Here is a 72,089-nt window from a genome sequence, read left to right on the forward strand (position 1 = left end):
AGTGCAAATATGAAGGGGGCGGCGGCAAGTGGTTGGCACGGCAGACTTCTTGCCTTTTTCTTGCCATAGGACACTTTGTGTTCTCCTGGTTGATAAGAAAGCCCTCTCTGAATTAGAGACAGTGTGGTGTAGAAATTAGTACAGGTGTGTTTATTGGTTGTGGGTGTACCCCAAATAGTGAGGCGATGAAACCAAGATGATTGGGAAAATGCTCAAAGCTTGAGAGGGAGGGGGGAGGGGGGACTTTTGATTGGCAGGTCTAGTTTTTAATCATGTGAATTATGTCCCCAGTTCACTCCAGTCACAGTGATTTGGGGAGGATGTGAGGAAGTAAACACATGGGTCCATTGTGTCATGAGACAATGGTTCTTGAGAGTAGAAGGCCTAGGCAGTGGCCTACACAAATCTTTCAAGCCTAACTGTAAAATGCTGTGTCACTGTGACTCGTGACTCATCTTGGGTTCCCTATAAATGTAACCAGCCTTCAGAGTCTCTGCTCTGTTACGATATAGAAGCAATGCGGTCGCGAGCTGCGAGCTTGAAAGCAAAACATAATGGGAATGTTGGGACTGTTCCGTGGGAAACAGAGGGACAGTCTATTCACAGTGCGAAGCACCGGAATTAGCTCAGAGTGTAATATGAGCTGTACAGGAAGTACAGGAGGAGTTTGTCTCTCTGCTGTTGGAGTTTGAAGAGAGCAGACGTGTTTTCAGTAATGTTGCAAAGACAGAAATAAAGACATGTAAATACGTTTCTGTCTATCTCTTTCCCCTGCCTGGGGGGGGGGGCAGGAAAGAGTGGTGTGTTCTTCTCACGCTGAGGAGGATCGCCGATCGCGACCTAGCCTGTATCCTCCCGGGAAATGCAGACAGGGAGGTCAACCGGAGATCAAGCCGGGTGCCTGGAGAGTGGCCAGTTTCTCCTGATAATGGCTTGAATCCCAACAAGTTTGTCGTGTAGTGTGTGTATGTGTCTCAGCCAGTATGTTGTGTTGTTGCAGACAGAGTGACTTCAGGACTCCAGTTAATCAGTAACCAAGATCTGTGCCTCTGTGAAGAGTCAGCTAGCTATTATGAGCACTCTGTGTATGCTCTTTGACTATGCTGTTTATGACCAAGTTTATTTTCTTCAGTAAAGTTTTATTCTGCTCTGAAGAAGACTCAGGTTCTGCTTTGATTAATTTACAGCTGCGTGACACATTGTTCTCCTGCTGGGCCAGTCTCTCTCAGTCCTACCCTATATTGCAGGATTGTCATGGGAGGGCATGCATATAGCCCCAAACTCCTTGGTGGGAAGGGGAGAGTAACAAAAAATACACATCAGAGGATATAGTATCTGGAGCATGCGCTCACCTTTTTGAGAGCTTTCTGCACAGCAAATCTGGGGGGAGGGGAGTTATTCCCTTGCCTCCTGTCCCACAAACCAACTTTCTCATTATTATTTTTCATCTTTCCGATGTGGCTGTTCCAAGCAATTGCTCCCATGCAATCCTAGCTTAACCAGCAGCAGAGAAACTAACATTTGCACTTCAGAATATTCGGCAATTATTTCATATCAACACGGCTAATAGCAAATTCCGTGGGGGTTTCTTAGATTTGCAAATGAGTGTATGAGGCCGTCAGTCAAATTGCACCTCATCAAATAAACATTTCCAGTAATTGAAATGATATGAAATGGCTTCTTTTGATGGGGGAAAATGCAAATATAATTTAGCAAAGCGACGAATCCACAGCCTCCCACTTCTGTGGATTTTCCATGGACGGAGCTGTACATTTCTATGTACAGGCAAGCTAGTGGAATATTTCTCTCATCTGCAGCGTGCCTTTCCAAGGAGGAAATGACTGTCCAACCCTATGCATTTGCGCTCATACAGGAGGCAGTGAGGACCACCAAACTGGCTGGATTTAAAAAGGGATCGGACAAGTTCACGATGGGGGTTATGCTCTGCCTCAACAGACCAGGAAGGCAGTATGCTTCTCAATACTGGTTGCTGGGAACCATAGAATGGGGCAGTATGGCTATATGTCCGTTGCTTGTTGACAACTGGGGGTGGGGGTTAAATAAGAATATTGCCTTCATGTACAGTGGTGCCTCGCAAGACGAAAAGAATCCGTTCTGTGATTCTCTTCGTCTAGCGGTTTTTTTGTCTTGCGAAGCAAGTCCATTGACGGATTAGCGGATTAGCGCTATTAGCGGCTTTTAGCGGCTTTTAGCGGCTTATCGGCTGATCAGATCAGCTGATAAGCGGCTTAGCAGCTGAGAAAAAGGGGGGGAGGAAAAAAAACCCGCAGGAACTCGCAAGACATTTTCGTCTTGCAAAGCAAGCCCATAGGAGATTCGTTTTGCAAAGCACCTCCAAAACGGAAAAATCTTTCGTCTAGCGAGTTTTCCGTCTTGCGAGGCATTTGTCTTGCGGGGCACCACTGTACTGCTTATAAGTGGCCTAGAAACGTCTGCCTGGTCCCTGTTAGAAACCTTCTTATAGGAACCTTCTTATAAAGCTTTGGTTTTCAGCTGGTGGTTTGGGACACATTATCTGGGGGGGGGGGTAGCTTGATCTAAGAAGCTTCCCGGTTGGATCAGTGCAAGGCCCTCTATAACAGGCCGTCCCTGAAGATGACTTCTGTTGGTTCAAAAGTTAGCAGCAGATCCCTGACTGGGGTTTCCTTTAGCTCTCACATAACACCTGTTTTAGTACAGCTGCCCTGGTTGTCATTTGAGATGTATATTCTAGGACCCACGTATTTCTGCGGTTGTAATTTGTTTTAGGCTGCTTTTAGCACTGTGTTCAATGCTGCAACCCATCCTGAGACCTTAGGGTGAAGGGTTGGTAAATAATAATAATCATCATCATCATCATCATAATGGTTGCAAAAGCAGCACTACCACCATACAGATATACGGCAAAAAAGAGGGAGGGATGTTTGGTTAAAAGTGGTCCCTGAGTCTGAAAAGGCTGGAGACTCCTGCTACACAACCGACTCCATAAATTAACAGCCTCTTTCGTGGGCAGATTGCAATCAAGATCAGCACAACAACAAAGCTTTATTATTTATTAGCTTGGATTTGATTTGTGCTGCAGTGTGTATGTGCATGTTTGTGGTTGAATGGGGGTCAAAAAAAACAAAGTCAAATGTCCTGGAAGTTCCCTGGATTATGCTTCACCCCCCCCCCCAGGTTTTCTTATTTTGATTTTTACAAAAAAGACAGACTGCTACTGAACAGAGCAAACATTTTAAAGGAATCAAAGCAGATGCTCCTCTCATTCTCTCCCCCCCTTCATTATTTCTAGGACCGAGAGCATTAATTAATTAAGCAATGCAAATGAGAATTTCTCAGCAAATTTTAATCAGAGCTGTCACCTGCAAAAACAGTCCTAGGTGCTGATGGCACGGTAAACAATTTATTTCCCTCACTTGATTCAGGATGTGCTTAGCAGAATTTTGTCAAGGACTGTTAATATTCCCTCCTGCTGTTCCAACAGGGGAAACAATTTAATATTTTTCAGTGAGACAGTGGCCTAGTTTGCACAACTCAGTCCTCATACAAGCAAGAAAAGAAGCTTGGAAGTCGCAGTGAAGAGTTAACCTGTGAGCCAGGAATTAGAGTTCATGGCTTCCAAGCAAGATCTGCAAGTCAACTTTAAATTATGGTTTTGTATTCTGGCTTGTTTACGTCACAAGCTACCATTCTTGGTTTGCCCAGGATGGGACGGCACGTTTGGTGTTCCCCATAAGAGCACAATATCTTAAGAGAGTTCACTGCCCCCTCTTTGATGTCACTGGATGGAAAGAAAAGATCGTTTAAGTTCACATCTGAAGGTGAACTTACCTAATTCACACTGTGCACAAATTTCATTCAGCTAGTCCTTCCTGCTTCTGTCTTCTTTCCTCAACATTCTCCTCTGCCTATAAAGCAGAATTGGCCCCATCCACACGTTTCCACTGGGCTTAAACCCAGGCAGCAGGGGTTAGGTGAGGAGCCAAACTGCCTCACTGTCTGGCCAAGACTCACTGCACTGCTATTAACTGCAAGTTCCTGGCTTGTTTCCCTGCTTATGCAGTGGGAAAAGTAAAGGCGGCAGCAAAAGGGCTGTGTGAGGCTGGATGGAGTTTCAATCATGCAAACTTGGCCAATGAAAAAAATTATTTAAGCTTATTTGTTCTTCAGTTAATCAAAGAAAAGCAGGAGGATTGACTAGTGACCTGATTTACACATCCAAACAAATGACTACAAAGCAATCTCATGCATGTCTACTCGGAAACCGATCCTGATGAGTCCAGAGGGGCTTACTTATAGGTAAGCATGCATAGGATTGCAGCCTTAGGGAACACTGATTAAGAGGAGGGCCATAGCTCAGTAGCATTTGCTTTATATGCAGACGGTTCCAGGTTCAAGTCCTGGCATTTCCAAGTAGGGCAGCAAGAGACCCTTGTCTGATATCCTGGGGAGCTGCAGCCTGTCAGTGAAGGAAATACGGCCCCAGATGTGCCAATGGTCTGAGTCAGTGTAAAGCAGCTTCCTGTCTTCTTGAATGTCCAATGTCCACAATCTTGCCTGTGTTTCCCTACATGATGTGCCATTGTCAAAGGCCTACAACGCTCATCGTTGGCTTTGCTACTGGTTGCATGGTTATATGATGACTAAGTTGAAGAGAGGAAGCGCCACAAATGTTCAGAATCAGGGTGTATAAACCTTTTAATGGGCTGATACTTCCAAACAGGTTTTCAAGAAACCCAGTGGCAGAGCCCACCCAACCATTAGCCTCACTGAGGCGGCAGGCTGGGGCAGCTGGAAGGGATGGCAGATCTGGAAAGAGGAATTCCACTTCTCCTTTGGCTGCGAATAGGAATGGCTGCCATTGCCACCAACCTAGTAACAGTCCCTCCGCTGCTGCCTGCTCCTGCCCAACCTCTTCCCCGCTGCCTTCAGCATGCCAGGGCTTCCCTGGGCCACCTCCAGTTGCCCCAGGCAGTGGAAGAGGAGAATGCAGGGTATGTGTGTGTTGTGTGTGTCCCATTGTCTTGGGCTGGCCCTGCCCAGTGATTCCATCAATGTCTATGATTTGGGTTTCATTGCAATAAATGGAAGCTGTGCAAGAGCACCATAGCTAGAGCAGAAGAAATCCTAGGTGAGGTATGTTTCCCCCGTGCAATCCTATGCACATTTACTTGGAAGTAAGCCCATTTTAAAGGGATGTGGGTTAAACCACACAGCCTAGGACTTGCCGATCAGAAGGTCGGCGGTTCAAATCCCTGCGATGGGGTGAGCTCCCGTTGCTCGGTCCCTGCTCCTGCCAACCTAGCAGTTCTAAAGCACATCAAAGTGCAAGTAGATAAATAGGTACCGCTCCGGTGGGAAGGTAAACGGCGTTTCTGTGTGCTGCTCTGGTTCGCCAGAAGCGGCTTAGTCATGCTGGCCACATGACCCGGAAGCTGTACGCTGGCTCCCTCGGCCAATAAAGTGAGATGAGCGCCACAACCCCAGAGTCGGCCACAACTAGACCTAATGGTCAGGGGTCTCTTTACCTTTTTAAGTCCATTTTGAAGTTACTGTCTAGTAAGTGTGTTTAGGACTGAAGTCTTACTGATCTGGCTGAAGGCATGTGTATAATCTAGTGGAAGACATGGCTATAACAAGGCGTTGTTGTTTTTTTAATTTCCAAATAAAATTGCAAAAATATTCCAGTTCACATCTAGTTAGTGCAACATCCAATGAGTGCAACATCCACTGTATACACCATGACATGAAAGCAAACAGTCTTTGGCACTGAGGCACTTCATCAATACAGGGCATCGACGACATCATCTGGCTGACAATAAAACTTTACCTCAAAGTACAATAAAATTAAAAACAGAAGTATGACACAGCACTCCTCTCAATACATCACACAGAAAGAGAAGTTATCCATACATTAATACAGTCACAGATAGGTAGCCGTGTTGGTCTGCCATAGTCAAAATAAAAAAATTCCTTCCAGTAGCACCTTAAAGACCAACTAAGTTAGTTCTTGGTATGAGCTTTCGTGTGCATGCACACGTGTGGTATCTGAAGAAGTGTGCATGCACACGAAAGCTCATACCAAGAACTAACTTAGTTGGTCTTTAAGGTGCTACTGGAAGGAATTTTTTTTATTTTTATTAATACAGTCAGACACTTAGCAATAGTTTCAAACAGACCATAATATCACATTTAGATTTTAAAGCATCAAATGCCTCCTGGCAACACTGGACCTTTCGATGGGGGAGATTTCCTAGAGCAGAAAACTATCCATGGCTGCCAGCCATGATGGCTATGTTCTACCTCTGCTGGGAATCCTAGGCTTGAAGAGGGTCGTTGTGCTTGGATCCTGCTGCTGTGCTTGGGCTTCCCATTGGCAGCTGGCTGGCCACTGTGAGAACAGGACGCTGGACTAGATCGGCCATTGGCCTGACCCAGCAGGCTCTTCTTATGTTCATACAGTATCATGAAAAAGGGAGGTCCCAATACAGTGAGAGTTGTAGGAGACAAGAAGCCACAAGTAGTTACTACAATTTTCAAGTATAAATATCCCGAAATGCAACGTTCGTCAATCTTGGCCAGCCTACAGCAAACCGGTCCTCTCTGGCTGTTTTAGACTTCAATCCCCATTCACTTTGGCATGTGATTGAATCTTTAGTACAAAATAGCCAGAGGGCACCAGGTTGGTGAAGCCTGATAGTATCACATGCCGAAAGGAAAGGATATCCAAATATTTACTGAGATACGTAGAATAGTCTTTTAAAGACAACCTTTCAACTAACAGACAGATGCCTGTTGTTGTCGTCACAGCGCGAGAAGAGTCTGTATAAGGATTCCCTGTAAGGACCTTGTTCAGCAGTGGACCCTCTGTGGGATTCACAGCTCAATAGCTCAGTCGGTAGAGCATGAGACTCCTAATCTCGGGGTCGCAAGTTTGAGCCCCTTGTTGAGTAAAATATTCCTGCATGGCAGGGGGTTGGATAAGATGACCTTCATGATCCCTTCCAACTCTGCAATTCTATGATTCTGTGTCTGTGGGAGATAAGCACCCTGTGTCAGATGCGGACGACACATCTTGTCCCAACAACCCATTTCCTCACATTCTAAACCCACAGTACCATACTGACGATTGCAGAGAAACTTTAAAAACAAAGAAGTTTCCGGCAGTGCTTTTTTTTCAGGGGGTACTCAATGGTACACAATACCAGCACCTCTTTTTGTTGTTGCTAAAAAGTGTGGCACGTACTGTAACAACAACATGGTGAGTATTGGCACCTGTTTTTTTAGAAGAAGAAAAAGCACTAGTTTCCGGTAATACTAGACGTCCAGTAATGTAAACAGTGTGCAGTATGGAGTGTGTGTGTGTGTTAGCATGCAATGCAGGGGTGGTGGACATTTTCCAATCCAAGGGCCCCATTCTTTTCAGGCAACCTTCTGGAGGCCATATGCCAGTGTTGGTGGTGCCAGGGGACTCTGCCAGGTGGGCAGAGCAGTTCTTGTAAATTTTATCATTGGACAGTAAGCTAGTTTTTTTCTACACTCATTTGCCTGCACAATCTCATGGTTCAAGAGCATATCCCAGCCAGGCAAAGACACTCAAGGAAGATGCCAAGCAGGACTAGGGTGGGGCCTGCAGCGAATCCACAGGGCCAGAGAAAGAGGCTTGGGAGGCAGCATTCGGCCCCTGACATAGTGGATTGCGGCTATTAGGTGTACACTGCCTGTTCTATTTCAAAGCTTAGGAGCTTTTATGTTAGGAAAACTTGTGTCCCAGTAATCTGAGGACACCCTGTGACACCAGCCTTTGTCTTACGGCCTGCCAGATGTTTGACACCCAGCCAGTTCTTTACGGTCTAGGAGGAAAGAGTTGGGTTTATCAAGCCCCCAGTGGACTTCCATGCACAGCTAGGTTAGACTGCTTTCTGCTTGTTTTGCCCAAATTAAGCCCAACATAGAACTAGTCTCCATTTCTGAAATTGCTATGTCCATGTCCATGTGAAAAAGAACCCTCCCTCGTTTTCCTCACCTAGGGAATACTCAATCCACAGAATTATTTCAGAAGTCATGCTCCTTATTAGATGACAGAGCTCTACAAATGGCCTGGAAATGTTACTCTAGGGGCTTATGATGGTTTTTTATTAGGTAACATTATGTACCTTATTCCCTCTTGACTCAAATTGATAGAAGAAAATTTAATCAGGGCTTTTAAATAATTTAATTCTAATGGGTAGTCTGATGAAATGAGCATTAAGAATTTAAACGTAGAAGCCCAGTGTGAAGATCTTCTGTAAAACATGCATCAATTAGATACAGATGTAGCTTTAGAAAAATATACCTTGATTCACAGGTGCACAAGATGGAGTCTGGAACCACAGCAACCTTTCATGACAGAAAACTGGTAAGTCAGAAATTGTCATGAGCTGATGGGGTCTGTGGATAGCTGCCCCGTGTGGTGAGAACATGAAGTTCAGGTGGCAGTTTCTCTGTGAAGCACCCTCAGACTTGAACTAACTCTACTCACTTAAACTAGATAGAAAGGAACATGAGACAGTGTCCTATTCCAGTTAGCCCTTTTGAGCAACAAGGTTTTCCTGAGCTCCTGGCTCACCTCAGAGTCCTGCCTACAGCCCCATCCTAACACATAGGCCAACAATTAACAATCTAATTTTGTTTTACCTTCTAACTTGCCTCCCTCTATTATGTCATCTGTGTAGTCCATAATTTCCTCCCAGTAGGGCTAACTTCCAGAACTTAAGTCCAGTTGGAGGCAGCATCATCTTGGAGGTCAAACTGCAAGGAGGTAAACCATAGGCAGGGGGGAGAATTTTGTGCTCCTCACACAGGCAAGGGGAATATTTCATGCTCCTCACCCACAAGTCCCACTTGCTCTTAAAATTGGAACACTACACTGTATGCCTGGAGAATGCCTGGCTTTCAACAGACAGATCTGCTGTCCACACACCTCTTCATCTCAACTACAAAGTGGGTGTGGGTGTCTCTTTAAACGAAAAAGGAGGAAAGGGGAGGCGGAAATAAAATTGCTTGTATTTCCTTGTTGCACTTTGTTGTTTTGGACAGTCCCCCCCCCCAACTCCAGCTCTGATGCCACAAGTGAGAATAAAGGATAAATTAGCTGGCCTATCACATCTTGTTCAGATGCTCGAGCAGGTATTCAAGCCCTTTCTCCGTGTTTAAAGAAATCACTATGACAAAATGTAAGAGAGCTGGATCACAGTCTTTTGGATACAACAATGAGGAGGTAAAACTGTTTGTGGGCTGTGGCGCTTCAGACTGCCAGCTGAAGATGTAACCACGTGTAATTGTTTGCAGATCAGCAAAATGGTGCAGTCATATTATAGCTGCAAGATACTAAGACAGACCGCTTCTTAGATGGCATAAACAAAAACAATAAATAGTTTTACGAATGTAACTGCCAGCTATCATCCTGAGATTTGGCTTTGTTCTCTCTCGTGGATATTCTGGGTTTTGTAAAAATTTTGTTTCCATGTAAGAAAAAGGGCAGGTTACAATAATCTAAAGTCACACACGCCACTATGGTAGGAAAAAAAGGAAAAGGCTGCCATCCTGAAGTGCAAAATACTTCTGACTTATAGTAGCACAATTTAATGCTCACAAGTTGACATTTGATCAAATCCAACATCAAACCGCAGCGGTGCATACAAATTCTCTTCTTAGCAATCATCACTCTGGAATTGAAACAAGAAAATACGCCACTACCATTATTAATTTGTGAGCAAACTGTACCACATGTGCATCACAAGCTACAGTTGGCATTTATCTGCCTCTGGGTTAAAAAGGGTGAGGGGTTAAAGAGAAGTCCAAATGAATAAATCAGCTTGCATCACTTCACTGATGAAGGAGCAGTCAGACAAGTCACTTCAGTTTTGTCTCAATTTAAAATCCCATATTGCTTCTCTGGCATTTGGTGATTAATCAAATATAATGTAATTTTGGCCACTCTCACTTTTTATTTTAAAGCAAGAAATGGCCACCTTATAGGGCTGCCCGGCAATTTACACGGCAGGCTCAATCGTTGCAAGAACATCCGGGCCAGGCTGGAATTTTCTGCCTAAAACATTTGAAGCGGGGAAACTTTAGCCCTCCGGATGTTGCTGGATTGCAACTCCCATCGTACATGACCATTGGCCGTGCTGGCTGGGGCTGATGGGAATTGTAGTCCAAGAACATCTGGAAGGACACAGGTTCCCCATCCCCGATGCGAGGCATGGGACTCCCCTGGCTTAATGAAATGCAGGACATTCCCACAAAGAAACCTACCTTGGCCTAGTCAGTTAGACATTTGCCAAACTGCAGCTTGAGGATACCCCTTCCATGGAGCTGGAGAATCTGGCTGTACTCTTTGGGCATTGCATGGAAGCCAGGCTTGGGTAGCTGGTTGTCGTAGTAGTGGTGGCTGATAGGCGTGCCCTCGATGCTTTTTGAGAAAGGCCAGAAGCCATAGAGCTTCACGTTCTCGCACAGTTCCACAGCTGCACTGGTGATCATAAAGCCTGAAGACAACCGATAGGCTTTGACGCCCTTAGTCCTCCAGAACTGGGCAAGATTTCTGAGATATCTGGGATAGAAAAATATGGCCTCCTGCTTTGCGCTGAACTCTTTCAGAGTTTGGTGCACTTTGAAAGAAGCTGCTGTGTTGCTCCTGAAGGAAAAGGCAGGGAGCAAAAGGAAAGCTTCACCATAGCTTGCAATGTTCTCCAGGAAGGTGAGTTTCTTTTCATTCAGTTTGTTATATCTGCAGAGACGAAAAGACATGTGAAAATTTTCATCAGTACAGATATTCTGGGTGTGACTGAGTGGGGTCAATTATTATATTTTATAAATCGCTCACCACTGGAAACAGAATGAGAATTAAATCCCACCTGTAAAAACAACAGGAGCAGTACCCTGTTCAGTCCTGTGAGACTCCAGCTGCTTTCACATGATATTTTGTTCCATTTTCCTGACGTTTCCTTAATTTTCATATTATATTTAAGCTTTTACACGATGCAAAAGCCGCTTCCAGAAATATCATGGAATATAGCGCAATTCCATATTATTTGCAAACTGTTCCCGCACCCCACCCCTGGAAGCAAATAACATAGAAAGGAAGACTAAATGTTGTTCTGTAAGGAGCCAATCACCCCATTTCTGTTTATTTGCTATTTATTATCTAATCAACTTGATTTGTATGGCAAAACTAGCTGCTGTACTGAGTTATGGTGGTGTTGTTTGTGTGCAATGCTAAGCCAAACTATAGTTTAGCAGTATGTAAATTTAATAAATAATAACAAACACAACAACAAGCAAGTGTGGTGGTGCACAGTAAGAAAAACGAGGCCACTTCACTTCTCTCACAGTCCTGCTGCTGCTCCACTACTAGGAAGCAAGCTATGGTTTGTCTTTTGTTATGGATCATGAGTGCCTGAGCTCATGGTTTCTTTCCTACAAAGTAACCACAAGCACTAAACCACAAGCTTGGAGTGAAACCACATGACTGGATTCATTCGTAACACTAAAGCAAACCTTGGCTTAGCTCCCAATGCTGTGGCAAAGGAGAAGTAGGTGTGGTTTTTTAAAAAACTGTGCAATAGCATGATTGCTTGTTCATGTTAAACCATACATAGTTTGGCTTAGTGCCACATGTGAGCTAGGCCAGTACCTTGAGCTACTTGGAGACTTTTTCTCTCTCTCAAGTGGTTTATATAGTTTCTATGCACACACACACATAAAAAAACTTGGTGAATGTGAAAGATAGCAGATTCTGTAAGCAGAACCTGACTGCCATTTAGATCTGGGATGGCAGAAGTCCTCTGCAAGTGATTATTTCAGAACCTTTGCAAAAGCAATATGTCCCACCTGCTGCAGCCTGCTGGAAAAGGGGGAAAGAGACAAAGGAGAGGCTGAAACAGAGGAGAGAAAATGGGGGTGGCAGAAAAAGAGAGAGTGAAGGTTCAGACTTAAGGATGGGCAAAAACCTGAAGTTTAGTTTCTCGTTTTTCTAGTCTTAAGTCCGGTTCTTCATGTATTAACAACAGACCGTTGTTTCATGTCCTCATGAAAATTCAGTGTATCTTAGTGTGAATTTCTCCTAATATACATATTTTTGTACATAGTTTAAGCCAATGAACACATTTTTTCGCAATGTCATTTCCCCTAACAAAACGTTACTTTTACTAATATTTGCATTTCTATGCACACCCTCACCCTGGTAAAAATTACTTGGCTGGAGCACAGCGTTGCGACATTTGGAGAAGTGTGAATTTCAAAAGACGGTAGTGGTAGTGTGTTGGATAATGTGAATTAGGTAGATTAGCCTTGAAATGGGAACTGAATCAAATTTTCCCCCAACCCCTCATTCTGCGCCTGCCCCACCATTAGCATGCAACCCCCCCCCCATGGTCACCCCTGATTTAGATGGTGGCTATGAATTTTGTAAAACTGTCCTTGCTGCACAGCTGAGAATTTGTGGGAGCAAAATCACAAATGGCAGCTTTATTCCTTTCACCAAAGCTCCAGCTCTTTCCAAAAGCACGAAAAGCTTAAGGGCTTTCAATCTGCATTAGGCTGCCAGTTAAAAGGGAGCTTGGGACTGCTAACGAAGCAATTGCAATTCAGTGGCTGTAGTGGTGACATGCCGATGCGTTTCTCTAATGGAGAATCAAGCAATTAAACACAAGTCACACAAAAAACATTGCAGTCATACTCACTTCTGTGCTATGATGCTCGGGTTGACTGTCACAAGGTTTGTCTTGTTGCCAACATCTTGACTGATGCTTCCCATTGTTGGGGGAAGGTTACACCTGAAGTTTTACAAGAGCCATTTAGGAGCCACCTCAAACATCCCATTGTTATAGCATCCAGACATCTCTTCGACATGGCACTTGAGTCTGTTCCCTACAGCTGCAGTCCTAGGCACACGTAACTAGGAAGCAAGCGCTACTGTCTGCAGTGGGACTTTCAACATGCATCTGCTGTAAATATTGTACACACAGGGCCAGTCCAGCCATGAGGCAAGGTAAGGAGACTGCCTCAGGTGGCAGGATCCACAGGGACAGCAGATCCTGATGTAGATATTTACACACACACAACAGTGGCAGGGAGAGACAGGGCAACAGGGTTTGCTGAAAGACCAGCATTTTCTCTCTACTGCCGTACTTCTTTTCTGCCCAAATTCTTTCTAATGAAGAACAGGAGACCCCTCTTTCTGTGCATAGTAGCCATTCTCATAACAAAAGCAAACCTAGATGTGGCACTAAATGCAGATGCCATTGCCAGGTTTCATCATCACCATCATCATCGGGACATTTTTGTCTGAACCACAGCAAACAGGGAGGGGGTGTTGAATTTCTTCTCTCTCGCTACTATTAGCCTCAGCTCTCACAGACCCTAAGAGAACAGAAATGTCACCTAGGAACTGACCACAAATATGCTCGTGTAAACTACTTCCATATTTCAGAGCACATTTCTGCTCTTCAAAGTGGCCAGAAATTTGTCCTTAAGTAGAAATCATGCACTTCTGATAACATGTCTGAGGCTTATGAAAATGGGCAAGAAAAACTGCAAAAATAAGGATGCCGGTGTCAGAGTGCCTATGTCCCTGTGCAAGCTATTGCACGCATCACAGTTTAGAGTTTCTTACCTAAATACAAAGTCAGATTTATCAATTTCTGCTCCACAGCTGGAGTTCTTGAGGATCCCCCCATTTCCAACCACGGCACAGTTCTTGAATGGGTAATCCAGGGGCTGTGACTGAAAACAAAAACAACGGGTGCACTCTGTTCTTGCATAGCAGAACCAAGAGTTCATAGGTCCTGTGTCGTCCACCACCACTAATTCTAATAAGCTGATATAAAAGTTATTTATTGACCATTGGTCAAAATGATGATGGAGCCTTCACAACTAGGAGACAGCTGGAATCAGCCAGATATGCCTAGGAACACAGGAAGAGCTCTTTATACAGGATCTGGCTGCTATTCCTTCTAACCCATTATTGTCTACACTGACAGTAGCTCTCCAGGGTTCCAGGCAGGGGTCTATCCCAACCCAACATGAGGATGCCATGGATTGATCCTGGGATCTTCTGCACGCAAAGCAGATGCTCTACCACTGAACTATGGGCCCTGAGATCATCAGCTGAGACCCTTCTTCTTCAAGGGCCCCCACAATCTGAGATGCAGAGGGTGGCTCCAAAGGAGATGTCCTCTTCTGTGGAATGTCCTTTCCAGAGAGGCTCACCTTGGTGCCTTTGTTAACATTCTTTAGGCACCAAGCAAAAAATGTTTTAGAGCCCCAGGTCTTTTAAGTTCTACTTGGAATAGACCCATTGAAATTAATGGACCCAAGTAAGTCATGTTAATTGATCTCAGTGAATCTACTTTGAGCAGAACTAACTTTGAATACAACACATTGATTATACTTTTTAATTGCTATCTTAACTGGAGCGTTAGGGTGGTGGCTTTCAACTATGTGGGGATCATTTCATGGCTCTCTGTATCCTATGACATTTTCCTTAAACTGTGTTAATTTCAGCTTTGACGTGGTTGTTTCGCTTTACACCTTTTTTGTCTTGCTCTTGACTGGGCTTCTTTGGGAATTTTGGTTCTGATTGGCCCATCACCCACAGAACTCTGGCTATTAGGTTACTGATAACTGAAGAAAAAAAGAGGAATATTTAATAGAGCAAAAGTATTGAGGGATAGCACCACAGAGGTTTCCTGTAGATGCCCCATTTGATTGAGTATTCATCTTGATTTGCCTGCATGGAGGTTAAACTATGCCGACTTTATTGATTGTTTATTCTGATTTATTTGTGGAGAGCTTATATAGCACAGAGCATTCCTCCTGCTTTCATCCTGAGTTGCTTGTTGGGTACTAATGCATTTAACAATTACTCATTCATTCATCCCACCCTTTCCAATGGATTTCCCCATCACTTTCCTAATCACAAAAAGTTGTTTTTTAAGTGATTTGTTGCACTAAGGCAACAGATTGCTTTAATCCACTTTAATTACACAAACCTACATTTCTTGATATGTGCTTGAGTCCTTCTTGCAAAATACTGGTTCTGGAGGCACCCACAGAATACCAAAGGATTGAAGGTGTGTGCGTCTTTTAGATTACATTTTTATGGCCATGAAACCATCCAAGAAACTCTTATTACCTCAGGCAGCATTCTGAATATATCCTCTGTGATGTGAATGGTTTTCTTGTTGTCCACTTCATAACTCATGTTGCTTCCCAGCGGGGTGTTATTTTGAGAAGCGATAAAGTTGTGAGCGGCATCGCAGCACGAGGCAAGCTCTGACCTGCACAACAACAATAAATAAATAAATGATCAGCATAATAAATGTTGCGGAGGCGGCAAAGAAACACAAAACAAAACCATCTTTATTACGCGTGGCCCTTGGCAGCACCCAGTGCATCCGATTGTAATAGAGGAGGGAAGAGGAGGGATGCAAGACCACGAACAGCTCTGCTGAGAAGCCAGGCTCCTCGCTCCATCACCTGTCACCTGGCAGAAGCCAGCCCAGGAGACTCCATTAAAGGAGGAAAGAAAAGGGGTGAGAAACAACCCCATCCATACAGAGGCACAGTTTTTTCTTTGAATTTTTCCATGCCAGATAGTCATCAGAAGAACTTGGAACAAAGAACTTGCATCTGACTTTCCTTATTTCCTCCTTCCTTCCAATCCACTTTCCTTTTGTGTTGTATCCTTTTAGGCTCTAAGTCTGAGACTTTACTTTTTTCCATTTTAGCTGATCAACACTGAAAATGCAACTTCAAAGAAGCTCCCTTTAACTGATGGTCATCAGATTGTGAGGGGTCATTTATGCCTCCATTTGCCAAGTTGCTTTGGAAAACAGCAATCAGGTTTTTGATTGCTGTTCTGATTTAGTTTTTTTGAGGGGGTGGGAGGCAGCATCAGGGCAAAGGCAAAACCACTTGGAGGGAAGTGTGGAAAACCCCTCAGTTAAATGAAGGCACTCCTAACACTAGAGCATTTCTCCCTCTGCAGAAAAAGTTTGCATTCAAGGCTCTGTGGAAGTGCTTTGAATACAAAACTACTTCCCTGGAAAGAAAGAAAAAACTTCCATTTTTAATCTGAACATTTGTGTCCCCCACTCCCCGAGAAAGTGCTTGAATATGTAGGAAGTGCTTTGCATCCATGCTGCTTCCACCAGCTCTCTTGGCTGTCTGTTGTGCCAGCAATTTTATTTTTTAAAAAATTCATTCATTTCTTCGACCAGCCCAGTCACTACTATGAAGAATATGGTGCAAAGCTGCCAATGTTAAGTCATGGCAGAAAAATATGAACTTGAACCCATGAAGTCGACCATTTCAATGCAGCTCTAAGCTGAATTCCTGCTTTCCAAAGGTATTCTGGAGTGTTCGCATGCAATCCAGAGAGAAGTTTAGGGCAGCACAGTGCACGTTTGGGCTTTCAAGATCTGAGCATCAAATGAAATGCCTTTGTGATAGATAACGTTCATTAGCAATGATGGTGCGCACCTCTTCTTTATTGCCCCCAGCATAAAAGGGAATGCTTCAATATAATTGGAAACAGTCTAGCATAAAAGAAGATTTCAGAACCAATAAGAAAAGAATTGTTTCTAATTAATGTTATGGTCTAGCTAATGTGATAAAACACAGTCAGGCAGTGCGATATTAATGCGATGCAACGCTGTGCCACGGAGGGAATAACAGAAGAGCAGTTTGAAATTATTCATTTTTCTTTCTTGAGAGATCAATAAACACAATAAAACTTGATGACGTTCTGCAGTAGACACATTTTCTTTTGGGGGGGGATAATTTACAATGAGTAGAGGTCCCTTCAGTTAAATTCCCAGCAACTTAACCATCCTTGACAATGGACTTTGGAGATTATTATCGTTTATAATGCTTTATGAAACAAATAAATTGCTTTTCTAATCATTAAAATGTCCAAAGTCAAGCAAAATAAAAGAACAGAACAGAAGAAACACTAAGGTTTAAAACAAACACAACTCATAAAACCAGCGATGGCAAAATTTTCATTAAAATAGACTCAGGCTGACAATGGCACCCTTACTAAACTAAAGGTTTCCACTGTTGGCAAACTCACAGGTTGTGTGAGGCAGGCTGCATCAGACCAGTTCTGATGTTTACAGAGAAAAAAATGGCATTATCTAATGAGCAAATATTTTCTGTGTACCCTAGAGCTATTCCTGCTGTTTTTGTAGACTGAGACTGAGCTCATCCGTCTTATCTCTCTTTCTTGCAGCCAGATCCTATGGATCAGCTTCGCATGTTGCAGCACAAATTGCAATTTGCTCCATGGCTATTGACGTGCAATTTTATTATTGTTAAGGCAGAGCTGCCTGATTCTGTCCCACCAGGTGACGGTGCAGCTAGGTAGGTTTAGGCCCTGGACTTCATGGTCTTAATAGACAGTTAAAACAAGTTGCACAGCCATGTGTATTATTATAGATGTGAAGCACCTAAGCATGTAAGATGGCATCGCTTTACATTGCAACCCAGGTATAGGCAAACTCGTCCCTCCAGATATTTTGGGACTACAACTCCCATCATCCCTAGCTAACAGGACCAGTGGTCAGGGATGTCTGTTCCAACCTGTGTTCCGTGCATGCAGTGCTGTTTCCGTTCTGCTGCAGCTCAGTTTCTGACAAAGGCAACATTATTCTACACCATTAATTTCAGTTGAAAGGATAATTCATTTCAATGGAAAGGAAATGCAATGCAAATGGGGGGACGGGACACACCTACAATTACATATAATTTACAGACTGAAAACAGCAACAGTGAATACTGAGCATACTTGTTGGATTGATTTTCATTCTGGATATGGGACAAATAAGGCAAAATGGACAATTTCAGCTTCTGTTTCCATTGGGATTCTCTGAAATCTCTAAAGCAGCAAATAAATATTTCTTTTGTCCTCCCAACACCACCATTCTGTACTTTACAACTGTTTCTACAGTCCTAATACGTTGGAGAAAGAAAGATCAAGCTAACCACGTTTTTTTTTAAAAAAATATATATGCAGTTTTTCATTTTATTTTTAAAAAACTCGCTTAAATCACAGCACCATCATGACTACAGTTGACTTCCGATTAGCCTGATGCTTAAGCACATTTACCTGGGAATGAGTATCCTTTTGCTGTAGGCATAATTTTAAAGTAACAATAACAAAATCATCTGTAACCATGGATGTGCCTAGCTGACCAGAAGAAGAAGACAGGGAAGAAGAGGAGACCAGCACCAGTACCAGGGGGCTCTGGCACATCCATGCCAGCCAAAGTGATGTTGTGGGGTCTGTTTGCCACAGCCCTCATCACCTGCTGCTTTCTGGGCAGTCATTTGGGTCCCCTGTCCTGTGGCTCAAGGTCCAGCCTTCGCTGCCTCCCTGCTTCTGGGCTGAAGCCCACAACTGAAATGTGTCCAGTCTGTAGCACAGAATGTATTCTGAAATAAAGCTTAAAATACAGGCAGTGAAAAGGAAGAACACACGTAACAATGCAATATTTATCCCACTTACTTCAAGGGAAACCGCTGATTACAGCAAAGACAACAAAGGATCTTGTGGCACCTTAAAGACTAACAAATTCATTATGGCATAAAGCTAGTGGCTTATGGCGACTTACGCCTTAATGAATTTGTCAGCCTTTAAAGTGTCAAAAGAGAGCCAGTGTGGTGTAGTGGTTAAGAGCGGTAGTCACGTAATCTGGGAAACCGGGTTTGTGTCTCCGCTCCTCCACATGCAGCTGCTGGGTGACCTTGGGCCAGTCACACTTCTGTGAAGTCTCTCAGCCCCACTCACCTCACAGAGTGTTTGTTGTGGGGGAGGAAGGGAAAGGAGATTGTTAGCCGCTTTGAGACTCCTGAAGGGGAGTGAAAGGCGGGATATCAAATCCAAACTCTTCTTCTTCTCTTCTTGTTTTTTGCTGCAAGAGGCTAACACCCTCTGGAAACCATTTCACTAATTACAGCCCTCAATATAAGCTTGTGGGACAATTAGAGTAATTCAGCCTTAGGGGAAGCTTGCTCACCAGCAGCTATATAAATGACAGCCATACCATCTTTTAAGAAAGAATTGGGGTTCCTTGCTTGTTGCACTTGCTCAGCAAGTTTGCCCAGGCAAACGGTCTCTCAAACATTTATTAATCCGCTGCTGTTTAGAAGCTTGCTTCCAATGACATGCTATTCACAGCTCTGCTGCTGCATTCAATCGACTAAGAGGGTCTTTAAGCAGAAATTCAGGCTCATTAGATTCAAAATGATGGAGAACCATGGCTTTGGGAGTTACCTATAATCCAATGCTTAAAAAAAATTATGGCAGTAACCAGCAGTCATGGTGACTTCTAGATGGCCTGTTTACTGAGCATTCATCCTGATTTCTTTGCAGGGAGATTAAATGACATTCACTATTTATTAAGCATTCATTTGAATTGGTTTGCAGGAAGGTTAGATGGCGATGCGGCAAAGCAAGGATTATCTCACATGTTCCAGCACATTTTCCCATCCCTTTTCTTATCACAAAATCTTATCTTTCAGGGAAGCAGGTTTGTTGTGCAAGACTTTAACGACACAACCTGAATTTAACAGTATGTGATTGAATCTCACTTGAAAATATTGATGGTCTGCAAACACCCCACATTCCAGAACTCCCACACTATTGGATATTCCAACCAAATTGGATAGTCTACATTCTGCACATGGTATAATTGCATTAGGGCATTTAAAACATCCACAATTATACTGACACCATTATAAATGTGCTCCATGTATTCTATTATGGGGGACCCATTGCTCTGTCCCAGCTCCTGCCAACCTAGCAGTTTGAAAGCACACCAGTGTAAGTAGATAAATAGGTACCATGCACTTTGGTTTCCGTCATGGTGTTCCATTGTGCCAGAAGCGGTTTAGTCCTGCTGGCCACATGAGCTGAAAAGCTGTCTGTGGACAAACGCCAGCTCCCTCGGCCTGAAAGCGAGATGAGCGCCACAACCCCATAGTCGCCTTTGACTGGACTTAACTGTCCAGGGTTTCTTTACCTTTACCTTTTATCTATTATGGGGGTGAGAATGGGGAGGTAAGGAGCTTGAAGGGGGCTAATTAGAAGGGGAAAATGCTAAAGGGGAGAGTGCTAAGAAGCCCCTTCCCAGGATTGTATTTTGCAAAAAGTAGTGATGGGGGCTAATTTGAAATTGGGGGAGACTGAAATATAGACTCCTGAAGTTCAAAAAGGCTCATCCTTTACCAAAGAATCATAGCTCAGTAGTCGAGCACAAGTATAGTGGGCAGAAGATAAAAGGGTCCACCAGCAGACTCACTTTCCCAACTCCAGCTCGGTTTGGGAGAAAAGCATGTGGGTGCAAGCAGAGTAAGTGCTCAGTATACCCTCACAAAATTTCCTTTCTCTAAAACCTGGACCCCCTTTCCCTATTTTGTGGATGACTGGACTAATTGGGCTTAAGCAAATGGGTCTCCTTCCATCGGATGTAGATTGTGTCTATAATTATTATTATCAAAAAAGAATATGGGGAGACTACAGAGAACTATACATTACATTTCTAAAGAAAAGTCACACAGCTGTCTGACCTAAGGAAGAATGGCTTTGGGAGGTGCTGGTTTTGAGTGGAGATGTGTTGGGGAAAAGAGTACTTAACCCATGTCCTCTGTGCAGCTTCTGGAATTGCTTCCTCCAAGACTACTCCGTGCCCTCCCCATATTGCAGACATTTGTAGGCAAATGCAAAGCTCCCTGTGGAACTGTTGGATGAGGTGGGAAGCAGCAGCTAAGTGGGGTTATAGTGGAGAAGTGGCTGGCAGGGAAAGGGATAAGAATTCCTCCCCAGGCTGATTCGCTGCTTAATATCACCCACACCCAAAGCTACGTATTTTTCGCTCCTTAAGACGCACCTGACCATAAGACACACCTAGTTTTTAGAGGAGGAAAACAAGGAAAAAAATATATTCTGAACGAAACAGTGGATGTATGATTTTTGTGGTTCATGCTGTGTCCACAGACATGATATTTGATTTGACAGTGAGTTTGGGGTAGCCCAATGCAAAAATCCTGAGAATCCATGTGGATCCGTGCTTTGTAACCATGTTTTTGCGCCATTGCGGTCCCACGAAACAGTGGATGCATATTTTTTTTGTGCCGGCTGTAGCCATGGACATGCTATGTGATCTGATGGTGAATTTGGGGTGACCCAATGCAAAAATCCTGAGGATCCATGTGCTTTTACCTCCCCCCTCCCAGGCAGCCCCCTTTATCGCTAGCGTCCCTTATCTCGCTCCTGATCGCTTGCCGATCAGCTGCTCAGCGGCTTCCTTTCAACACCCCCTTCCCTCTTTCTTAAAAAAAAAGCATGATCTGCTTTTCGCCCCTGGGCAATTCGGCTCCAGGGACCATGCATTTGCTGCATAAGATGCACAGACATTTTCCCTTACTTTTTAGGAGGAAAAAAGTGTGTCTTATGGAGCGAAAAATACGGTACTTTCCTCCTGCTGCTTTTGTTTGATGTGCATCAAGTTCTGCCCTCAACCTTTCCTTCCTGTTTCAACAGTTGCTTTAGCTTAGAATCATAACGGCCCTGTATTTAGGGCAGAAACAGACACCAAAAATGTAGGTTAATTAGTATGTCATGTGGTTCACTGAGCAGCCAGAGAGAATTGATTTGTGACTGCGTTCTGTGATTGACATTTTCCCCTGTTTCAAACTTTTGGTTTTAAATTATGTGTCAGGGAACATTTGCTGTTGATGGATGTGTCAAGCCCTCTCTGCGTGATCACCACTTCAAGCTGCTCATTAATTAAATATTGGTCTTCTTGCATGTTCGATACAGTGCCAATAATAGATGGGAATGTGTGACAGGCTTCAAGAAAGCAAGTCACTAACATGGTGATTATAGCAGTGTAAGCCCTTTACACCCTGTTAATATTTAGAAGGAAATGTGAATAGCTTTGATTTCTTCTACTTCCAAGTTTTATCTTCAGGTCTGTATTTATGAACTTGCTACAGATGTGTCATGGTTGTCCTCCTTAGCCTGTTTAGATCCAATATAAACTCAGCCCATTGTGTTCATGGTTTTTTCCCCCTGCTACGCATGGGAGTGCAGATCCCACACTGATGCAAATATCTGCACGCATTGATACCTCTTACCTAATGTAATGACACACTGCCAGAAAACACTGACAGAGCTGCTTGCTGGTGGCTTTACCTGTGCCTGGCAACAAGTATTGCCGATCAACATGCAAAGCCCAAGGTCTGTCCTTATCATATGCTGAGCAATGAGACAATGAATAATATGAATTAACAAAAGCTGACTGGCATGCAGTTTGCTTCTTTTTATTTCAATGTCTGTCGTTTCCTTACTTCCTCCCAGCTGCCCAGTGGGCACAACACTTGCCCCACCCCCGGGCACCAGCAACCCACGCTATGCCACTTGCTTTCTCCCCTTTTCAACAACACTTAAAGGACCAATTCACCCTGTTGCCTGGAGTCAGTTTGCAAAGCCAGCCTCGGGCTTAGGGATGGCTCATCTGCACATGGTCTATATACCAAGGGTAGGGTGTTGGAAGTACAACAGGAGAGATCATTCAGTTAGTAAACTAAGGGTTAATTCTGTCAACAGTCAGCCAACTGGTGTGTGTGTTGCTGCCACCTAGATCAGACCACTTCAAGTAAGTCATGCCTTGATTGGCTGTATAGTTTGGACAGTTTCTCCCCTTGCATGTTTTCCTGCTATGAACAACTCCTGACCTAAAAAAGACCAAACCGCTTTGTTTATATTTCCTTGTGTTATACATTGTTCTTTACTCAGTAAAATTTTATCAATTTATTTTCTGTCTGGACTCTGTCTGCATTATTCAAACGATTCCACTAACATGGGGGACCTCGGGCCACATCACCTATACCTAAACCATATTTTACCAGCTCTGCATTCTCAAGTGCTTTTGCTTGACCAAAAGGTGTCTTTTAACTGTGAGAATGCCTCTTGCTTGCTTGCCTGGATGGAGAGAGATACATGTGTGCACAGGAGCCAGCTCCTAGGGGCCAAGGTCCCTTCCCCCCTCAATAAAATATTTGAGAGTCCCCCCCAAAATTGATGGGCATTGCCATTTAAATGGTGTGTGCATGCCATGTCTTGAGATTGATTATACAGGGCATGGCTGCCTTGAATCCCCCCAATATTTCACTCAAGTTGGCACCACTGTGTGCATGTGTGGAAACCTTTGACTTCTGCCTGGCTGGAACGTAGCCTACTGTAGAAAAGGTGGGAATCAGTTGCCTTGCTCACTTTTGCTTCTGACCACCCCCGGAGCTGGCATGTGGCCACCCCTGTAAGTTTGTCCACAAGAGAATGCTGCCCACCTCTGGTCTATCTGCATAAAAGCCTGCAAGTGTCAGCCCAAAACCCACAGTTGACTTCCAGATAAAAGCCGGGCGCCTGCTGTGCACATCATACTGCATGTGTGAAATTACACTTGGTTGGAGCATCCTGGCACAGTCTGAGGCAGCAAATGGCCTAGATTGCCATTTCCAAGTACAGTGGTACCTCAGGTTACTTACGCTTCAGGTTACAGACTCCGCTAACCCAGAAATAGTACCTAAGGTTAAGAACTTTGCTTCAAGATGAGAACAGAAATCGTGCTGCAGCAGCAGCAGGAGGCCCCATTAGCTAAAGTGGTACTTCAGGTTAAGAACAGTTTCAGGTTAAGAACGGACCTCCAGAACGAATTAAGTACTTAACCTGAGGTACCACTGTATCATCTCCGCCAGCTTAGTGCTTATGTGCTGGGAAGCCAGAAGAAATGAGAAGAGTCTCAGTTATGCCACAGCTGTAAGGAGTGCAACTGAGCAGAATCCTATGGGCATCTACTCAGAAGGGAGACCCACTCATTCAATAGGACTTACAGTGGTGCCTCACAAGACGAAATTAATTCGTTCCGCAAGTTTTTTCTTCTTGCGAGTTTTTCGTCTTGCGAAGCACGGTTTCCCATAGGAATGCATTGAAAATCAATCAATGCGTTCCTATGGAGACCGTCCGGGGACAGAGGGGAAGCGCCACGCGCCTTCCCCTCTGTCCCCGGACCTGTTTTAAAGCAAGGGAAGGGGCAGCGGGGAGAATCGCTTCTCCCCGTTGCCGCCCCTTGGTTCAAAAGGGGTCCGCGCACGCCTTCCCCTCTGTCCCTGGAGATTGCGGGGCTGGCAACGGGGAGAAGCGATCTTCTCCCCACCGCCCCTTGCTTCAAAAGAGGTCCGGGGACAGCGGGGAAGACGCGCTGCACTTCCCCGCTATCCCCGGAGCTTGCGGGGCAAGCTTCGTTTTGCAAAGCAAGCCCATAGGGAAATGCGTCTTGCGAAGTGGCTAAGAAAACGAAAAACTCCTTCGTCTAGCGGATTTTTCGTCTTCCGAGGCATTCGTCTTGCGGGGTACCACTGTACTCCCAGGTAAGCATGTAGAAGACTGCAGCCCAAGGGTCGCAATGAGCCTCCTCTAAGCAGCAGTTTCCTTTTCAAGACATTTCCATAGCGGAAACAGACTCCCCAAGAATGTTGGCACCCCAGATGGTTGGTTGATCTACTTCTCTAATGAGGGCAAAGAGACATCAATCCACAACATGTGTGTCTTCACAATTACTGAGAAATTCAGGGGATGTAGTCAGTTCTAACAGGAAAAGCCTGTTTTCTCAGATGTATTAAAAGATCAGAACTCTTGCCAGCCTCTGATGTGTTGTCAAAGCAAGATCTCTGTGAAATTTTAATATCCTGTTTCTGAAAAGTGCAAAAAGGAGAAGATATCAGGCGGGGGCGGGGGGAGTTACATGAAAACAGGCACTTGTTAAAGAAACATTTCTCCCTCAGAACCACCGGCAACTCAGTTGGTTATGTATGCAGAAACAAAAAGTCACCCTGCCTCATTCTATTAGAGGAAAAGCAGACCAAAAACAAAAGCCTTAGATTCTGCTGCGTTTTCTTAATTATCTTCCAGTCGCAGAACCTATAGTTTGAGTTTATATTTAAAAGCACATTAAAAATAAGTAAATCTGTGTGTTGTTTTTGAAAAGCAGCTAATTGGTAACCTTCTACAAAGATAATATCACTGCTGCTGCATGCGAGTTATAATGAAATAGCTTTTCAATCTGTTTATCAGATACTGTTTAAAATTAGCTCCCATTGCTCATTGCCACACATCTGCATCAAGTGTTTAGAGGCATGACCCAAAGCCCATCAAACTCAGGTATTTGTCCCAGTAACTTCAGACTTCAGTGCAGCTCAGAGCATTAACCACAGGGCATTGCCTTCCCTAACCACCCACGCAAGCTGGCGCCTCTGGCTTGCCCAGTTCTCGTTCAGCTGCTTTGCAGAGTTTCACCCACCCCAAAGTGTTAAGAACATAAGACCCTGCTGGATCAGGCCCACGGGCCATCTAGTCCAGCAGCCTGTTCTCTCAGTGGCCCACCAGATGTCTGTGGGAAACCAGCAAGCAAGACCCAAACACACTAAGACCACCCCTTCCTGTGGTTTCCAGCAACTGACATTAAGCAGCATTGGGGACTCTGACCATGGAAGCAGAACTGTTTAATTATTATTTGCTGAGGTTTAATTTTACTGTTGACTACAGTGGTGCCCCGCAAGACGAATGCCTCGCAAGACGGAAAACTCGCTAGACGAAAGAGTTTTCCGTTTTCGAGGTGCTTCGCAAAACGAATTTCCTATGGGCTTGCTTCACAAGATGACAATGTCTTGCGAGTTCCTGCTGGTTTTTTCCCCTCCCCCCTTTTTCTAAGCCTCTAAGCCGCTTATCAGCTGATCCGATCAGCAGATAAGCCGCTAAAAGCCGCTAATAGCACTAATCCGCTAATCTGTCAATGGGCTTGCTTCGCAAGACGAAAAAACCGCTAGACGAAGAGAATCACAGAACGGATTCTTTTTGTCTTGCGAGGCACCACTGTATTAGATTCGGATGGATTGTTGTATGTTGCTTTGTTTGATATAAGTTGCTTATTGTGACTTTTATATTGGATCAGATTGATACTATTAATGTTTGTTTATGTTTCAATATGCTTTTTATTAGTTTTCTTAACAAACAAACACACACAATAAATGTTTGTTTTTGTTGTTATTATTTTATTATTTTGGTTAATTTATTATGTTCGATGTTTTATGATTTTTTTATGTCTTGGAAGCTGCCCAGAGTTGCTTAGGCAACCCAGCCAGATGGGCGGGGTATAAATGAATTACTATTATTATTATTATTATTATTATTATTATTATTATCTCTTTGATCATTCTGGTCACCCTTTTCTGAACCCGAAAGTCCTACTTCCTCTATAAAGATGGTTCTGTTCTTCTGCAAACAGTTTGTTGTTGTTTAGTCGTGTCCAACTCTTCGTGACCCCATGGACCAGAGCACACCAGGCCCTCTGTCTTCCCTGCCTCCCGCAGTTTGGCCAAACTCATGCTGGTAGCTTCGAGAACACTGTCCAACCATCTCGTTCTCTGTCGTCCCCTTCTCCTTGTGCCCTCCATCTTTCCCAACATCAGGGTCTTTTCCAGGGAGCCTTCTCTTCTCATGAAGTGGCCAAAGTATTGGAGCCTCAGCTTCAGGATCTGTCCTTCCAGTCTGCTGATACTTTTCTACTGCACTGTACTGGGGTGTGCTCCCCCCCCCCCCGGCTACATAAGGACCACCACTCAGAGAACTAAGATCTTTGTTAGTGTATATCAGATGTGTTCCAGCAATTCTATATGGGGCCTCTGAGGTCTTCCACAGCAGTAATCTTCTCATCAGCAAAGAACATACTCTTTAAGGATTTGATAATTATGCTAGTTAACAGCTGCTAGAATAATAATTGCAAAGCCTCGGAAGACTTCTCTTCTTAATCTCCTTGGATTCTGGTATCGAGAACGGTGTCAAATTGCTTTAATGGAAAACTTCGCCCATAAGGTTAAAGTGCAAAGGCATGGGTGGAAGACAGATAACTTTCCTACGGTTGTCCACAAATCTATGGAATCTGTGTCATTGTTGAAAGGCACATGCCACCCATTCTCTATACATAAAGAATGAACACTGCTTTTGAACCCACTGATATAGCTTGGGTTAATTCTGCTATGCATTTCTTTATATAGTGAAGGTATTTCACTATTTATTTTATATCCTACCCTCCCTCCCAGGACAGCAAGGTAGACAAAGCAGTATTTCTATTCATTCCTTCAGCTTTTGCACTGCTGAAAATTGCCCTAATATAGCATTCTATTCCCAAAGCAGCAAGAAGCAGACAACTGTATGTTCTGTACAATGGATGTAAAAAACCCCACGTTTTTGATTATCTCAGTATATCACATTTTCATAGATAGATCTCCTGCAGACAGTTTTGTAGAATTAAGGAAACAAACTTACCTGAATCTGGCATACTCTTGTGGCTTCTTCTTCCACGTACAATTCTGTAGTTTCCCAACTATCTGCAGATAATAGTCTTCAGAATATCTGAAAAGATTGAAATAAAAAGAGACATGAATATGCATCCAAAGCATAATTTTTTTGCCCTTTAATACATGGTGTGGCATAGACCACATCTGTGTCATGCGTTTTTAGCAGCCTTATAGCATTTTAATAGCCATGTCTTCCCCCAAAGAATCCTGGGAACTTTAGTTTGCAAAGGGGGCTGAGAATTGTTAGCAGCAACAATTCCCACAGAGGTTTAGCAATCAATCCCTTTTCCCAGGGAAACATAGATGAAAAGCTGCTTCTTGATCTCAGAAACAAATATGTAAATGTTGGTTAAAAATCCATGCTGCTTTGAATGGCGCAGTTCGCCATCTTGATTCCAAATGGCAGTCAATTCTATCTAAGCATAGATGAAAACCTGCTCCTTGACCTCAGGAATAATAATGTAAAATTTGGATATATGGTATCTGAAGAGGTGTCCAGATGTGTAGAAATCAGACAGACAAACCACTTTCCAAAATACACAGCAGAAGATGAGCAATGGTTTTGAGCAGGCAGGTAAAAGGTCAGCAAGTGATGTGAGCTCTTCCAGCTGGGCATTTCCAGCTGAGCAACATGGACATTGCTCCACAGATCTCCACAGTATAATGGAATTGCTTCTGAAGAAAAAACCTGGCAGCCCTACTTGAAACAGCCTCTCTGAAACACACATCTCTTCCCATTTGTGCCACAGATAATCTCCTCCTTGTTGAACCAGGTTTTTAAACATTTATGATGTTTGGAGAGACAGGCAAGCCTTGTGAAGCAACATTCCACCCTGCGCTGCCTTGAATGTTCATTTATTTATTTCTCAGGCTCTTTCAACAGCTTCCCTTTTGTGTTCAAGGCTGTTCAATATTTTTGTTGCAAAAATGAATGTTTGTCTGCCGAGACGCATTCTAAGCAGAACACCACATTCAGATGCAATGAGCCTCAGTGGCAAAGGCCTCACAAAGATGCAAGCCCTTGAAATGTTTCACCCCTTGATAAAGCATCTTGCAAACAAGACTTCATTCAGCTTTGAAAAACAAATATTTAGTGTGTTTGCTGCCAGTGCTAATTCCATTTGTGCCTTGAAAGTGCAGCCATATTGAGTCCAGTGACACTTACTTCCAAGTGGGTACATACCCTCCAACATTTCTCCGATGAAAATAGGAATGTCCTATTCAATCATCATCACCATCAGCATCGTTTTATTATTTATACCCTGCCCATTTGACTTGCTTGCCCTATCCACTCTGGGCGGCTTTCAACATATATAAAAACAAAATTAGTCATTAATTTTTTAACAAGTTCCCTTTACAGGGCTGCCTTCAGATGTCTTCTAAAGGTTGTAATCTACTTATCTCCTTGGCTTGGGAGGGTTGCATAACTCCATACTCTCCAACATTTTTTTTGATGAAAATAACTTATTTTCATTGCACCCCTTCCAAAAATAGTGCAGGGTCCTGGTTTCCCAGCTCTAAAATAGGAGAGAAACATTGGTATACCTGGGGAGGTTCACACATCTTACCCTATCCCAGCTCCCTGATTTCAGCAGCTTCCTTTGATTGGGATTAAGGAAAAGATCCATTTAAAAAGAAAAGGAGGAAGGGACCAAGAAAAGCTGGACTCCTGAATACATATACTGTAAGTTGTCTAAGTTGGACCTGTGTACATTTTTCAAAGTAAGGGTGTGTGCAATCTTATGCCCCAACAACACTGTCCAGGGACTCAACGCTAGGAGACCACCAGGAATCACTCACTGCTGGAGCAACTCTGCTGGCTAGCAATAAGTAGCGTGGGAGATTTCAAGAGCAGAGTGAGACCCCTCAGATCCCACTCACAAACACTCTGGCAATTATCATGTTAAAGTTCCCATCCTTGGCAACCCCTCCAAACGACCGCTGTTCTCTGACACACCAGCTACACAGCCAGGATGAAGCAAGTGACTCCTACCAACTGGAGCCAATAATGGAACACCTACAGCAGAATATCAGCCCCAGAGAACCATCAGTGAGATGATGACAATTTCATGCACGAATCACTTCCTGTGAAACACCCTGAAGTAAAAACAAAAACCTAAATAATAAACCATATATATTCATTCATTCATTCATTCATTCATTCATTCATAGGCCAATGCAGATAATATTTTATTTTTTAAAAAATCTTCACTGATAGTTAAAAGGTAAAGGACCCTTGGAAGTTTAAGTCCAGTCAAAGGTGACTATGGGGTTGCGGTGCTCATCTCACTTTTCAGGCCGAGGGAGCCGGTGTTTGTCCACAGACAGCTTTCCGGGTAATGTGGCCAGCAGGACTAAATCACTTCTGGTGCAACGGAACACTGTGACGGAAAGCAGAGTGCATGAACATGCTGTTTACCTTCCTGCCGCAGCAGTACCTATTTATCTACTTGCACTGGCGTGCTTTCAAACTGCTAGGTTGGCAGGAGCTGGGACAGAGCAACAGGAACTCACTCCATTGTGGGGATTTCAACCACCAACCTTCTGATTGGCAAGCCCAAGAGGCTCAGTGGTTTAGAGATAAGGCTCGTTGAAAGGGATGGTCTTCAATAGGGACTGAAGAGACCATGGAGATGGCACCTGCCTGGTATATCATGAGAGGGCGTTCCGGAGGGTGGGTGCTGTCACATTCAAGACCCAGTTCCTACATTACATGGAAAGGGTTTTCCTGATGAGATGGGATCTGCAGGAGTACAGTGATCGGCTGGGTATGTAAAGGGTGAGATCATCTGAGATGACAGGACAGGTGGCTGCTCTCTCTGCCTTGAAGGTCAGGCACCCTTACAGCACATATAAAGATAGCAGGTCATGCAGCCTTAAAGCCAAGAAGCGAGGGACTCTGCTGAATAGTTTTCTTTCTTCTTTTTGTAAAAGGGACACTTAGCAAAAGAGAGACCCAGAACAAACAGGATGAGCAGAACAGAATTGTTCTTAAAATAAACATTTCAGTGTAATAGACATTGACACATTGTAGCTGATAGACACATCCGAAGAAGATTTCTTAGAACAACCCCCCTCCCCCCAGTCATTCCAACTTAGCTGATTTTACTAAGCAACCACTTACATTAAAAGTATGGTTATATTAGCTGCAGGCTGCAGTTCAGCCAGGGAGAGACAGAGAGAGAATTAGTTGGCTGTGGGGGAAACCGCTTGACAGTTCCATTCTTTGATGCTGAATATCATCATATACCACAACATAATTTCACTTAGAAGATTGAGGCCTAAGGGGAAAATCTTGATAAATTAAGGGGAAAGACTATAAAGCTGATACAACAGATAGGACACTGTGAGTGTGTGTGACTTGGGGCAATTATGCTGTCGAGGGGAAACTCCTGCACAGTTCTAAAAGCAGACTTCTGCCTCAGGACATCAGCAAGCTGGAGATCACAAAATGAGAACAACTGTCAGATTCTGGAAGAGATGTCATTGGACTGGCAACATATTAAAAAGCCACAGAACCAATGTCTAGCTCTGAAGCACATCAAAGCACTCCGTTTAGATGCCAGCTCAATGGTCACATGAAGGACCGAGAGAGAGAGAGAGAGAGAGAGAGAGAGAGAGAGAGAGAGACTAGTATAATACATGTATGTTTGTGGACTGCTCCAGGGACTCCATGGGGGGCTGTAAGGAAGGGTATAAATAAATCTAATAAATAAGCAAATTTATTCACTGTGAGGGAATAGATCCTGAAGAACAGAACTCAGAAGATGGATTATACCATCTCATGCTCAAGTAGAACATGATATGGATAACAGAGATTAATCGAAAAAGGTTTTTGAAGATTCTTGTTTAGTGTGGAAGTTCGACAGCTTCAGAATCCTTCCAACTATGTAGCATTGAGCCTGTAGAAGTATCTGGCATGGTCACACTGTCCATTACGTTTAGTGCGGGGATACACAGTGGTACCTTGGTTGTTGAGCTTAATCCTTTCCAGGAGTTCGACTCCCGGAACTGTTCGAAAACCAAGGCGCGGCTTCCAATTGGCTGCAGGAGATTCCTACACTCAATCGGAAGCAGTGGTACCTCTGGTTGCAAACGGGATCTGTTCCGGAGGCCTGTTCGCAACATGAAAAGAGTGCAACCTGCAGCAGCGTATCTGTGCACGCGTGGGTTGCGATTCGCCACTTCTGCGCATGCGTGTGACGTCATTTTGCGCCACTGCGCATGCGCAAGCGACGAAACCCTTAAGTAACCCTTTCCGGTACTTCCGGGTTGCCACGGGACGTAACCTGAAGGAACGTAACATGAAGCGGACTTAACATGAGATATGACTGTACAACTGCATAGACTAGGGAGCAGACATTAGCTCAATGTTGGAGAACATAATTTGTCTCTTATCCCTTGTTACTTTCCCTTGCCCCCACCCCCCGTTTACTCCTTGGCTCTCTGTTTCCTCCTCCATTTCCTCCTCCATGCTCACTCACACATTCCCACTCCTTTCTCCATTCCAGCTCGTCTCAGTCTCTCTTCTTCATTCTTCTTCCTTTTTCCTAGCTTCCAACTCATCCATATGTCAGTTGACCTGCTCCTGTTTCTCCTTCTCTTTCTCAGTGGCTGGGACCCACATCAAAGGCATCTCTTGACCCCACCTGTATCCTCCACCAGGCTGAATCATCAGTACCTTCTTCCCACTTCATCCCTTTCTGTCACCTTCCAGCTGGATCACCCCAACGTCTCCTCACACATGATTTTATAGCAACATCAACTCTTGAATGAAACTTAAGTTCAGAAGGGCAACTGGAGCCCTTGAGCAACAAATCTCTCACCCCGAAGATGCTAACTGGAGATAGAAGCGTGATAACCTTGACACTGTTCTGTTCCCTCTCAACACTTTCTATCCCTATCCCTCCAAGTCCCATTTATCCTGAGGTTTAGAAGTGATTATCAGCACCATTTCTGCTTCTGCACAGACTCCTCGTCCTCAGCAATAGTCCTTGGTTGAGTCATCATCACTTCTGTGGTGCAAAAGTTGAATAAAAGGAATTAAGAGATCAAAGCTTCTTGCAACAACAGATGCAGCAGCACCCACTTAAATTTACTTACTTTTACCCAACTTCTAATAATTAGTTTTTAATTAAAGATTTTCTTGTGCAACAAACAAACAAAATAAAACTAAACTTAAAAAGTACATATATAGTGTTTCTACTTTCCATTCATAGAATCTTTTTCACAGTTTGTTTGCTTTCAGTTTGAGACACTGTAGTCATATACATAGTGCAGTTGGGGGGGGAGAGGAGAGAGAGGGGGATAACAATATTTCATTCTATTGCAAATTCTTTGTTCAGGGTTTTTGTATCAGCATCACGTGGGTAGGTCCTTTATTTACATATTTATTCATTTTTGTGGGCATTGCAAGAGATTGGAGGGTCCAGAGTTTGGTTGGTTGCATTCAGTTGGTTGCAGTGTAGTTTGGTTGTATGTGTGTGGGGTGAGTGCGTGCTGAGTCAAGTTAGCCATATTGATTCATATGCGGTTGGTAGGGGGGATAAGTCATAATCTTCTTGTGCTGTATATATAATGAAGGGTGAAGGCATCCTCCATTGCTTGCCCCCATGCTAGTGAGCCAACAATTTTTTTTTACTTTTGAGTTAACAGAGGCTTCCAAACTGGCTGTTTATCTGTAGTCAATGGCAGGTGGTGGAGAAAACAGATCCTTTTTTATATATATAAAATTTTTATTGGGTTTTCACATTTTTTATAGACACACAAACAAAAAAAAACAAACAGACAGAAAAAACACAAAAACAAAAAAGGTATAAAGTTCCAAAAAAGAAAAAACTTATTTTCATAACCCTAGTCTCTGACTTCCCCCCACCCCCTCCCTTGCATCCCTATTCCCAAATTTATATCAGCAAATTATTATTTTCTCAAAATCTTAACCATCTCAATAGTCCTTTTATAAAGAAAAACGATTGTTCTAAGTTGGATCTCAGTTCTCTTCCATCGATTTCCCATTTTGTCTTTCATATCGGTCATATTAATCAATTTCCATTATCCTGAGTGTTGTTAAAATTACATCTTTCCCTCCCTCCCATCCCCGATTTGCGTCCCTTCCCAATGTATGTCCAAAATATCAGTTCTTAGCCTGGATTCCTCACGTCCGAGGCTCTCCCATCTCTCACAGTCCCTCTCCGCCGGTCTTGTTGGTAATCCTTTATATCTGTCATCAAATCCCGAAAGAGCTCTATCACAATCCATCCATAGTCTCTTACATACAACTGCTGAGGAATTTCCACAAGGCTTGGATCTTTCAGATCATAGTCAAAGTCAAAGTCAGAGTCAATGTGGAGGCCCCAATTGTATTTCTTTATTTTAAATTCTTGAATTCCATAAGCTTCCAGGGCCTCCACTTTCGTCTGTTGCATCTTTCGTAGATTTGTTGTAGATTTAATCCAATAGTCTCCTTGCTTGTATTCCACAGATGTCAAATTCTGGTTAGTATCTTCCAGCTTTACTTTCTCTTTCTCTTGTTTTGTCTCCTTCTCTTTAATTATCACTTGAAGTTCAGCTGTGGGTTCTTTCTCATTCCAATCCTCCTTACAGTCAGCAGAGCTACTTGTTTCTGTAGTGAAGGTCATTATGTGATTACTCATTTCTGAGATATGCTCTTGTAAGGTTCCCACCAGTGAGAACATCCTTTCGATTTCAGCCAGTATCTTTCCATCCACAGCCATTGTAATTCCACAGAATTCCCCCTAGAGGGAATCTGATTCTTTAACGTTACTCTCTCCAACAGTCCTCTTTCTTATTTTTATTACTTTGTTTCCAACAATTTAAGTTCAATTGTAACACCTTTTAATCCAAAGGGGTCTTAAGTAGCAATTTTCCCTGTATACTGTATATTTGACAGCTTTGACAGCTGTCAAATTCTTTGCCTACAGGCTCCAAAATAGGACGCTCCCGGGCCCGGGGGGAGGGTTGTTTACAACAAAAAAAAGGAACTTCCAAAACTCCACTCTCCTGCACAAGATTACTTTTCTTTTTGCCAATCTTGGAAGTCAATGTCTTTTTTAAACTCACCCTTTGCAGGGCAGGCTCTCCAGCTTAGTTCTTACGTCGTTGCTTTAACTCGTCTGCAAGGTGGGGGTGCGGACTTCCTTTTAGCACACCCCCCGTTCGTCTCTAATTCAAGCAAAAAATTCTTAAAGTCCAATTTCCCTTTACTCACGGGTTGCTTTTTTTCAGCCGAATTTCAAGGAAGGAAGTCAGCGCTCTTAGGTCATGGCTCGCGGCTTCGCTCAGCAGGGGTAGCGATGGACTCTCGGTGCCACGCCACCCCCCGTATCCCTTCCGCAGCCTTTAAAAAGGCTCTTCGCGGATCAGGGGGGCGCTTGAGGCACCCTCCGAGTCTTCAGTCCGCAGGCTTCCGCGCCTGCGGTTTTAAGGGTCCCCGTGTCGCTGGCACGGCAAAGACCCGTCCCCCGCTGAGCCGATTCCCTCCGGAGCTCGGAGGGAATCCGCCATTTCCGGATCGCGCCAACCCCGGAAGTCGAGAAAACAGATCCTAATGTGCAATAAACAAGATACCTTTAAGTATTGTATTGCTTTAGAAGTTTTACTGTCAGTCCACAAAGTCCCTCCAATTGGGCAGGACTGAGAGTTTCGCAAGGTTTTATTGAGGTTGTGTTAGAATCAAGCCTTAACTGCGTGCTGCGCTGCACAATGCCCATTCAATACCAGTTAAACAAAAAGGGGGAAAAGTCTTCAATCTCCTACCTTTCATTTTTGAACATGAAATAGCTCTGCTTGGTCTCTAAGTGCCTATTTGTTTCTCAAGGAGACTTCAGGGCCTTTATTGACAGCTTTTGCAGAAGGAGATAAGCATTTCAGTTTACAGCACTTTTTGAAACTTCTTCATTCTGTCTCCATTGATTTTTTTAAAATAATAATAATTCATGTTTTGAACAGCCAGGGCAGTCATTTTTGTTTGTTATTTTTGTAATTATTTAAGACAGCTGTTCTTTCTTTCTTTCTTTCTTTCTTTCTTTCTTTCTTTCTTTTAAGATGACAATCATTTATCCCATCAGTGCTCATGAGATTACAAACATATTCAAAATGCAACCCAATACGAACTGGGTGTTTCAAGTGGAGTGTTTTGCTTCAAATGTGGGTAGATGATACATACATCCAGGACCAACGTCTCCAGATGCAGCCTGCAGAAAATGCTGCACAAGGGTGAACAGCAGGCGACAATCTTATAGCGATAATGGAGGGAAATAGAACGAAACCATGTAGCTAAACAACTTAAAGGTCATAAAAACTGATCTGCTAATCAGACATTTAAATCAATGGAAATTCCAATTACGTTGGCAAGGATCTACTAGAAGGACACACAATGAATTCAGATAATGAGGAGATGTGTATGAACAAACATAAAATGAAGAGGCTTAGTGAAAAAGCCTATGCTTTGCATGGATAATTTCCCATGTTCAATCCCTGGAATTTCCAGCTGAAAAGAGTTCAATTAGCTGGGCTAGCAAAGACCTCTTTGCAGTACACTCCCTGCCAATAAGTCTAGACAGGGCTGTCTGATTAGTGGTCTAATTCAGTATATGGCAGTTTCTTACGGTCTTACATAATTTCAACAATTGATCTGGTGAAGGGATGGTGAGGTGACCTCTGGTGAACTCCAGTCTCCATTTTAATTTTTGAGCCCTGAGTAGCCTACATAATGGGGGCAAAACACAGTATGTATCTTGCCTAATAGCTGTCGAAAGTCATATCCTCCATCAATTGGCCTAGTCTTGCCAGCGCGTGGCTGCTTTCTACAAAGGGAGAGGCCTAACCACGTCAGTGTTGGGCACTCCTGCATACACACATCTCTTTTCATCAAGGCGTTCATGACCTTGAATTGCCTTTCCCCAACTCTCCCTACACTAAAGCTGTGGCCAAAGTTTAGCATTTCCCATCTTGGCCAGCTGTTCTCTGGTTGTTGTCATTCATTAATCCATGCCATTTCATCCCAAAAGCTCAAGGTGGTGTACATGGTTCTGCCCTCCTCATTTTATCCTCACCAAAAGCCTGTGAGATAGGTTAGGCTGAGAGGCAGTGAGTGGTCCAAGGTGACTGACCCAAGGTCACCCAGTGAGCTGAGTGGAGATTCGGACCCCAATCTCCCAGTCTGGCTCTCTCACCTTTACATCACACTGGCTCTCTAATGGGCTTGGGTAAGCTGAGTGACTTGCTTGCAAATTCGGTTGCCTTAAGGAGTCACAGAAGCCTTCAAGGAGGAACTAAGTAGCTCTGAGAGATGATGGGGGTAGCACACAGCTGCACGCCACAATGTGGAGAGGGGAGATATCTCCTTCCCAACCAGCATATGTTACAAACCCATCAGGAAGCAGGCTTATCCTTAATGACCTTGGAATCTGCTGATAACAGACAATTCCTACATTCCTTGATGCCACAGATTGAACCCGGGACCCCTGAATGCAAGGCAGATGCTCTGTCACTGAGCTACATCCTTTCCCCAATGCATGCCATAAGCATGGGTCACCAACATGATGCCTGTGAGCACACATGTGCCGTAACAGGTCTCCCTTGACAGCCACAGGCTCCCATCTGAACAAGTGTGAAAGAAGCTTTCCATAACCAATAGAAAGTTTTTTTAAGCCTAATTATGCTATGGGGGGACGCGGGTGGCGCTGTGGGTTAAACCACACAGCCTAGGGCTTGCTGATCAGAAGGTCGGCAGTTCGAATCCCCGTGACGGGGTGAGCTCCCATTGCTCGGTCCCTGCTCCTGCCAACCTAGCAGTTCGAAAGCTCGTCAAAGTGCAAGTAGATAAATAGGTACCACTCCGGTGGGAAGGTAAACGGCGTTTCCATGCGCTGTTCTGGTTCGCCAGAAGCAGCTTAGTCATGCTGGCCACATGACCCGGAAGCTGTACGCCGGCTCCCTCGGCCAATAAAGCGAGATGAGCGCCGCAACCCCAGAGTCGTCCGCAACTGGACCTAATGGTCAGTTTACCAGTTTACCTTTATGCTATGGGGAGGGGAGGTTACAGCTAGAAAGCAGAGAGGTGCAGCACAGAGGTGGTGTCCACAACAGTTTCTATGGTTTGCAAATGTGCTCATGGGTTGGCTATCCTTGGTCTAAAGGATATAGGCAGGAATTTCCCCACACCCCATCCTAGCAGCCAGGTATTGCACCAGCAACCTGGTCCACTGACTACTGCAGAGTTTGCCGGTCACCATAGCTGAGCCATCAGAATCACGACTTTGCACTTCTCTCCTTGCTCCCCACTCCCTAGTGGTGGTCCAGAATTGCACAACATGTCCTTGCGAGGGGCTACTGCTCTGATATGCTGTGCTGTGTGCTCTTCCATCATACTGTGACTCGTCGGAGCCATTTGAATGCGAGAGCTGACCTAGAGGCATCTCATTCAACTGAGGCAAACTTTTAAACGTTATCTGCTGTTCAAAACACTTAAAAAAAGAAGAAGCCGAAATGAAGATAGTGTCTTGATGTTTTTTGTCCTAATGAAGGATTTTGGAATGTTTGAAGTCTAACAAGAAAATAAGGGAATGGGGGAGAGAGAGACTTCTCGGGAGAAGCAGTAAATGAAATACCTCCGTGAAATAGGTATAGTCATTGTTGCTTGTTGAAACATGCAGCATAAAAATCAATACACAGAGAAAAGAACAACACACTGAGGGTGTTTGTTAGAGGCTTGCTTTGTCCTTGTGTATTAACATTTGTGGACACATCATGTGAGAGGACATGGTGGGACCACCTTTTTCCCTTGGGTAATCTGTCAGGGACTGTGTGTTGACAGTGGGCAGGGCTGAATCCAGTGGGAGGCAGGGCCAGAGCAAAAACAAGGCAGGACTACCACTTTTGTTTTCTGCCACCCTGCTTTCTTCCAGTCCCTCTTTCCACTGCCTGCTTTCCACTCTCATCTGGTGCGTCTTCCTTCCCACTCAACAGGCTGCTTGCAAAAGACTTTTTGAAATTAGACCGCAGGTTGCTCATCTGTTTTACAGTTGAACCAGAAGTTCTGGGGCTAAGAAAGGGAAGAAGTTAGAAGTAATATGCTTGTTAGGCTAGAAAAACAACAACGAAGAACACCATACATCCAGGAACTCTGGGGCGTGAAGTAGACAGGAACTTGAGGTTGAATCCAAAGTTAGTTCTTGATTAATTTGAGTGGGTTTGCTCTGAGTTGGGCTGCTGGACTAATGGAAACTGTGTGAGCTCCAGCCTCAGAGCCTCTTCAAGCACTGAAAGGAAAAGGGATAAGATGTGAAGCATCAACCCTTGTACCTGACCAGCAGTATTATGCTCCTAGATTGCCAGAGTGCCATTGATAGGTGCTGGTGGGGTGGCTGGCAAAGTCATTTAAATAATGTAGTCCAGAGAGAAAAGAAATCCTGACAACACATTGCTGAGGAACACAAAAACAGTATCGAATTCGAAAAAGGAACAGAGAAGTTTTTTCTTTTCTCGTTGAGGTCTTGTACATAGCAGGGAGACATTCAACCAAACATACAGAGGAAATGCTCCCTCAGAATCACAATGCCAATAATGTCACATGCTACTTCAACAAATATCATTCCACTCTGCCTTGTTGCTTAAACAACACCCCCCCCAACTTGGTTACTGACATATTGATAGCAGAACTAACTGCTAAGTTACAAGCAGCATGATTCCTGCTGTTGCACTTCCAACAGAAATTAGATGGCAGTAGCTACCAATTATCTTTCCCACAATTTCGCAGGGTGATACTATATTGAGGACATGGGGGGGGGATTTTAATGGTGGCTAGACTCAACCTCCCAGTTGCCCAGGACAGGCATCAGCAGTGGGCCTTGGGAGGTGCCCCAAGATGTCAATTATATAAATACTGGGAACCTGGGATTCTACCTGTGCCTGTTTTATGTGCACTTCAAGCTCCAGTTCAAATCCTTGACTCCAGCTTTTGTCACTGGCCTGAGGGACTCAGGTTTGGAGATTATGCATTCTAGGTCTAGATTCAGGTCTGGCCACTCTGCGCTTTGATCTGCAACCTCAGTCAGTCTTGTAACTCATTTCTTTACAATGCGACTCCACTATAGCCCTGGTTTTGCAATGAGCATATCACCCTTGGAACTACTGCCAACACACATCTGGGTAACCTGGGTTGTGTTTAGCAGCTGCATTTGGATGTAAACCAACTGAATTTAAGAACAGAAGCAGACCTCCCTACCTTTTTTTCTTGATAGATGAAGACCAATTGTTGTTCCACAACTCTTTGCATTTTGAGGCTTGCTCAGACTTCTGAATTCCAGTCTGATTGGGAGCCGTTCTGTTAACATAAAAGGGAAAATCAGTCTTTGAAAGAATAAAAATGGTCTTGGCAGCAGCTGCACAATGGATGGCTGTGAAGCAAAGATAAGCAGCAGCAGCTCCAGCTTGTGAGGGGAGAAAACTCAGGATGGCAAAGTCTGTTTCACTCTCATTCTATGGTTTCTGTCCAGAAGTGGGCTGCTCTGAGTTGCCACCAGAAGCATATTTTATTATAAAGAGGTGAGTTTTGCTTCCATTGTTCAGTGTGTTATGTTGATTTTGATGTAAATCAGAAATGTGATATCTATCTATTTATTTATCTATCTAACCACACACAGCTTCAACATAATTGCATTTCAAAAAGGCACGTCTATTTTAACAATAAACATTAATGGCTTTTACAAAGACCCAAGATACTCATTTCAAATACGAATGTGCATTTCAAATAGCATTATTATAGCTGTATTTGTTACCTTTCTTCCATGATTGAACTCAAGGCCACCTTTTGTTTGTATCATGTTGAGACTCTGTGCTGCTTCACTTCTGCAGTGTTACTGCTGTGTGTGCTCTTAAGACAGGGGTGGGGAACCTTCAGCCCTTCAGGTGACCAGGAGGAATGATGGGCGTTGTAGTCCAACAACATTCAGAGGACCAAAGGCTTCCACCCACTGCTTTAAACCTACATTCTAGGCCTTGACTTCAGGCAACCACCTCAATATGGCAAGAAATGCTCCACACAGAGAATTTAATTTGCCTGCATTCTCTTCAGATATTAGGGCTGTGCACCAGATTCAGCCACAACCCAAAGCATGCAGTCCAAAATATCTGAGGGCCACCAAGTTGGCAAATGTTCTCCTAGACATCTCACCCATCCCCACCCCTGGCCCTACTCCCCTTTTACTCTAAATCACCTCTGTTAATCTTATTCCCCTGAATAAGTTCATGGTTCTGTCAGGTGGGTGGAGATTTCAGGATCAGAATTCCTCTTCCCCTTCAACCTTGGTTCTGCTTTCAGAAGGAGACCGCTGTTCATTCCCCTGGCAATGATGTCTCCAAATACATAGTTTTCATCTTCACAGTAGGAATGAATGACAAGCACACAAGAATACAAGAGAAAATAAAGTGAAAATAAAGTAGTGTTGAAAATTGGCTCCGAGATACACACACAACCATAAAACTCACACACTGAGTTTATCTCTGAATGTATCTCTATTAAATAGCTTTAATGGGACAGTGCAAGCAGACCAAGTCAACATGCTAGAATGCAATTGCTTATGAACAGCACGAGTTCACAGCTATCCCAGCATGAGGTTGTGCAAGAATTGCAAATGTGTTATGCTGTCATGAGAAACAGGTGTGCCCGCTCAAATATTTTGGAGGAGAGTGTAAAGCAGAAATGGGACTGAAGCAAAGAAGCTCCATCTTCCACAGCCAACGAGCCTTAGAATGTCCTAAGAGTGGTGACAGGCTTTAAATAAAATCCATCATTACTTATAGTAGAAATGCAAACAGCCCAGTGTCACTCAGCTTAGTTCTGCTCCAGTCTCCAGGCCACCTATCATTTTGCTCTTGTTCTTCGAGTTTTTGAGATCCAGGAACCATTCCTGACATTTTGTGCTTGGGAAACACACAACATGGATCTCGCTTTCAGTTTCCTTCTGAGTGCATGGGAGTGCAAATGACTGCCACCTCTAGAGGGGAAAATGAAAGCTAATAACATGAAAAATGAGCTCTGTGTGCTGCAGTTCCTCTGCGGTAGCCAATGATTCCCAAAAGCTGGGTAATATTATATTTCCTGGTCCAATGCTTTCTTACCCAATCACAATATAATCTCCAGTTTTCAAAGGTTGGGTGACTTTGACCTTTTCTGCATATTAGCATTCCCTTCTTTCTTAGCCTTGACTCTCATACTGCCTAAAACTCATTACTTCTAGTCGTCTTAGCTTCTGGATTTCAAGTGGGAAGTCAAAAACTGTGCCAGCTCACAATACATGCTCTTTATATTTGCACTCTTTCCCCTCTCCTTTCAAAAACTATTGGAAAGAGCTGATAGATTCCCTGATTGCTGGCTACAATTCTCCTTCTGGACTCTACACTTGACTCAAGTGCCTGGCACTATCTTGGCACACGGACAGCTGGATCTTGGCATATGGACTGGATAGACACCCACATAGTTACCCCAACTATGATCCTTCTTCCCCAAATCCAGGATTCACTTGCTATTACAGCGGGGGGGGGGGAGAGTGTTGTTTAGCCTGAGGGACGCATTCCCTTCTGTGTAACCATCCTGGGACCACATGGCAATGGACGGAAGGCCCAGAGGGGAAATGGGTGGAAGAATGGAAGTTATCATACCTTTGTATGTAGGCTAGTTTCTGCACATACAACTCTCTATCACCCATCCCAGACAAACAAGGGGCATTAACTAAAGTTCAAGGACTCATTCCAGCCATGGGAAAACACCCAAGGTGGGTGAAAAGTAGAGCCAATGAGGGGTGTGGTCTGGGAAGAGGCCTGGGGGCCAGATAGAAAGAACTGGAGGGCTTCATTTGGCCACTGGCCTGAGGCTCCCTACCCCATGTTACAGTGTGGACACTCCCCAAAGTGACAAAATATGTATAAATTTTGAAAATACCCTACCATGTTCTTCTATTTCTAACACTGCTACTCATTCTTCATTCTCTCCCATTTTTATTAAGACAGCTACTCCATGGCCATTATAAACCAATTGTTGTTCCCCAATAGGATACATGCTTTTAACTTCTTAAGTATTCTGCCACTAATTTTGTCGAACTAGATAATGAGACTGCATTGCTGTTTTAGGGTTCGTGACACTTTGATTAATAAGGTAATATGCAATCTAAATGCTCAGTGAAATGGACTGTAAAATCTTAAACGGCAGAAGTAACAAATTGTCTTCCAACATTAATCACGGCGACTGTGTAAGAGGTTGTCTGACACTCTCTTCCCACTCTCCCCCCTTCCCCCAATGGAATTGTCACTAACGTTTTAGGCCAATGAAAGGTTACTGAAGCCAGACATCACGGGCAGGCATCTCCTTCCCACGCCCCATGGCTGGCTCAAGACATTTTGCTGTCTGGTGCAAAGATCAATATGGAACTCCTAGGAAGCTTCTCAATATTGAGTCAGACCATTGAATTGAACATAGGACTTTTGCATGCAAAGAAGATGCCCTACCATTGAACTCCACTCCTTCCACCACAGTCCATGTATAGAAGCCAACTGCATTGGCAGTTGAATCTGTCTTTGACATTGGCAATGGGGGAACATCTGAGGATGGCAGGCTAATAGGCCTAGTGAGACATTCAGATCTGCCTTCCAACATGTTGCTCCTACACACCCCACCCAGCAACTACTGCCTGTGGCAGTTGCCTCATTCTTCCTAATAGTAGGGATGGCCCCAAGCAAGATCAAACCTTCAAACTAGTTAAGCCACTGGAATGGGAATTAATAAGCATATTTAGCATTCTGATTTCCAGTTTCTGCAGCAAATCTAGAAAAATCTCAGGACATTTTAAACAAAGCCAAGCTGGTTTGGGTCAGCAGAAAGTGCTTCCCCGCTCCTCCCCACAAGGCCAATAAAATTCATTTGGCACCTAAGGCAGAAAATCCCACAAGTATCTCTCCACGTTCCCAGTCAGTCAAAATACAGTCACAACAATCAATTAAGTAACTAACAGTTTTGCTGCCAATTCATGGCACTCAAAATCAATGCCTGAGGCCGCTGTCTGATTCTGCCTAATGGCAGGGCTGGCCCTGCCTGTTCCATAAACTTGATAGCGTTGCATATTTGCCATAAGTAAAGGCTCCTGTGCATTAACCAAAGTTCAAGGGCTCATTCCAGCCATGGGAAAAGAAGAGACTGACCCTTGGAAAATGCTGTTGTGAGGATCATCAACAAGTCACTCTCCTCTAAGGCAGGGGTGGCCAACTGAGAGCATGTGCTCCAAAGTCTGGGAAACAGCAGTGCCATCAGGGCCAGACTCTGAGACAGAGGTCCAGGGCCCCACACAGCAGAAGCAGGAAGGCCCCTCAAATGCAACAGTGGCAGGGCTGGATGACCACATTTCAAAGGAAAGTAATTATCCCCTAAAAGAGAGAGCCTTTGTAAGGCCATTAACTCAAGAATCTAAAATTACTGAACTATGCCATTGCTTGGTAATAAGGTGATGTCCACAGAGACTATAAAGCGAAGCAAGGAAGCCTCAGGGCTGTGATCTCCCTCCTCTTCAAGCACCAAGCTTATTTTCTTCTATAACTCAGGTGCAGCAAGATTACATGAGCAAGCTCAGTGAAAAGAGAGCCTAATCAAATCAGAACTCTGCCTGGAGGGGCAAGAACACTACTGAATGCCGAATTCAATTGATAGCTACTCTGGGTTCAGCAGCTGGCGAGGATAGGATGATGTGCACTTCCCCAGAACCCCTCACTCATCCGCGCAGAGCCTGCTCAAGGTGGGTGAAGCAAACTCTGCATAAGGGAACCTTGTCATTTCTAAAAATGAGGCATCACACTGCATGTACTGCAACAATGGACTCATTCACATTTCTGTTTTCTTGAGATTTCATGCAATCAATGCTTTTATTTTTTTTAAAAGCTTTCAACATAGAATACAATAAAGGTCAGCCTAATCTAAATAAAAACAAGACAACAGGAAAAGAAGAAAAAGAAAAAGAAGAAAAGAAAACAACACAAACCCCTATATCAAGGTTGCATCTTAAGTCTTATTCCACACAAAGGAGGGTGAGCCCTCCCAGCTCTCACCTGCTGCTTGGCCTGGGACACCCTCAGAAAAACTGACTGCTGTTTGTTCCAGCTTGGCAGTACAGTGGTACCTCAGGTTACAGACGCTTCAGGTTACAGACTCCGCTAACCCAGAAATAGCATCTTGGGTTAAGAACTTTGTTTCAGGATGAGAACAGAAATCATGCTCCAGCGGCGTAGCTGCAGCAGGAGGCCCCATTAGCTAAAGTGGTACCTCAGTTTAAGAACAGTTTCAGGTTAAGAACGGACCTCCAGAATGAATTAAGTTCTTAACCCGAAGTACCACTGTATACAGTGTTTTCCCGGGGAAAGCAGTGAGACAAAAGGAAGACCTCTCAAGCCCATGCTTAGGAATCATGGGACAAGTGTAGATGAGCCCTAAGCGCTGCTCTGAAATAAACTCACTCCTGCCCATGCTCTGGTCTCCTGCTGTGGTTCGCAGGGGCCTTCTGGCCAGCCAGGAGCCAAAGCACGGATCTGCTGACTAAGAGTCAGGACCATGGATAGCTCACTGTGCATTCAAGATCAGGCCAGGTAGCAGGCCTCACAGATTCCCTTGATGTGTCAGAAGCCACCTGCAAATCTATGTGGTCCTGCTCAGCAAGGGGGGGTGCCTCCAGCTCTGCTGGACTGGGCGAATTGCTTGGGCTTAAAGGGGTCACACCTTATTCCAACGGTATGTGCTCCAGAAAAGCTGAGGTGCCTTTTGTCCTCCGATCCAGGGAGTACTTTCTGAACATGCAAGAGACAGGGTGGAAGATGTGGCCTATGCAACTAGATTAGGGGAAACAGGAGCAGAGAGGTAGCAGCTGTGGCATGGGAGCCTTAAGATCATGCAGAGAAACATACAGGGTTGCGCTGGGATGGAATTTGGCACAAAGAAGCCAATCCCCAAGCTCACCCACAACACAGCCTGAGGTGGAACACTGACTTGAGATAATCGATCACATTTACAAACTTAATTTCCATAATGGGGTCCACAGATTCTTCAAGAGTATTTCTGCGTTTGGAAGACAAGCATGGTCCCTGCTAAGTTCCACCTCTCCTGTGCTTGTCAGAGGTGTAGAGATGTCATTCAGGAAGAAAAGAGGAGTGGGGATTATTTTCTGCCCCTTTAGCAGAAGAGATGTATGACTGACAGAAGAGATGTATGACTGGCAGCAAGTGAGGCTGAACATACCCCCCGTCCACACCATATATTTTAAGTGCTATGATACCACTTTATACAATCATGGTTCCTGTCCCCAAAGAATTCTGGGAGCTGCAGATTGTGAAGGGTGCTGAGAGTTGTTAAGAGACCGCTGTGCCCCTCTGAGAATGACAATTCCTAGAGTTCCCTGTGAGGATTGACTGTGAAACCATTCTGTGGTTGTAGCCCTGGGAGGGGAATGGGGTGGGTCTCTTAACTCTCAGCCCTTTTTAAAAAAACTGCAGCTCCTAGAACTCTTTGGGAGAGCTATGACTGTTTAAAGTGGTATCATAGTGCTTTAAATGCAGCGTGTGAATGTGGCCATAATCACCTATTTATTCCTGTTAAAGGGACAGCTATAGAAGGGAGAGTTCAGAAGTCAACACCCCTGCAGGAGAAATGTGGGGATAGCTGGCCAATGCTTTCCGGCATATCAGTTCTGCCAGGTGCACCCTAGAAAGGCTATTTCATAATGTGTCTTAAAGACATAGCCTGGGAGGAAATAAGAATGTTAATGATGGCAGTCAATTTAGCACAGCTGCCAGGCTTGCTGAGCAATGTATATTGCAGTCCATTACTTATGTGCTAAGTAACTATTCCCATTCTTTGTAATAACTATTTTACCCTCAGGGGTACAACGCTCTGACAGAAGAAAGAACATAGAGGTTTCTGTAGCACGGTTAATAATTAATTACATTTGGTTAACTATTTCACAGCCTCTCCAAAAGGGTCTGTTGTTGTAGACAGGAGCCATGAAAAAAATAACAATCGCAGAAGCACACACCATCCCTGTTTCTTGTGTCCACACACAAGCCAGGTCATTGCTTGAGCTGCTGTGATGTCATGGAAGGTTTATAAGCACTCTAAGCTCTAAAGCCCAAGTCTGTCATTGTGGAAGGTCAAATATCAGAGCAGGGGCTGTGCGGGAGGTGCAGTGTCAGTTTTGGAGAAAACCCTTCTTGCCTGGCTGAGTGCCTGGAGAGGTTGTGTGGTATAGAGAAGCTGTTGAGCAAGAAAGTAGAAACAAAATAATAAAATTGGGCAGAAGTGGGCATAGAGGATATGAGGGCATAAATAAACGGGGCGTAGAGAAATAATAAATAATAATAATAAAATTTTATTTATATCCCGCCCTCCCCAGCTGAAGCTGGGCTCAGAGTGGCTAACAACAGTAAAATTATACAATATACTAAAATCATTTCATTATAAAATCAATTCAATTCAGATGAAGAGATAGTCAGGAGACAGGATGGAGAAGGGAAGAGACAGCTCACACAGGGCCTAGAAATAGGACTGGCAACATGCTGCTGAGTAGACAACTGGTGGAAAGAATTTCACACCATCATTTTTCTGGAAGTGCAATAGCAGAGATATTTCTATTTGGATCTCAGGGGTTAATTCTGTTAATGTTAAAGTCAACTAGACAAGAGGTGGGTGGGTGGAGGTATTGCTTAGCAACCAGAGTGGCATGCTCTTTAACAACAACAACAACAACAACAACAACAACTTTATTATTTATACCCCACCCATCTGGCTGGTTCACTGAGGTGGCAAATGTCCTGAAGAGTGTTTTCCTCTGTATATTTGGTTGACCAAAACAAGGACTGAAACCCTCTGTTCCTTTCTCTTCGAATTACGGTATGCACCATTCCCCTCAGTTTCCCTCAATAAACTGTTACATAGATTCTTTTTTCACTGGACTCCATCTGCATTACTTAAGTGACTTTGCTAACACTTCTACAATAATCAGCCATAATTTTTAGCCAAATAATTCCAGTGCATTATATCGCTGTAATGTTTCATCCCTGGAAACAGGTGCTTTCCCCTCTTTATTAGTCAGTTAATCTCTCTTGCCTGGCTGCTGCTCCTACAACATGCACATTACAAACTTTAATGGAAACTGACAGGAGAGTCAAGAATGTTTGGGGGAAAACTGTAAGAGGCACCACATCTGTTTGTGTGTCCTGCAGTTCAGCACCTGGCATCCTGGTAGAGAAAGGCTTACCAGGAAAGGCTTTTGTTGTTGCATTGCTACTCCTGTGGTTACTTTTTTTGTGCGAAGTATTTTCTTATCTTTGCTTCCACACAATTAAACACTAGATGTAAGCAAACAAAAGGAACTCTTCAAAAAGCCGTTGGGAAATTTATATAAGTGGATTGACAATTATTGCCCCTGAAGGTGTCCCCAGTGTTCTACAGAAGTGCAGCAAATGTTGAACATTCAATCACAGAATGAAATAAATATTGTCAGTCCTTCACTGCTTTTGAACCCTAAAGTAATTTGAAAATACAGGAGTCACAGAAGGCCAAAGAGACAGGAAAACATACTATTTTACTCTAAAAGGGTTTTGACCAAGAAAATGGATGTTCTGTGCCATGGCTTAAAAATAAAAAGAAAGAAAGAAAGAAAGAAAGAAAGAAAGAAAGAAAGAAAGAAAGAAATCACTGCTTGGCTTAACTTGGCAAATCCTTTATTAATTGTAATGGAATAAGACTTGTAAGGCCTCCGTTTATACCTTTAATCAGCATCAAAATCTAGGCGGAAAGGCTTATTTGATATTGGAAGTGCTGTAGAAGCAAGCGCTTTAGTAATAGAAAAATGTCAGTCGAATGCTGGGGGGGAAATACTTGCAAAAGGCACAGATCAGCTGAGGAACTAGCTACATAAGAATGAGTCTCTCTCCCAGGAGAGACCAATGCATAGCAGCCTATAATGTCAGGTTGAGGAGAATCCTGTCACATATGGAATTGAACACCAGAGTGAAGTAGTGGTTAGGGTGTTGGATTAGGAGCTGGGAGACCTGGCTTCAAATCCCGACTCAGTCATGAAGCTCACTGAGTGACTTTGGACCAGCCACCATCTCTCAGCCTAACTCAACGCCCAAGGTTGTTGGATAAAATGGGATGTGGGGGAGCCATCAACACCAACTTGAGCTCCTTGGAGGAAAAGCGGTATGTAAATATAGAGAGAAAGCCCCCAAACCACCCAAAATACAGGAGAAGAATAACCTGTAGACCTGCCTGAGAATCAGAAATTGTTGCTAGCATCAGAAAAGGGATTCAGATCTTCTGGGTGTGGAGTCTGAGCCTGCTGCTGAATCCACTCAAAGGCAATAACTCCTCTCTAAAGCCCTGATCGAAATGTTAGTAGGCATAGCGTGAGCTCATCCATCAGTGTTGTAATGCAAGGCTCCAAACCAGATAACCCACCCCTTACATTCTGTTTAGCCCTCAGTTAAGGGATGGAGTTTGCATGGTGATCAGCTCCAAGCTCGATAGACTTAACATTGGTCAGTTCCCTGGCTGTATTGATCTTGCCTATAGATTCTACTGTCCATGCACTGGTAATCTCCAGGATGGGTTACTGCAATGTGTTCTATGCAGGGCTACCCTCTGGATTCTGGAAGCTGCAACTGGTGCAAAATGCAGTGACTCAACTGCTCATTACCTCTATTGCTGGAGAAATTGCACTGGCTGCCAATCGGCTACTAGGCTATGTTCAAAGTATTGGCTTTGGTGGATAAAACCCTATGTACAGTTTGGGACCAGTTTACCTGAAAGATTGTCTCACCCCTTATATATCCAAATGATCACAGTACTCTGAAGCATCTTCTCAAAAAGTCCATTCAGGGCAATACAGCATTTTGTTGTTATATGAACTACATGAATCTCAAGGCAATTTACAATCCTACAATAAAAGCTACTAGGTTTAAAAACAGTAGAACCAAACAATGGAAACAGAGACCCAAAAGAAACCTTACCAATCCCATACAGCTGGAAAAGAGAATATTTTCAATCTGAATTCTCTCTTCATGCAAAACTTTTTCAGAATCTTCCTCGTAAACCTGAACCTAACTGGCTATTTACAGTACAAACATATACATGTTTACTCAGAAGTAAGACTCTTGGTTAAATGGGATTGGGAGGCTGGTATAGAGTTGTAGTCACAAACTGCTGGGATTCTAAAAGCAGGCGGGGGTTGGACCTGAGAACTCTCCAAAGGTCAAATTGTGTAAAACTGTTCATCTTACTCTGGTGACATTTCCCATTTCTGCAAGTTTTCACACCAAATCTTAAAACTATTTTTGTTTTTTATGCCGTGGGAGTTTAATGAGTGGGTTGAGACGACAAGAAACTTCTCAAGAAAAAAATTACTGTGGTCTCGTGGATCACAGCTAAAGTGTTTGAAAGAGAAACACCTGAGCTTGAGGATGGTGACTCACAGCAGAAAGGATTGAAGCGAAGCGAAGATGATGGATAAAGTAAGTAAGAAAGAATAAAGAAAACAAAAGTGGGGGTAGAATATCTTCAAAGCTGAAGATGGCTCCTCTGCTAACCTAAATGGGAAATAATTCTGATTTCATTTTTTCCTGGAAAGGAATCTGCTTTCCACCACCAGTTACAAATTTTGAAATGAACAAATGATACCTTGTGCTGCTTCAGTTGCAATATATCATTAACACTTTAAAATGCAATTTTAAAAGTAACTGAAATAATACAGGGATAAGATAATCTACCACCAAGCTTTTCACCGCTGTTGGTGAAGCCAAAAGGCAAGAACAATGTTTTGCAAAAAAAAAGAAAAAGAAAAAGCAAGGTCACCATCTGTTGACCCCTGAGAGTTGGGATCTCGAAGTGAGAGCAGGACAATCAGGGACCAACCACAATATCAGGAACTCGTGGGCGTTTTCAAGATGATCGGCCCTTCTTGGAACACTGCTGGTCCACAATCCAGATGTTCGCAGCTGCCTTTCTCACGCTGGACCAGCGCAACTCCCCCTTCTCGGTCCAACCCAACACGAAGACGAGAAAAGCCGTTTCAACAACAACAACACAGCTCAGCCTTTTTACCTGTTGGTGGCCAACGGAGGCTCCAGCTGGGCAGGTGCCGACGGCGCCCGGAGAGATCGCATCACCCTGGGGGTGCCCCCCGTCGTCGCCCTGACCTCCTTCTCCCAGCCCCTGGCAAGCAAGCGAGACAAACCCAAGTTGGCCAGCCGGGAGCATTAAGTGGCGCGAGGAAGGAGCCCAGTCCAGCCACAGCAAAGACCTGGGCACCTTCGTGCATGCCCCCCCCCCGCAAAAAAACGCGCGCCCCCTGCCTTGGGGAAGCCTCCCTCGTGCAGAGAAGCTGGAGCTGGCCTCTCTCCCGACCCTATCCCCGTGACTTCATCCCCGCCGCGTGGGATCCCGCCACTCCCAGCAGCCCCCCAGGCAAGACCCCTCCAGTACCTCGCGCCGCCGGAGCCATCGGCGGAGAGCCACCCGAGGCACAGGCAGAGGAGCAGGCTGCCCAGCAGAGCCGCCAGGGCAAGGACCGCCCGCATCGCCGCCGCCGCCGCCGTGGGGAGGAGAACTGCCTGCCTGCCTGCCTGCCGCGGGATCCGGCCGCCGTCGCCGCTGCCCCCGCCCGCCCGCCTCCCACTGCAGCGAAGGCGACCCCGTCGGGCAGAGCAGGGGCGGCGGCGAGCGGCAGAGCAGGGTCGGGGCTGCTCGGCTGCTCTCGCCCCCCGCCCCTCGCTCGTCCCCGCCCCCCGACGCCGCTCTGGCTCCGCCCCCCTCCGGCTCCTGGCGGATCCGCTTCGCCTCCTGCGGGGTCTGGGGAGGCGAGCAGCCGCCGGAGGGGCCTCAGCTCATCCCAGCCCCTCGGCAGCCCTAGCTAGTCGCTCAAACTCTCGCTGGGCCGTGTCTCACAGAGGCCGGAGGAGAGATCCGGAGAGAAGGGATGGGGAAGTTGGGGGGGGGGGGTCGGGAGAGATCTGTGCCTTGGGAAGATCGGGGCGGGAGAGCTCTCCTAGCCACAAGACCCGGGTTCATTGGAAACGGCAATGGCTGCCTCTGAGCATGTGCAGAGAGTCAGCCGAGGGCCAAAAGTAGACGGGAACTCAGCTGGTGAAGGAAGAGGCAGGATGGAGATCAGGCTCGCAGCCCAGGCTTGCCGACCCTTCCCCTCGCTGTGGGCGGCTGCCGTGAGCAGTCGCGCCCACCCCTCTAAAGTTACCACTAGCAGAAGAAGCTGGCGGTGGGGGGGGGGTGGATTGCTGCCTTTGATTTGCCTCTTCCTCCAGCCCCCCCCCCCCAGCAAATCGCAGCCTAGGAGGATTTATGTTGGGGAAATGACAAGGTGGGGAATAGGAGCCAATCTTAGGGGCTGAGGTCCCTTCGCCCCAATAAAATAATTGGAACAACCCCCCCCCCCCCGTTGATGGGCATTTCCATTCAGACCTGGGCTCCCCCAATATTTTATTCAAGTTGGCACCCTTGAGATAGGGAGATCAGAGTCACAAACTCCTCTTTTAACCAGAGAAGGCACACCATTCTGCCCTGTCCAGTTAAACTCTGGGGACCTCCGGGGAAACCCTCAAGGTGAGGAGCCAGGGTGAGGGCTTTTCCCTGCTTGGCTTGAGAGCTTTGACTCTTTGCCCCAGCCTCTTGCTTGCCATACATGTTACATTCAAGGGCTTGTACCTGTGATTAATTTTTACTGGCTTTTAATGACTGTATTGTTGTTCTGTATTGTATTTTAATTGTACTTTGGCACAGAAAGAGGGGAAATCTTGGCGGCGGGGGGACGTACAGCCCCCATCAGTGCTTTTGATTTATACAATGACACATTCTTCTAAAGAGCATGAGGAAATCTCAGAAGGTGATTTAAATTACATGTGTGAAAGCGTGCCTGATCATGCAAGAAATCTTGCAGGATAGATAGATATATATAGTGTTGTGAGAGGTTCGTAATAGGAATCTGATAAACATTGCGAATGCGAACACCAATTGCAATTCCCAGAGTCCCTTAAGGGAAGCCATAAATGCCATAAGAAGAGGCTGATGTGCTGAAAAAACCTGGAGATGCCAGAATGTCCTGGGCCGCTTTTATGAGTGTCATCGAATTTTCTACAATACAGCGATGGCACTGGGCAATAGATATTCATCAGGGTGATCCAATGAAAGGAACTATGTTTTATTCCTGCCCTTCAAAGGTGTCTGTACAAGGTGGGAGAAGGATTTTGGTGCTCCAGTGAACATCTATTTTTGGCATATCATAAATTAGGAGTCCACCAAGTACCTATTCAACTGGGGGGGGGGGATCTGAGTCAGTCCCAGGCATAACCTGCTGAAGTGGGCATTTTATTGTGCCAGCGTATGAACTTAAAGAGTGGTAGAATAGTAGATGTCCTGGCTCCCCGTTGCTGAAAAAACAAAAGCCTTGAAGAAGGATTCTTTCCCAAGGCGTTAATGTTTAGATCACTTTGGTACATATGCAAATCACTGGTTTCAGGCAATGCACATGGTTAATCCTAACTACAGCTGCAACAAAAGGCGGGTGCTTTTAACTGCCCAAACTTTGGATGTTGTTGCAACACCATCACACACCTTTGGTATAGGAATGAGGTGCACCCATCTTAGGGCAGTAAGTGTTTCTGCAATCTCTCACTATGCCTAGCCGGCATAGTAGATCCTCCTGGACCTAGGTGAAGGGGGAGGTGACTATGTCTTCTGAGAGGTGGCCAGGACTGGTGAAATATCACCTTCTGGGTATCTGATAACGCCAGGGTGGGTTGCACAACAAGCACCATGGGTGTGTCACAGATGATGCTCTGACAACCCTAGAGAGGGAGGTGGGGTTCATCCATCATGGGGATGGATGAGGCAAGAGAGCATGTTGAGGGAGCGCACGCACACATACACATCAAATTCCTGGGCTTTCAGTGTTGGCTGTGATGTGAGAACGCGTTGCAGTCTGGTATAGGCTGTTTGGATCCCAGGCTACAACTATAGGAGAAGCAAGACCCTCTTGCAGTATTAATGCTGCAAACCGCTCCATCATAGGCTCAGGTTGTACAGGGTGAGTCTTTTAAAAGAGGCCCTGTGGAACATGTGTACTCTGTATCCACGGGGCCTCTTTTAAAGGACTCACCCTGTATATATATGTGTGTGTGTAAATAAACCATCTATCATAAAGACACCACAGTCTCAGCTGTGCCTCATTTCCAAAAGGAAACAGGAACCCTGGGCAAGCCACCAAGAACCCCCTAGAATCTTGCACCGCTGGGAGATCGGGGCAGCATGCATCAATAGTATATTTCAGAACAAACTCTGGCATAATTTAGGCATGCAGACAGATCTGAGTGTCTGGAATGTTCAAGTTGGTTTACAGTAAATTTGAAATAGCTACAGGGCATTCAACAAAGCCAAGCAGAAAGAAAAGGAAAAAGTCTATGGAGAGATTAAGTACATAAAATGAGTCCTGCTGAATCAGGACATTGTCTATCTAGTCTGGCATTTTGTTTCCAGCAGTGTGATCAACCAGCTGCTTCTGGGAAAATAACACGCAGGGCATGCAGTGAAGTCATTAGTCAAGTCATTAGTCATGCCAGCTCTCCACTATTGTCCATTCCCAGCACCTGACATTCAGAGGCCTGCTATTTCGGAACATGGAGGTTGTGTGACAATTCAGCTATTGCAGATGCTGAATGGATTTCCAACAGGAGTCTGATTGTATGTGCCTTTCATAGCTGGGCAGCCTATCTCATGCATGCTTCCTACATAAGAAATATGAACAGGACTGGAGGCACTTGTAATGAAGTATAGAACAAGCTCATGTTGGCAGTCATCAAATTCCAATCAATTCAATGGAATCCCTGATATTTTTTTATGTAACAAAATGTATATACTGCTTGATTGCAATGAAATCTCAAAGCTGTTTACAAGGTAGGTATGCCTAAGATGAGGGACGCGGGTGGCACTGTGGGTTAAACCACAGAGCCTAGGACTTGCTGATCAGAAGGTCGGTGGTTCGAATCCCCATGACAAGGTGAGCTCCCGTTGCTCGGTCCCTGCTCCTGCCAACCTAGCAGTTTGAAAGCACGTCAAAGGGCAAGTGGATAAATAGGTACCACTCCGGCGGGAAGGTAAACGGCGTTTCCGTGTGCTGATCTGGTTCGCCAGAAGTGGCTTAGTCATGCTGGCCACATGACCCGTAAGCTGTACGCTGGCTCCCTCGGCCAATAAAGCAAGATGAGCGCCACAACCCCAGAGTCGGTCACGACTAGACCTAATGGTCAGGGGTCCCTTTACCTTTATGCCTAAGATGATGGTCTCCTTTCAGGTCCATTTCTATAGGCGTTACACAGCCAACTATCAATTGCTCAAGGAGAAATTCCATTTCCTTGGATACCTTCAATCAGAATCTCCCAATTATATTAATATTTAGCTATTGTGCTGCTGTGCAGTGTCATAAAAACAACAGGTTTGAACAAAGTGAGAGGAAGCATGGTAAAAAGCCAGATCACCTGACCTGTTGTGAATTATGGAGGATTCTATTTTTAGAACCCTATTTTTAAAGTGCATCCACTTTTCCAACTTCAACTGATTTGAAAGATGAAAGATCTCAGGGAGGACTGGCTCTGCCATAATGGGAAAGTGAGTCAGCAGGTGCACAGGAGACAGAATTGCGGAGTTGGAAGGAACCACGAGGCTCATCTAGTCCAACCCACTGCAGTGCAGGAATCTTTTGTCCAATGTGGAGAAGGAGCCATAGCTCACTGGTAGAGCAAGCAGATGGTCCTAGTTCCAGTCCCTAGCATCTCTAGGTGGGACCCCGCCTGAAAACCTGGACAGCAACAGTGGTTGCCAGTACAGTGGTACCTTGGGTTAAGAACTTAATTCATTCTGGAGGTCTCTTTCTTAACCTGAAACTGTTCTTAACCTGAGGTACCACTTTAGCTAATGGGGCCTCCCGTTGCTGCCGCGCGATTTCTGTTCTCATCCTGAAGCAAAGTTCTTAACCCGAGGTACTATTTATGGGTTAGCAGAGTCTGCAACCTGATGTAACCTGAGGTACCACTGTACTGAGCTTGGTTGATTAATACTATTAGGCAGCCTCTTCCTATGGCCCTATGACAGATGTGTGTGTGCCTCATGGCTTGCTATACATACCTTAAACAGAAAAATGTCTTGGTCCAGCCATGCACTGAAGACACTGGTAACCGGAGTCCAAGCTGCCATCTCATTAAGATCTATAGGAGTTTACCCATTGGTTTTAATAAGACCAGGACTGCATCTGAAGATGCATCTTGATGAAGCCTTCTGGTGAGCAAATGACTTCATTGAAGCTTTGCTGGCCTTCCAGCAAGGGCAATACCTGGGCTGATGCAGACAAAGGGAAGGGGCCACAGCTCAGTTCTCCAGGAGGACAGGCCTTAAATGCCAAAGATCCTTGACTCAAATCTCAGTCATCTCCATCCTAGAGAAACCCCAACAACTATGTTGGGAAAGACCACTGCTCACAACCCAAAGAGCCACAACAGCAAACAGCACTGTGTTAGACATCCCCAGAATTTAGCTACCAGCATCTTGTCTGGATTTTTTAAAAAATAATCAATTGATTTCTATCGTGATTTTTGACCCAGAAGGATTCATAGGCGGTTTACATTGGGGGGGGGGGAAACACAGTAGAGCTTTTATATGGAAATGGTTTCTGAAAAATATTATTAGTGGGTTGCTGAAATATAAATCCTAAACTGGTAATTGGGAGCATATCTTGCCAGAGCATAAAGAGCTCCCAGTCTATTTACAAGAGCTGGTGCTTATCTGGGTCTCTTCCAGACTGTCACTATTTTGTGGAAGAGATTCGTCACATTCCAGACATTTAGCCTTGTTTAATTAAAGTGGATTAAAGAGTTCTGGTACAACAAATTCAGTTTAAAAAACAACAACCCACCAACATACTTTTGAGATTGTAAAATGCACTGAAATGTGTGGGATAAATTGACCAGAAGTCATATACTGTAATCTCCACACAAATAAATCAGGATGAATCTTCAATGAAGACTGGGCATTGTATAATCTCTGCGCAAGCTTTGACCAAGCAAAGTAGGCTGAATGTTCACTAGACAGGTCTTCTGGAGGAACCTCAGGGAATCTGAAGGACTGTTCTTTCCCACGTCAACCTGCCAGCTGCTATAAATCTCAGTGTACTGGGATCACCCCCAGAAGCTCTCCTCCAGGGGATCCTGTCACTTGAGGAGACTCCTGAGGATGCCTTTCATTTGGAGAAAAGGGATTCTCCATCACCCCCGAGTGCTGACTGTGTGCTCCTTCAAAAAAGCTGTAATCTGGAAAGACCCCATTGTTACACAGTACTGGGTGATGCTGCAGCTGCAGTTGCAAAATAGCCTTGGCTATTTTATAGCCTTGGGGAAGCATGTGTGTTCTCCATTTCAGTGTAGAGGATGGAATAAACCTCACTCCTGTTGTCAGTCATATGGACCCCCTTTTGCTTCTTTTCATCTCACAACAGCTAAATTGCTCAGCTTCTGAAGGCCTATTTGGAAGCACTCAGTGAAGCGTGAGCTATCATCTAACAGAGGAAACAAGAGAGGCACCCACATCCTATTGTGCCATTCTATTTCTCCATAGGCCATGGTCCATGGACCATTAGTGATCGACTGCCACTGCAACTCCTATCCCTGAAGCTGTCACCTGCACATGTGCTGTCATCCACGCATGTGCAATGGCGACCTCAAATGTACACACAAGGTGACTGTGGCTTGGGTTATGCTTTTGGACTGAAGCTGCTTTGAGGGGGAATGCATTGAACATGCATTGAAAATTGAAATGCATTGGAAAATATCTCTCTCAATATTTCCCAAGGATAGCCCTGTGTTGTGAGTACTGTCATGGGTACTCAGATTCAAAAGCCAGCTGTGGGGGAATAAACAGTCTGAGTCTCAGGTTTTTTCTCCTTAGCCAGTATACTATTCTAAAAGCAGCAAGTGCGGCAAGATCATCTCTCCAGGACCTGGAGCGTGAATTTGCTTCCCCCACTTCTTCCCAGCCCACCATCCCTTTTTCCTTTTGAGTCATGTCTTTTACATTGTGAGCCTGAAGCCGGGGGGCGGGGGGGGGGAGAATGCTGTCTTTTCTGCTGCTGATCATCTGTAAGCAGCCTTGGGTGTGCTTTAAATAGATAAATTTAAGTGCCTTTCTCAAATAAATAAGCAAAGAAGTAAGCAAACCTCTCTAGACAGATGAAGAATATTGTCACAACACACATACAGAGGTTGCACAGAAAAGGCACAGTGCTTGCCTAGCTACTCGAACGTGGCTTTTTCATGAAAACTAAACAAAAAATGAATCGTATTTTAGAGGGGTTCTGGTTTGGAATCTGGTGGTGCATGGATCTTGCTTGGGGTAGAAGCACTCAGTCCCCAGAAGCAGGCAAGCTGCATTGAACCAGGTCCCTGTAAGCCCTGCCCATCCTCGTTCTGCCCCATCACACTTAACTGCCTAGAGGCGAGCTTTTAGAAGACAGCATCACACTCAGATCACACATGGAGGAATATGAAGGGATGCGGGAGAATTCTAAAGAGAAGGCAGCGTGAAACGATCAAGCACAGCTCCACTCTACATCCCCAAAGGCTGGTCTCTCCATCATTGGATTTTTCTGTATACAGTATCCATGCACACACTCACACAACAAAGAAACGAAGAAACAAGTACAAATTTCATTATTTCCTAGCAATTCCAGACATCCTACATTAGCCTGGGTAGTGAAGGTTTTGTTTGTTTGTTTGTTTGTTTGTTTGCTTGCTTGCTTGTTTTTGTGTATGAACATTTGCAGCACATCTTCCAAATCTGCTCGGCTGTTCCTACACACTCGCAGTACGACTTCTCAAGGAATCATTATGAAGCACACTGTGAATGCAAATTAAGCAGAGCACATCACACTCCAGCAGATCCTAACTGGCCAGTGGCATGATATTGAACTCCAGCCAGGGCAATTAGTTCTAATACTGCCATTAAGAGTACAAATTGACATGATCAAATCAGCTCTGAAACAACCCATTTCAAATTACAGCTCCCCAGTCCTCTTCAACGTGCCATTTTTTCCTATAGGAACTGGCTTTGCAGCCTAGACTGCAGAAGCGGAGCCCAGCTAAAAAAGAAACGGTAGTTTGTTTGTTTTATTTACTGTGTTTTTGCACTCCGCTTCAGACCAACAGCTGCTTGCAGCAGTCAGTAACCAGGCAGTCCCTGCTGAAAGGCCTATACCACTTTGCATACCGCTACTCAAAATTATCCATAAGCACTGAACAACTGAATTGCATAAATATGAGCATTCAGCATGCTAAAAACAATTCAGCAATCCAATAAAGGGATAATACAAAAGCTGGTTACACTTCTGGGGAAGCTCGGTTAAACGAGGCATTTTTAGCAAGCATCTAAAGGATAAAACAGAGGGAGCTTTCTTAATATGCATGGGAAGGGAGCTCCATAACACTGATGCTGCTGCACTAAATGCTCTGCTCCTGTTGGCTAGAGAACAGACATAATATGACACTGTTAGAAGCACCTCCATTGTTGAACGTAGTGGGATAAAATGATCCCTTAGGTAAACTGGTCCCAAGCTGTTTAGGGCTTTATAAACCAGCACCAACACCTTCCATTTGGCTCACTAGTAGTGCAGATCCCTCAGCCAGGGTGTTATCTGCTGTCCACACCCGTTAACAGAAAGCTGCCATGTTCTGTGCTAGCTGTAGCTTTCAGATCAGTGTTAAGGTTGGTCTCATACAGAACATACTGGAGTAATCCCATCTCAAGGTAACCAGTGCTTGGACCACCAATGCCTGAACATGACACATAAAGGAAAAGGGACTGAGAAGGGAGGGAAGGAAGGCTGGTAAAACAAATTCAACCCAACACCTTTCCTCACTTCCCTTACAGATCATCCAAGCTGCATGCCCCTCACTTTACAGATTGCCCAGACCTGCACCCCATCCCCTTACAAATCACTCAAAACCTTGATTACAGGTTTTGATTGCTGAAGCTGAGGACACCCAGTCCACTCACACATCATCTATAGCAGTGGTGGTGCCAGGGCAGGGGAATGAAGGGAAGAAGGACCTCTTCCCACAAGCAGCTGCAACAGGGGATCTGACCTTCTCCCACAAGCAGCTGCACTGACCTGATCTTCTACTTTCCACCCTGCCCACCTCCATCTACCTGCCTCCAGTTACCTCCTCCTCACCTCCTTGCTGGCCTCAGCAACTCATTTGCTTGCCTGCCTCCTCAGTCAAACCATGCTCCTCCCCTTACAGCTATGCCAAACTGTGGCCCAGGCAAGCTGCAGAGGAACAAGCAAGACAGGCTGAGACAGATCCCCGGGATCCATTCTGCTCTGCTGTCCTCCACCTTGGCTGCTGAGGTCAAAATATCAGTGTCAGTATGACATGCACAATGGCAGCATTCTTGTTTGGGAGCTGTCCCAGCCTGTCCTGTCCTGTTAGTAGCCACGCAAACGGCAGCATGACAACAGCTTTACAATTTTATTATATAGTAAGAGATATGGATCCGATGAAACATTTGTTGTACCTTTTACCATTGCTGATTATTATTATTTTCTTTTCTTGATGCTTATTTGTTAATTTATGTCATTTGTTAGTCTAAAGCACATTCCACATAAGGGGAGCTGTTTATTTTTACATGTAATTAAAAATGTCTACAATGAGACATTTGGAGATAATTTGGAGATAAGCACATAGGCAATTTGCTGCTGGGAGTGTCCACCAGCCTAGCTGGTCTGTCTGTCTGTTCCAGGTAGTTGCTAACACTTAGACATTACCGTAGTTCCTGGTGCCAGTAGCTTCACAGGGGGGGGCATTACAAGCCACCCCTCTGTGCTGCAGTTTTCTGGCAGTTGCAGACCCCCAACTATGATTTATTGAAAGTGTGTGCTATCTAACTTGGAGCAGGCCACATGGTGAAAAGGAAGGATTGCAATGATTATTTGTTCTGAGCTGTGAATATGCAAGGTGATTTCAATAGATAAAACCTCCATGACTATAAAGAGCCAGCCTTCTCAAAGACAAGCAGGTGGAAGCCTGGACCATTGTTAGACCACTGTTGCCACCCCTGTAGCTGGAATGTTTCCCCAAATGTATAACCTCCCAGTCGCTGAAGATTTTGTGCCTTCAGTATCATGAAAAGTAGGTGCTAATTTCTGTTGCTCCAAGGATACCTGCTTTTTGGCAGGGCAGCTAGTATAAGATTGAAATTTGCAGTCTAATCCTATACATGTTTATTCAAAAATAATGAATTCAGTGGATTTATCCCCAATTTAATATGCATAGGATTCAATTCCAGCCTTGGGAATGCAGCGTAGAATAACACACTTATTCCACTTTCTTAACTTTGAAGTTGAAGAAATGTGAGGAAAACATTAAGTGACAAGATGTTATTGGCTGCAACCCAGAGAAGATTAAATGTTTCCTACAGTGTAATCTTATATATGCCTTCTCAAAAGTCACATGGAATTAAATAGAACAGTGCAAGCCTAACAATGCCTACTCAGAAGTAAGTCCTACTGAATTCAGTAGGGTTTACTCCCAGGTAAGTGGGGTCAGTGCTACAGCCTTATGCCCAGCAGGGAGTGATACTATAATTGACCTGACCTCCTAACACCAGCATCACTGCCCCTTATTGAGCTGGGGCACAGCAGTGAAGTCTGGGTGGTGCAAATCCAGTGCTGCCACTGGTGTGCCCACACTGCCCTCTCCCAACACTGCCACCACTCTGTCCTGCCTTTGCACTGTCCTAGTAAGCAGCAGTGATGCCAGGGCTGGGAGGTCAGGTCTGCTACCACAGCCTTCACCACCTGCTATTCCCAGGTAAGTGGGTATATGGTATAGCCGAGGCGGCAATCTTATTTCCACTTAGTTGGGACCAAGTCCTGTTAAAACAAGGTGACTTGTTTCCAAGAAAACACATATGCAATTGCACTGCAAATCTCTTTGAAATCAATGGGCTTTAAACCCTGGGCTTCAAATTGCTGAAATCCCACTGATTTTCAGAGGAAAATGCAACCCAAATCCATTTCTAAACACATTTACATAGAAGGCACTGCCAATTATTTGAATGGATTTTTTCCCTGCATATACTTAAGATCAAACCAGAGTTCAGATTGGTTTTTTCATACACCAGTTGTCTGGATTTATCAACTTTGACTCTGTAAACATGAAGCGTCATACGTCTTCTCCAAATTGAATTTAATAAGGTACTCGCTCAAACCTAAGAGTTTATATTGTACCAACACTTATACAAATACATCTGTGGGGCTTTTAGCATAAGCCCTAATTGCAGTCAGAAGATTTGGCTTGAGTTAATAAATCCTATTACGCACTATTCAGTAGTTTGCATCATTTCTGGAGCCTAATTGCCTGCGTCCCACCAGTTAGTCATATGGACAGCTCTGCTCATCTGAATTAATTAGACTCAGATGTTAACCTGCTGTATAATGTATAACTTCCGATGTTTGACAATTGCTTCATGAATAAAAGTCCATCCCTGAGCCTCCTTGATGTATAAGGAAATGTGAAGTATATGAACCATATCCTTTCATTTGTAGTAGCTTCTTCCAGAGTTCAGGGAGCTAATTTTAACAATTGTATGTACAGTGAGCGGATGGAACAAAGGGAAATAGATGCAGCACTAGTGGCCTTGGAGAGCATGTTTAATATGGGCAGGATGGGGCTCCTCAAGAAGAAATAAGTCATGGCAGGATCAGAGCCAGACAAACAGCATATACTTGAGATCTCCTGCAGGGTCATGTCTTGTCATTTTGTCTGAGTGCTACACATTCAAGGATGCCTCTGAGACAGGGAGATTTACTTTATTCAGGGCTAGAGTTGTCATCTTCTCAGCCTTTGGTCCACTGGCAGCAATATCCAACTAACACATCCCATTAGTGCAAGGATTTCTGCTTGCGCCATGAGACATTCCTCCCTCTCCTTCCCTCCTCCCCATGCACATCCTCTGGCCTCCCCAAATTTGCTCTAGAGAGTTGGGGGAACCCCTAGAACAGATTTAGGGACTAGATGGGGAAAGGAGAGGGAGAGAACATTCTGTTGCACAAGCAGAAATCCTTGCAAGCAGAAATCACAGCATTAAGTTTCTGAGATTCATTTTCAGCATGGCAGACATTGACATTCTGCTACTCAAGGCAGAGAGCAACATGTCCTACCCCATCCCATAAACAGAAGCTGCCCAGATACGATCCTGCACAGAGGGGCCTGAAAGTTGCCCATTAACAGCACTTGGGCAGCAGACTGAGCAGGTACACAGCTCACCCAGTCCACCGTTTTTTAAAGTAGCTTCAAAAAGTGTGGCATGTAAAAATTATTAGCAAGATCATGGCAATTATCCATACCTGTTCAGGGAGATTAGAATGATAGTCATTTTCTTCAAGAGTGATATTTGTCTTATTTATTTAAGGAAACAAGATTTGTACAATATAATGTTAGGACACATATATAGTGGTACCTTGCAAGACGAATGCCTCGCAAGACGAAAAACGAGCAAGACGAAAGAGTTTTCCGTTTTTTGAGTCATTCCGCAAGACGAATTTCCCTATGGCTTGCTTCACAAGACAAAACATCTTGCGAGTTCTTGCGAGTTTGTTTCCTTTTTCTTAAAGCCGCTAAGCCGTTAATAGCTGCTAAGCCGCTAAGCCGTTAATAGCCGTGCTTCGCAAGACGAAAAAACCGCAAGACGAAGAGACTCGCGGAACGGATTAATTTCGTCTTGTGAGGCACCACTGTATCAGCTGTGGAATGTTGTGGGTAAAAGTTATTTATTCTAGCTGGGTTTATAAAATGTGGAAGATGTAACATGCTTTGTATCACCTTGTCTTGAATTTTCTGGTTTGTTCTCCCTTCTATACATGAAGTACAATCAGCTTTATCGGAAATTACTATAGTGGATGAGAAAACACTGCACAGACTGAGATCTCCTGTGCTTTCAACACTCATCATGTATGCATGCATGCAACTCAAACAAACAAGCTCTTATAGGAGTGTCAGAGAAAATGGACAGTATTTATAGGTAGCAGATTCTGTTCTTTTGGCTTCCTCCAAGATGTATTGCCATCATTTAAGAGTTTTGCGCAGTTGTCAAGAAATGGAGTGGAAGGCACAGACACTTGTGGTGAAAGCCACGAGCATCGAAACTGATAATCTGAAAAGGGGGAAGGGTGAGGTGCCTTTAGTCACTATAGGCATGAAGCTAATTGTGAAGAACTGATTTTGCAAAAAGCGGGATGCATTAAGGATTGTTCTGTTACCTACTGCCCTGCTAATGGATTGCAGCCGTTTCTGATCTTTTTGAGTCATCTACATTTATCTGAGGGTGTATTCAAATGCACAAAAGGCTGTTTTAAATTCAGCCACAGGGAGTAGAATTATCCCTCTCTCTGGTCAAGCTCCTAAACCCGACATGAGAAAATCAGCACAGTTTGCCCCCCCCCTTTATGGCTCTGTTAGCTGAAATTTCACCATAGTTCAGCATGGTAAACAACATTGTTGTTAAGCAAGGGTGGGGAACCCACAGCCCTTCAGATCTTGTTGGACTCCTGTTCCCATCAGCTGCAGACATAATGGACAATGGTCATGGATTATGGGAATTGCAGTCCGGTACAGGGCAGAGTGCCAGATACTGAGGAGTGCATAGCAACAGAGGTGTATATGCCACATAATACATAATACCTGTATATGCCACATTGCACTCTCTAAGATAGCCTGCTGCTGTGCATGGAGGATGCTGTCCCACTGCCCACATTGAAGTAAGATTCAGCTGCCACTTCAGCCAGTTGTATGTGGAGCGGGAGGCAGTTTCACCTTCGCCCAGCCCTAGACCAGCAACACTGGGAGGACCATCGCTCTTCCGGTGTTCCAGAAACACAAAATGGCCACAGCATCATGAGGAAAAGCCCTTGCTCCTCGACCTCTGTGAGGAGAGAGTCATTTGTCAACCTCACATCGCCACATAAAATTTCCAGGGCAAACAGTGCAAATGCAAGGTGAAGGTTGGAGAATCTGGCTGGTGAGATCCAAGAGAAGGACTATTCCTCACTGCCATGAACTGGCAGGACAATGGGGAAGGGGAAGAGGATCCCAGCAAGGGATGCAGCCATGACTGGGACCCACAGGCCAAGACGGGGATGGGAAAAGAGAGGTTGGGGTTGTGAAAGTACACACAGGATGGCAAGGGGATGGGAGTCAGTATGCAGGGATCAGAAGAGCAGGACTCTTCATCAGAGCCAGAGAGGCCCCTGTCTCCATGAACAAGGCAAGCTCTGAGGCGTAGGGGGAGGCATGTTCTAAGAGGCTGAGGCAGGCAGCGGCCCACAGCCCAGATGGGGCTCATTAGCTTGGGAAGGAGGGGAGATTCCTCAGCTGGAGTAGGCTCAGGACAGGTGAAGGTCACATTCCTCATTAAGCCCAGGTGCTGCAATCAAGATGCAAGGCATAAAAGGGAAGCAGAGCTGAGGTGCTTGGTCTGCTCAAGTACCCATGTTGAGGGAACTTGGCTTGGATGCTCCTGGACCTCTATGGGACTGTGCTTCGGGTTTGACTCTGGACTTGGCTTACTTGGATTGACCCTGGACTGTGTTTTCTGACTATGGACTTTGCTTACATGGATTGACCCCCAGACCATTGGTCTTGACTTTTGAACTTTGGACTTGATGTACTGTATATGCCAGTGAGAATTGCTTCCAGGTAGGCCAGGGGTACAGGACACTCATGGAATAAACACTACATGGCCATAATAAGCCTACCACTGTACTAGGGGTACTGACGAGGGGGATAAACATGGCCTGATCTTCTTCCTGTTCCTTTAACAGGATTTGATATGTAGGAGATTTATTATTTTTAAATAGCATGGAGGCAAATATACTATTCAAATGCTAGTTGCAGCAAGTTTAGGGGCAACTGGGAACTTTCGCTTCTGAGTGCAGCTGCCCTATGTGGTGAACCATTTGGCAGTGAAGGCTCTTAGGCTCCCAACTGTTCCTGCCTACTCAGACAGGAAGGAAGGGGCTATAAAGAGAGGCAGTGTGGTGCAGTGGTTAGCATGTTAGACTAGGTCCTAAGAAACCAGGCTTCAAATCCCTACTCAGCCATGAAGTTCACTGGGTAACTTGAGGCCAGTTGCTCATGCTCAGCCTAACTTACCCCACAGGGTAGTTGTGTGGATAACATGGGGAGGGGGGAAATATGTATATGCAATAAAATGGATGGGTGGATGGCTTTGTGCTATGGATTGCGGCTTTGTCTGAGGAATGTTGGTCTTCCTGGCTTTGTTGTGTCTTGGCGTGGTCTCTGGCTCTGTATCCTGCCTTAACACAAAGACCTGAACGAGCTGAGTTGCTTCAAAAGCAAACCATGTAGGCAGGAATATAGGCAAAGTGATACCCTCCCGATTCTATTGGGCTACAGTTCCCATTATCCCTTACCATTGACCATGCTGGTGGGAGCTGAAGTCCAATGGCATCTGGTGAATGACGTCTTTCTTAATATGCCTTGACTTCCCTTCAGTGCCCCTGAGAAATTAGTGCACTAGGTCTTTTGGAAGAAATCCCTTCCAAAAATGACTATTACAGTCAAACCTCGGAACTCGAATGGCTCTGTTCTTGAACATTTCGGCTCCCAAATGCTGAAAACCCAGAAGTAAGTGCTCTGGTTTTCGAACGTTCCTCGGAAGTTGAACAGCTTATGAGGTGCGTTTTTCATTTTTCCCCATTAACTTTGCAGCCAGCCCACTGATCCTCGGTCTTCCGGAATGGATTATGTTCGAAAACCAAGGTTCCACTGTAATTGTTGTTATTAACTAGGTAGTATTTATACCCTGCCCATCTGGCTGGGTTTCCCCAGCCACTCTGGGCAGCTTCCAGCACATATAAACATAATAAAACATTAAACATTAAAAACTTCCTGAAACTCCTGAGGTGCTATTGTAACACTTTTAATAATAATAAAAAAAGAAAGCTATCGTGTCATTGCCATTTTGCACATCATCCATCAGTAAGGTAAAGTAAACACTAGATGGCATGGTAACCGTTCCAAACCAACATGCAATGCGGATGCTTAATAAACCACTGAGCCAGATGGATCAAAATACTTCAGTTAGGAGAAACAAAACAGCCATTGATGTCGTTCGATGGATGAGTCTATTTCTAGTCCATGTTTCTTCCACAAATGTTCATTTCTGTTCTAACACATTTTCTGCAAATTTTCTTTTTTTAAAAAAAAATGTGTGAAAATTCACATTTGAATAGGTATTTCTTGTGTGTTTTATCATCATCATTATGCATATTGTACTACTTACTATTTGTTTTACAATTTGTATTTGATTTAATGAAACAACAACTCACAAATGGCACAAGCTAGGGTCCTTGTATATAGATTGCTCTGTTAGATCACTTATTACAATTTATAAATATGATACTATCAATATGCAAAAATACATACATATATATATATATATATATATATATATACACACACACACACACACATACATATATATATATATATATATATATATATATATATATATATATATGCAGGTTTTGGTGTCTTCGGGTGTCTTCCCGTGTAAGAGTCGGGGTGTCTGTGCGACGTTCCTGTACCCGTGAAAATCTACGAAAGCATATATATATATATATATATATATATATATATATACCGGTATATACTTTCTCTTAAAATGTAGTCCATCTCAAAACATGCATTTCTGAATGTGTTTTATGTCAGAATATGATTCTGGTTTTGAGCTGAAAACCACCTCATGATAACTGGAGGATCCAGCCTATTTTCAAATCTTCACGTTAGTCTGGGAGTTACAGAACAGGTCAGTCTGCCTAGAATTTGTAAGGCAGAAGCCGCCACATCTTGTGACACAACTTCCAGGAGACAAATGCCAATCCTGTAGTGGCTGGCTGGCTCCTGACCTTTGTTCAGTAGGCTACAATCCAGCATGGTAGAAATTGGAGCTTTCTTCTATACACACACACACACACACACACACACACACGGTTGCCATATTTCAAAAAGTGAAAATCCGGACACAAAAATTGTTGAGCTTTTTTTGGCAGAGTTGTTGAGGGGAATAGGGCTTATAGATCGCTGCATTTGGTCCACAGGCCTGAGCTTCCTCACTTCTAATTTAGGGGGAAATTGCACTATCCCTCATTAATCTTTTGTGTAATTCTTGCAACACATATCTGAATTAAGATCCCCTCAACTTGGCACTCACATTCAGATTTAATGGTACAATCCTATGTATACTCACTCAGAAGTAGGTGTCATTATGCATAGAATTGCTGCCTCAAAGCTCTGTCCTCTCCCCCTCAAATATATATAAACACGAGAATAATGCTAATAGACACTGAAATGCAAGTTTAACTCCAGCTGCCAATAGCAAAAGAACATGCAAGATGTGTTGACAAACACAGGTTACTTTTAGGAGAAACTCTAGAAAGAGTAAAGCAAAGCAACAACTATTTTAATTTTGTCTCCTCTTTTTTGATTTCCTTGCCACCTTTTCCATTCTCTCCAAGTCATAGCTGCTGGTGAAGCAGCAGCTGTACTTGGAAACTTGAGCTGCAGCAGCTTGAGAGAGATCACAGAACTTTTCTTTCTGAAACAGAATTACATCATGCCTTAATCTAGGAAGACGGTTCCATTTGCGATTGGCATTAATATTGAATATAGCCAGGCTTCTTTCTGACATTGGCAGATTGCTGCGGGCTTCGCTATTACCATTAAATGGTCCCAAATCTTCCTTCTGTCATCCTATAAATATTACCATTTCTCCTTACCTTCCTTTTCAGCTTGCTGCTGGCTTGCCAAAAGATGAATTCAGCACTCTGCTTTTGCAGCGTGATAATAATTTAAAGTAGAAGTGAGATTTTAATTAATGTCTTGCAATGGAATAGCCTGCTCAAGGGGCCTTAGATTTCCGGAGTTGAATTATCAGTTTCCTTCTTGAAATCCTGGGCATTGAGGTTCCTAATCTGTATTACAGGTGGATGGCTGACTTTAGCAGTTATTAAGAAATACATTTTTTTATTCAACAAAAGACATAGAAGGGCAATCTTTTGTAGGTCTCCATTTGTTATTTTTCATGGATGGCACCTTCAAATGCCTCATCAACTTAAATTTAGGCTATGTACATTAGTGGCTTGAAATGCAGGAAGGTAGTTTCCCCTCACTATGTTTGAAGTTGCATTTTTAAGTTGCTATACAGACCAGACAATGCATGGGGATGTATTTGCCCTATTCCCATTACCTGATTTGTTTCCTTGCGCTGAACCTCAGTCACTGAAGCTATGATCTGCACACGTGCAATGGCCACCTGAACTGTGCAACAGCTTGGTTGCAGCTTCCATTTTCTAATCAAATGGAAGCTGGTTTGAGGGGAAAGTGCAGCAAACAGTAGTTTTTCCTCAGGATTGCGGCTAATGTCATGTGTATTCACGCCAACAGTGGGAGCATACAGGAGCCGGAGTAAGCCATAGTGTGTACTCAGCCTTAGGTAAATTGACAGCCCAAACCTATGCATCTCTACTTAGAAGGAAGTTCCACTGAGTTCAGTGGGTAAATACATAGCAGGGGATGGTCAACTTATGACTTTGGGCTACATCAGGCTTCCTCAAACTCGGCCCTCCAGATGTTTTTGAGACTACAATTCCCATCATCCCTGATCACTGGTGCTGCTAGCTAGGGATCGTGGGAGTTGTAGGCCAAAAACATCTGGAGGGCCGAGGGTGAGGAAGCCTGGGCTACATGCAGCCCTTGGCATAATTTAATGGGTGTTAATGCGGGGCTCTTGGAAGGACAGAAGCAGGACAGGAGGAGAAAAATGGAAGGAGCCAAAACGGATGAAGTAATGGAAGGAGGAGGAAAAGCCTTCTGCAAGTGATTTGTTCAGACCGCTGGCAAAAGCAGCCTAGGAGATGTGAGCAGAAAAGGGGGGGGGAGAGAGAGAGAGCACAAAAAGTGATGGCATCCCACTTTTGGCTCTGGGTCCTGGGCAATGCTAGTTTTGGCTCTGCCCACCACTGGTATCATGCATTCCCCGCCCAAGAAATGTAGAGAACCAAATTTAAGAACAGGAAAAAATGAGAAACCAAGAGAACCAAAATGGACAGGCTTGTCCATCCTTATTGTCAATGCTAAAGTGGCACAAGCCACACTCAAGCAGGCTTCAGAGAACTCCCACTTTTGCAGAAGTTGAAAAGGATATTGTTTTGAAATGTAGCAGGGGACATTCAGTATTCAGTGAGTATTGAGCATGTTCAGTGGCCACAAAATCTGTTGAGGGAAATAAAGACAGAAATATTCAGGAAGAAAGCATGGCTGCTTGGCTGAAACACTGAACACAGGTACCCCATTCCGTTGCAAATCCCGCTTGTCAAGTCTAAACATTATGGATAAACATATCTGCCATTTGTCTATCCCTTTTAAAAACAAAACAAAACAATGGCATGTGGACATACTCGACGTCATATTTTGTTATAGTCCTACAGTAAGTAAGTACTGGGCTACCGACAGCCACAGACAGGCAAGAATGGGGAACTTGTCCAACACACTACACGAACAATTCTTAAAATTCTAAGGGCCCCCCATACATCCTTTTTATTGTGCATTCACAATTATTTGTGTGCTCATTGTGGTACTGAGATGGTCACATGTGATCCTACTTTAATACTGTTTGCACTTGCAAAGGTTTTGGGGCAGTCACACTGCTTCATTTCATGGAGAGACCTGGTCTGAACAGAGACATTGGATTCTTATCTCATTATACATGACTAAGCCATTTCTCACCTTCTCACCCCTTGCCTTTTCCTGTAAGACCTATTACAGTCGAGAGTCGTCAACAGGCTCATCCCAGCTATCTGCCAATCTCCCATTCCCACCACCCTTCTGAGTAATACCCCTCCCCACCTTCACACTATATAGAAGGATCTGGGAACTTCTGTTTCAGTGTATCTGAAGAAGTGTGCATGCACACGAAAGCTTATACCAAGAAGTAACTTAGTTGGTCTTTAAGGTGCTACTGGAAGGAATTTTTTTATTTTGCTTCATTTCTGATCAGCGCATATTCCACAACTTCCTGCTGAAATTTCATGGCCTTTTATACCACAAATGCTCTGGCTTATTTTTGTCCTGTTTTTGTTGCACTATAGGCCCTTCAGAGAGCAATAATGTGGTAGCGTTGGGAATGCATTGCAGAAGAAGCTGAAGCAGAGTAAGTCCACCACTAATGCCCTATTAATGGGACAAGAGCGCGTGGCAGAATATAGAATAGACTTACAATAAAATACCTGGTTGGAGGCGCCCTGAGGAAGGTCAGCGCTGGCGTCGTCACATTTCCACTAGTCATATTGACTGTGGAGATGGTGCTATTCTCTTCCCATAAATAGAAAAATCACGTTTTGCTGTGAGAGACGACATATAGCGGCACGAGAATTGGTATTTTAGATGGATGTGTCAGAAGTCTTGTGGTGTGAAAATCAAGCATTGAAACGATCCTTCACACTGGACCATCCATTTTCAGAGCATGAGACTTACAGTAAAATGTTAGTGCCTCCATTAAACCCCCCTCCCCCCCCCCTGTGACAAGAGCTGTCAGCTTAGCTTTTGCTGGGTGCTGTGATTCAGGTCTCAATTCCAAGGCAGTAAATGAAGTGCACACTGTTAAAATCCATTTCTCAGTACAAACTGCTGCCAGCTTTACAAGCTGTCTGTGCAATTAAGAATATGTAAGGCGATCCCCTGCAGAGAGGAGTACAGTAGCAATGAAGGGAATGAAGTCAGGTTGAATCCTAGGCCAGCAAAATAATTTTCTCCTGGCAGGACTCAGTAGGAGACACAAGCAGATCATGAAGCCATAGCTTAACTGGTGACAGTCTAGGCCTGTTCCACTCCACTCCAAGCTCTCCAGAACTTTTTTCAACTGGAACTTACCAGATCTTAGTTCCAGCACCTCTTAGGGGGTACAATTGCCATTTTAAGAGAATGAGGGAGGTGTTTGTTCCAGGACCTCTTTTTCTAGAAAAAAATAGCACTGGACCTCTCAATGGCATGTGTGGACATTTCCTTGCATTTTCAGATGTCATTTCATATAAAGTAAATTTCTAATTCTTTTGTATATTGAGAAATAAGGGGAAATGTGCAGGCAGCATCCAATCTAATTGCTAACAAAGAAGGAATAAAGGCCAGGGCCGCCCCCTACTATTACTAGGCAGGGTGATGTGGCCACCATCATATGGGAAATGCTGGGTGGTGTGGAAGGGCAGTGGCAGCAGCCCCCAGGCCTTTCTCCTAAGGTCCCACTCTTCCCCTCTGTTGGAAGTCAAAGCTATGTGTGCTACACCACCTTTCCTGCGCTTCCTAAGTTAGCCTGTTGCCCAAGGGTTCATGGGAGATGCAGTGTTGAAGTCAGATTCAGCTGCCACTTCAGTCAGCATCTGTATGTG

At 44.4% G+C, this 72,089-nt stretch overlaps 1 protein-coding gene across 2 annotated transcripts; it reads right to left on the reverse strand.

Annotated features, from left to right (window-relative positions):
- Positions 1-6,145: 6,145 nt before the first annotated feature.
- On the reverse strand, positions 6,146-51,198 carry ST8SIA6 (ST8 alpha-N-acetyl-neuraminide alpha-2,8-sialyltransferase 6). 2 transcript variants are annotated; one of them, XM_082193227.1, is made up of 9 exons: positions 50,999-51,198; positions 50,618-50,728; positions 39,713-39,811; positions 27,434-27,520; positions 15,182-15,326; positions 13,661-13,770; positions 12,729-12,821; positions 10,300-10,774; positions 6,146-7,032 (listed from the first exon to the last, which is right to left on the reverse strand). In XM_082193227.1, exons 1-8 carry the CDS (start codon positions 51,091-51,093, stop codon positions 10,306-10,308), a joined length of 1,209 nt encoding a protein of 402 aa, XP_082049353.1. In that variant the 5' UTR covers positions 51,094-51,198; the 3' UTR covers positions 6,146-7,032; positions 10,300-10,305. The 2 variants fall into 2 exon arrangements, with proteins under 2 accessions (XP_082049353.1, XP_082049352.1); XM_082193226.1 differs by lacking the exon at positions 6,146-7,032 and adding an exon at positions 9,462-9,707 and having other exon boundaries at positions 50,999-51,197.
- Positions 51,199-72,089: the final 20,891 nt, after the last annotated feature.

Source organism: Podarcis vaucheri, assembly GCF_965113315.1.
Source record: "Podarcis vaucheri genome assembly, chromosome: 12".
NCBI lineage: Eukaryota > Metazoa > Chordata > Lepidosauria > Squamata > Lacertidae > Podarcis > Podarcis vaucheri.

Coding starts and splice junctions, on each gene's coding strand:
- ST8SIA6 (XM_082193227.1), bottom strand. CDS start 51,093: ATGCGGGCGGTCCTTGCCCTGGCGGCTCTGCTGGGCAGCCTGCTCCTC. Junction 39,812..50,617: donor CCTCCGTTGGCCACCAACAG/GTAAAAAGGCTG, acceptor TTATGTTAACAG/AACGGCTCCCAATCAGACTG. Junction 13,771..15,181: donor TATTCAGAATGCTGCCTGAG/GTAATAAGAGTT, acceptor TTTTGTTTTCAG/TCACAGCCCCTGGATTACCC.